This window comes from Phodopus roborovskii, unplaced genomic scaffold (assembly GCF_943737965.1).
Source record: "Phodopus roborovskii unplaced genomic scaffold, PHOROB, whole genome shotgun sequence".
In the NCBI taxonomy this organism is placed as follows: Eukaryota; Metazoa; Chordata; class Mammalia; order Rodentia; family Cricetidae; genus Phodopus; species Phodopus roborovskii.
In genome coordinates, this window is record NW_026126924.1 from 24,716 (window position 1) to 96,804 (window position 72,089).

Here is a 72,089-nt window from a genome sequence, read left to right on the forward strand (position 1 = left end):
AATATGGAGACAGGAGGATCCCTGCAGTGCATTAACCAGCCAGCCTAGCAGAATCCTTGAGATCCAGGTTCAGTGAAGGGCAGTTTGTAGGCAGTAACTCATTCACTGCTGAGATTAGCTTTGCGAAGGGGTTGACTCCTCAGGAATATCTTCATAAACTTGGACTTCATAAGGAAGAAGTTGGGCTTTTTGTTGTTGTTTGGGATTTTTTGTTTTGTTTTTGTTTGCTTTTTGTTTTTGTTTTTTGAGACAGGATCTCTCTGTAATCACTATGTTAAACCAGGCTGGTCTCGAACTCACAGATTCTTCTGTCTCTCAAGTGCTAGAATTAAAGGCATCTACTACTCTCCTGGTAGGAAAAGATTGTGTAAAGTAAGACATGAGGGGAAAAAAGGGTCATAAAGACAACTATTTAAAAAAGATTGATAGATTTGTGTGTTTTTAATATTTATTTTTATTTTTGTGTATATGTCTGTGTGTATATACAAGCACATGCATACAGGTGCCCTCAAAAAAAAAAATAAAATAAAAGAAGCCATCAGATCCCCTACTATACCTGGAGCTACAGGTGGTAGTGAGCTCATCATATGGATGCTGGAAACTAAACTCTATTCCTTCTGCTTACTTGTTTACTTTTTGAGATAGGGTCTCCAATAACAGGCTAGCCTTGAACTTGCTATGTAGCTGTGTAGCTGAGGATGACCTTGAACCTCTGATCTTCCTGTTTCTACCTCCCAAGTTCTGGGAATATAGGTATATACCACCATACATACACAGTTTATGGAGAGCTAGGAATAAATCCCAGGGTCGAATGCATATTAGGCAAGCACTCTAAACACTGAGCTACACACATCTCCAGCACAAATTGAACTTTCTTGAAGTTAAGAATTCTCTCCAACAGAATACACTTAAAATGGGCCAGAAAGGCAACACAGTAAGAAATGAAATAGTTGGTATATAAAGCAGACATAGGGCCATTAGCCAAAGTAGGGAAACAAATGCAAATCAGTAGAAAAAGACAGCCCAGTATAAACCTATCAAGGGCTCAGGCAGACATTTCAGAAACCCCGTGCTGTTTTGATGGCCCAGTAAGCAAGTGAACAGGTTGCAGACTTGTCAGTTGTCAGGGAAATCAACAGGCAAAAGGAAACATCAGTGCACAGTCATAAGTCTACACAAAAGTCTAAAACTGGAACGGAACGGCAGTGCCAGTAAAATGGTAAGGTCACTTGCTTGGCTCCTACAAATTGTCTCTGACTTCAACTCATTCTGTGGTTCCTGCCCCCAATAAATGCTTTTTTAAAACACACACACACAAACACATACACATACACAAACACACACACACACACACACGAGAGAGAGAGAGAGAGAGAGAGAGAGAGAGAGAGAGAGAGAGATAGGAACATGCTACAATGTACACACTAGTTCTGTTCATAGAAGCCGCAAACTGGAACAACACAAATATCCATCAGCAATAGACTGGAACTAGGCATGGGGGGAAGCAGACAGGGGTGGGGTGGGGGAAACGTATAATCTGAAGCATAAATAGCCTGAGTGCCTTCTGCTCTTTTGTGCCTGCTTTCTTTACTGTTTGAAGGTGAAAAGTTCTGGGATAGGTAGTTTAAGCTTGTGGGGGTGGAGTAGCAGGGATTTCTTTTTGTTTTCTATTGCAGACGAAACAGTCAGAGGTATTAAATGACTTGCCCCAAGTCAGAGAACTTAACCAGTGGTGGAGTGGAGACACAGACCCAAAGCCATAGTCCTTACTTCACATAACCTGTCAGGCCTACATGACCCAAAATGGATGACATTCCCCTATATATGGAGTTCGGGTGGGGGGGATGGGAGGGGAGGGTGATTAGGGTGCATGTGAGAGGGCAGAGAGGGAAAAAGGGAGGGAGGGAGAGAGGGAGAGGGGACTGGGATTGACATGTAAAATAATCAATTAAATAAAAAAATGCTTTGACTCCAAAATTTAAGGTCAAGGACAAGTTACTGGGCAAAAGGATTTCTATTTTTGTTTCCACAGAAAATGAAAAGCTGTGGATTCCTTCCAGACTAATGTGGTTTGATCAAGCCAGACTGCCTGAAACAGAGTACCAGGTGATCCTACATTCAAAACAGCTGGACAATGCAGACTTACAGACTACAGCCAGGATTTCTGCATCTTCTTAGAATCCCCCTAAGACAGCACCCCTTACCAGCAGGAAGTAGTTTGGAAAGAACGATGTCCAAATTCCCAAATATTGTCTATACATGTTTGTTTTCATTTAAATGGACTTGTTTATAAAAAATAAATAAATAGATAGATAAAAATTTAAAAATATATTATTATGCTCTATAAAACAGAAATATTGTAAAAAGAGTGAATACGGTAACTTCCTTCCACTTTTGTCATATATATCTCTCCTCCAACTAGAATGCTTCCATTTGCATTGCTAAACTCACAACATATTCCTCTGTCTTAGATCCCCACCAGCTCCCAATCACTCTGAACTGACACACCTGAAATTTGGCTTCCCTTGTAACTCACTACAAAGGGTACTCAATTCTTCCTGAAAGATGGATATTGTTGTTCATTTGCTACAGCAGTTAGCAATGAAACACAAACAAGAAACTCAATGAGGCCACCTGGAGTTCATTGTTGGAGGGAAAAGAAGGGTGGTGAAAAAAGTTAGCCAACACAGAGCAGAGAAGAGGGAGAGAAGAGGTATCCATGGTGTGGCCATGTTGGGCATGCATGTCCTGCCCATAGTTTGGGGGCAAGGTCAGCACAATGCCAAGATTGCAACATATATGCTTTTGATAAGCTGTCTCAAGAGGCTTCCCTCCTCCTCAGTAATAACCCTATCCAGAATTTCCTGTGATAAAGAAAATGGTTGGTAAAGGTCTGGAGCCAATCGGAATAAAGCAAAACTCAACACAACAAAACTAACTAGGATGTTAAAACTCACATAAATTCAAATTTTGCAGAAAGATCTCTAAATAATCAAAATCAGGAAGAACCTGTGCTATCCCAGTAAGAATGACTAAATATTATTCTTTCTATTTATCATTATGTTTGCTCATGATGTGCATTTGAGGAATGCAGATGCCATAAGATATATCTTCTATGGATGTGTTCTGGTGATTGAGCTCATGTCTTCAGGCATATATCATGGAGGTGCAGATGCCTATACCTACTAAGTTTCCCATACAAGCCCCTAAATATCTGTATGCCTGCTGTCTCAAATAAGGCAGCAACACCCGTACCTCTTGTTCTCACTGCAGAAAGATCAGTGCCATTCAATTTACCCTGATATGATTATTCAGAGCCTCAGCGATTTGTAATAACTATTCCTCATGTATGCCAAATGGTTTTATATTTCCCAAAGGTGAAAATTTAATCCCGGCCCTCAGGAGGCAGAGGCATGTAAATGTTTGAGTTCAAGTCAGACTGGTCTACAGAATAAATGCCAGGGACAGGCACTGCTATACAGAGAAACTGGGTCTTGCAAAAACAGCATATCTTTCATGGGGCTATAATTCAAACAGTGGTATGTGTTTAGTCATTGTATCCTTGTCTTTTTTCCACAGGAATTCCTTGAAAACACAGAATAGCTATGTGACATTGTGGTACTTGTTTGTGAGAAATTAAGAAAAATCAATAAAGTTTAAGCTGTGCTTATGTACACTGTTGTTTTTATGTAAAAGTTGCATGAAAAATTAAAATTGTTTCAGAGGTTAATTTGTATAAATTAATGTATTTACCATTCACTTTTTCTAGAAAGTTGACAATGTTCTTTAATAGTAAATTCTTCCCAAAAGTAGCCTGAAATATAAGACCAGAATATATATCATATATTAATTGAAATAGTACAGAATGTAAGTTAATATATTAAAAAATTCTAAGAACTATGCCTTATTCAACTAATTTTGTCTTTACTCAATTGAAATTAGACAATAGTATCAATAAGCAAGGATACATGTCCCCTTATTTTCAAGCAAGAAGGAAAATGCAATCTTATCTTTAGCAGTGAGAAAGTGGGCAGCATCACATACTTGTAGACCATTTTCTGGGGCGTATTCAGCAAAGCCCACTCTTCCTGAGTTAAATTGATGTGCACATCATCATAGGTCACTGCATCCTAAAATAATCCATACATGTGTAAAAGAGTAAGTGTGATACTCACATTAGAAATGTCTTCTTCTTTTCCAATATAGTTATAAAATCCTGGTACTTCTCACACTTACATCATGACATGGTCTTCATGCTGTATTCACCTAGTCATTTTAGTGGGAAATGAATGGGAGTTAAACATGCACCATTTCTTGGCTCTTCAAATTGCTTATAGCCCTGAGAAAGAAATCACAATGAAGAGTCATAAAGGGAGAGGAAAGCTTGCAGAACAACACTACTGAGAACTCATCTGAGAAACTATATCATAGGCCCAGCCTATCACAGCAATACCCCAGACCCTGGTAGTAACTTCTGTCTTTGTGAGGTTTGTATTGTTGTGAAGAGACAACACAGGCCCTGACAACTTTTAAAAACAAAACAAGAACAAACAATAAAATCATTTCATTGAGGAGTCTCAGTTAAAATATCAGAGCTTCAATTAATCATCATTATGGCAGCATACAGGCAGCTAAGGTTCTGGAAGTTATAGTCCTAAAAGCTTAAGCAGTGGCAACAGGAAGTTGACTAATAACACTGTGCAACACCCTGAAGATAAGAAACCTCAATTGTGTGACCCATAGAGTCATACTTCATCTAACAGTGAAAAGCCAACTCTAAAGAAAAAAAAAAAAAAGATACACTTCCGCCTACTGTCACTCGTATGATCACAGACTGTGGACTGAGAGCTGTGAAAACTTCATGGCACCAAACTAGACTCCCTGAATGTGGGTGACATTTATGTGACTGATATGCTGAAGGGCCCCTGTCAGTGAAATCAGGATCCATCGCAGGTCCATGAACTGGCTTTTTCGAGGCCACTACCTGTGGTGGGATAATTTGATCATTCTTGATCCATGATGGAGTGCCTTACTGCTTTCTCAGCTTGGTTTGTCAGAGTTAGTAGACTATTGAAAATAGGTCTTTTCCCTTTGAGGAGTAGATGGGGGACTGAAAAAGAAAAGATACTTTTCTAGATTAGGCCTTGCCTAGTATCTAACATCCAACCCTCCTTCATCCACCCCAGTTTTGAGATCACAGTGTCTAATGTCATGCATGGGCTTCTCAAATTTTTAGGAAGTTTTGAATGAAAAACCTAACTATACGGAAAATTTTTAAAAATTAACTCTTTAAAGAAACAACAAAATTGTTTTGAACATCACAAAATTTAAGCCTAAACATATATCATTTTTTACTTTTACAAAAAAGCCCCATACATTTAGGTAGCTATGTGTAGTGCAAGCTTATAATTGTAGCACTTGGAAGTATGAACCGATGACTGCTATTACCTCCAAGCTAGCCTTGGCTACAAAGCAAGACCCTGCCTCAAAACAAATAAATATAGATAAAGAAACTTAAATGTAACCATCTCATATTTAATTAGTGAAAATTACAAACCAGTGGGATGGTACACGCCTTGCTCAGCATTCATAAACTTGAGACAGGAGTCACAAGTTCAAGGCCAGAAAGGACTGCATTGCTAAGAGCCTATCTTGGAAAAAGAACAAATAAGATGAAAATAAACAAAACATATATTTACTTCACCACAGTTAAAAAGAAGAAAATCATATCTTACCATTCTGGCTGCTTCTGTTGCTGTGCTAAAACACTGACCAAACACAAAGCAGGCCAGAAAGGGGCTTACTTAGCTTACACTCCAGGTCACTGTCCCTAATGAGAATTACAGCAGTGACTCAAGCAGGACAGTGGGAAGAAACTGTGGAGGAATGCAGTTGTCAGCTCATCTCTGGTTCTCTCACTTGCTCACAGTACCTTCTTTATGCAGCACAGTTCAACCTGGTTCACCCTATGTTGATCAACATAATCTCACACAGATGTAACCAAAGCACAATGGATGAAAACTCAGCCATTAAATTGACAGCTAATGTGAATTACAGCATATTGTAAATTTTCAGATGTCCAAAAAGACCCCAATACTACTTTGCAGCCTACAATGACATACTTCTGTGGTAATTGTCTATAACATTCTGCCTTTAAGTAACTGTCATATTTTTAAATATGTATTTACCACTCTGGAGCTCTAGCGAGGAAACCTGTTATGCTCCTTCATGCTGATAGTTTTTTCTACACATTTCAGGACACAGGACAACCTCATGTCATACTTGAGCAAGTGGGCCAGTGGACAGAGGTATTTAAACTAACAAAATATTTATGCCATACAGTCCTTCCTGTAAGCTGTTTATAAAGGTTAATCCTCTATTATCAAAGGGAGTTTTCTGTACCTCTTTGTCCTTTACAGGTGTAAGTCTAACCGACTAAGTTAAAACCAGTTACAGTCAGGCTGCAGGGCTCTGAGTAAAGCATCCCTCCACAGACTCTCACCTTTTATCCACTTTTCCAGACACATTAATTAATTACAGGGATAAACCATCACTCAATCACCTATGTGTTTAAGGCAAGTAACTAAACACAAATTTTGTATACTAAGGTATGCTGAACAGTAAGACAGCCCTCAAATGCTTAGAGATCTAGAGAATAAGGCATTTAAAATGTTTAATTAAAAAGCTCTCATAACAGAAAGACAGGCCAGCTGCTGGCAACACACATTTCCTCCAAGACACTGATGAAGCTCCACCCACAAAAGTTGCAACACTAGCTACTGAGCAATACTGCCTTTCATCTCAACTGCTGCCAAGGGTTCTAAGGACCATGGACAAGCTGGCAGCTGACTTTCTCCACGTTGCTTGGGCCAATGGTAGGTAAGTCTTCCAAGCTTCCTAATCCACATGTCTCATGCCATCAGCAGAAGGCAGACATCCTTAAAACCTCTGACTTCAACAACCGTGGAGGACCTAGGGGTAGCTGTCTATGCCACCAATAAAACTCACTGAATTTTTTTGATCTTCCCTCTTTCTCTGGAAGGGATGGGCAGAAGGGAAAACACTGTCCTTGTTGCTTCTTTTAACTCAAGAGGTTGAGAGGAAAAGATGCTTATGGAGCTGGGCAATAACTGCTCGCTCACCTTGCCTTGGTGGAAGGCCGAATAACACTGCTGTTTCTCACCATAGAAACAGCACTGGTGCAGGTCTCCAGTGAGACCACATTTTTCTGTGAAAGGGTAGCCTAGCTCAGTCCCATTTGGGTAAGTGGAGGCCCCCCAGTTCTTTGCTTTGGTTTAAAAAGAACCCAAACTGGAGGAAAGGCTGTGTCACACAAACAAGTTCTCAGGTACGACTCTCACCAAGTCCAGTACATAAAGCAAGATCAGCATTAAGAGGAGAAACTAGCAAGTGTCCTGAACAATCTCAGCTCTAGAAGGTGAACCCAAGTCTGGTCGTCCAAAATTATCTTTCATTATATAAACTTTAGGGTCAGACTGGACTTCAATAGTCCATCTCTTGGAAACAAGTAAAACAAATATCAGAGGCAGCAAGGAAGGTTTCCCAGGGACACAGGCAATCACTTCACCAGAAAGTAAAAGAACAGGTGATGTGGCCCTTTGTTGTTGAAGCAAAAGCTTTGCTCCCCAATGCCTCACCACTAGCAGGATGCCAGGAATTGTCAGCATTCACCTTTCTGCCTTCAATTCAAAGGACACTCCACAGCCTCATACAGGCTCCCCTCAAGACCTGTACCAGCTCTTCATCATCCATTTGAATATCTCATCCTGCAGGTATCTCCACCTGCCCCCATGTCTATTGGAGATGCTGCTAGTGTCTTTTCCTCGGTGGGAACCTAAAATACAATTTTATCCTTATTCTGAGATTTAATGGATGAAATGTTTATATTTCTATGCAACAGACTCATTAGATTTTGCAAGGTTTACCATTATCTCCATACACACAGAGAGGATCCTGCAGGACACTCTAGAATAGCAGTTCTCAACATCTTTGTATGGACCATTTTGGGTGTTCAAATGACACTCTCAATGGGGTTGCCTATGACCATTAAAAAACACTGGCATTTGTGTAGCATTCACAACTTGAATATTTACGATTGTGAAGTAGTAACAAATTATGTTATGGTTTGGGATCGGCATGCCAGGAAGAAGGAAGCATTATGAAGTTTGACAAACTCTGTTGTAGAATTACATTGGAAGAGCCTCAAGAGGGCTCTGTGGATGAATTCATTCTGCCCAGCAGAGATTCCAAGGGTTGCTTCAAGTGAGGAAAAGAATTCTCAAGGCAGGGTGGACATTATTTCCCTGGTTTGAGTGAGCATTTACACCTTCTAACATTTTAAAAAACACATTTATTTTATTATGTGCATTGATATATTGTCTCTGATTTGACTTATGAAATAAAGAAAGGTAGAAAAAGAAAGACTGACTTTGGAATCAGAATCCGAATTTCTTCACATACTAAACCAAGTTCAAACAAGCACCACAACTTGTTTGTTCTGTGTAAGCATACACTACTAGACTAGTTCAGCTGTCCAGCAATTCAGGAAGTTTCATCTGAACGCCAGGCCAAGCTCCCTTTGATCTTCTTCATTTATTTTTGATTTTTACCTTTATGAAGGCCAGGTTAATTATTTATCTCTAGTTATTTTTGATTGTGTAGGGAGGTTGGAGGATCTGGATTTCCAGGAGTGAGCAGACAAAAACACAAAGGGGTTAAGTAATTAAAAATTAAATGGCTAGATAGAAAGACTTGAAAGGCAAAATTACTGGGCAGTGCACATGAAACAGCACTGAAGAAGCTGTGTGAGTTTGAGTTCAATGGAGCCTCAGGTCAGTAAACCTGCGTGGAGAAGCCTCATCATGAAAGAGCAAAAGAAATTAAGGAGAAGAAGAAGTAAAAGAAGAAGATGATGAGAAAGACAAAGAACAAAAAGAAGTCAAAGTGGGAGAAGAAGGAGGAAAGGAAGAAGTTGATGTGGTAGAAGAAAGAAAGCAAGGAAGAAACGAAGAAAGAAGAAAACCCAGTATGGAGCAGGAAATGTCCCCACATGCCTGGAATGTAACCACTCTGGTGGCAAGAGGACCTATGAGTTCATGGCCAGCATGGTCTACAGACTGAGTGCTGGGACAGTCAGAACTACACAGTAAAATCATAGCTTGAAAAATTGAAATCTATCTTTTTGCACTAAATCTAACTCTAAATCTGAACATTTTCATGCTCAAACTGAGTAGGCCCGTTGGCAGGGAGGTAGATGAGATGCACACACACACACACACACACACACACACACACACACACACACAAACACTCACACACACACTAAATGATATATCAAAAACAAATAAATGACAATAGTTCAGTGAAAATCTAGAGAGTGACAAGGGGACTATCAGGATTTCAATGATTTTAAAATTCACAATGTATCCATGATTACAAGTACAAGAGAATTAGGGCCAAGCTTTGTTAAGCCCTGCAGCAAGAAAGGTCCCCTTTGCTCTTTGACAGGGCTGGACTTTCATGCATAGCTTGCCCTGCCTCTGCTGTATAGTGAGAGCAACAACATTAGTAGAGGTAAACTAATTTGAATTAGCTCAATGCTTTCATATCTGTTCTCAGAAAGAAGACCTGCACCATGTAGTAGAGCACAGATAAAGGGACACGACCTGTCTTAAAAAAAACAAGTGAAAATATAAAGTAAACAAAATAAAATTTAATTTTCCTCAAAAACCTGAAAAGAACTGAATTCCTATCAGCAATGCAGGCTTTCCCTCTTCAACAAATGTTTAACTGGAAAGTGTGGCACATGCATACCTGAGTATGCCAGTGGAGATTGGTGCATAGTGTTTCTGAGGCAGAGGCAGAGAGTCTGGTTGATTTCCAACTTTCATTTCTGCCTGGCCTACAAAATGAGATTCAAGACAGCTCTAAAGGTACAAAGACAAAAAAACAGTTTCAAAAAGTAATGAAGTGAAGAAGGAAGGAAGGGAGAGACAGTGGAGGAAATGTAAATATGGAGACAAATAATACAAAAACAAACAAAAAACAAAACCAAAAACAAACAAACATCAAGACAAAAAAGGTCACACAGTCCCTAAAGCAGAACACCAACTGATTCCTGAGTATTTTTCTGCTGCTATTGTTCTCAGGTCTCATATATTCAAAAAAAAAAGTAACAAAATTCCAACTTTTAGTGACAGATGATCAATCAAGCCTCTGTTCTCAAAAATCTGAAAGTGGAGATTTGTCAGCTCACCAGGACATCAGTCTGAGTTCTAGAAAAGAAATGGCAATAAAGAGAAATGTTGAAAGTAAAAAAAAAAAAAAAAAAGGACAGATAGTCTCTCCACTACTAAGCCATCTCCCAGGCCTTTTCTTGTTTTTTTGTTTTTATTATTTTTTTCTTTATTTTAAGTTTCATATATTTTACTTCTGCTGGAATTGAAGCCTCGTCCTTAAATTTTCACTCTATCTTTCTCTACTTTCCTCTATTAATATCACTATGAGTACAACAGAATGATTGGCTAGGTTATTTGAAAGTTGGCTTGATTCTGTGTAATGCTTTGGTTATGTAGCAGCAATTGTAAAGGCTATAACCCCAGTGAAAAGAGCTTGCCCTTTCTTGACATACTCTGCTTATAAGTTGAAATCCTTGTAAAAGTTCTTCTGCACTGGCAGGTGGTACTGAGATTTCACTGATTTTAATCATGTGCATGGCTAAACCACATGCATAATCTAAAAACTGATAATTCCAAGATCCATGGAGAAAATAATTACAGCTGATGCTTTAACACAGCAGTGTGTGAAAGAGAGAGAACAAGAAGCCTAATGCTAACACCATGTGGATTTGGCTGAGGGGATGGAGTTGTGGGAAGAAGGGAAACTGTGGTCAGAACACTTTGTATGAAATCAAACCTGAAGGATGTAAAGAAAGAAGTGATAAAGCATTCCCAACATACTCCCTTCCCCCAAACCAAAATAAAATAAAAACTGTGGGGTTGTGTCACACATCATAAATCCCAGCCCTTGGGAGGCAGAGCCAAACTGTTTTCTGTGTGGTTGAAGCCATTCTGGTCTCAAGAGTGAGTTCCAGGACAGTCTGCAAAGATGCATAGAATCCATTTTACCAAACAATCAAAATAAACAATAAAATGAAATAAAATAAAAAGAAAAGACAAGGGAGCAGAACTCTCTGACTGTAAGTGATTCGTTTCTTTATATCCAACCGCACTCAGCTAGCAATGGCACTGTGATGACCCAGGTGAGGATATATAGGGTATTGATTTTATGCAAAGTGGGCTCCAGCTGTATGCTTATGAAAAGCCATCATCAATACTTGGTTGACTTTCCAGTGAATACAGCAACTCTCAGTCCTCCCTGAATGGTCCAGGTTCAGCAAAGAGGAATATAATCCCACACTTCCAAAGAAAACCATGTCCTAGTTAGACTATCCATTGATTTACCCTCATGAGAGGAGAAGAGAGGCATTAATTTGTAAAAGGAAGGCAGCAGGAGCCACAAGTATGATGAGGATGTTGATGAATAACAACTCTGATTCCCTAAAAACAAGTACAATATATACTTAAATGGTTCATTCACATTCCTCAGAGATAATACCTTGCCCACTGAGATGATGTTACTTGGATATCTATCATACAAGAATGTTTGTCTTCCTGACAGAGAACATTCTTTCTGGAAGATAAACTCTCACAGATGTCTTCTGGCACATGTTGGAAGGAGGTAAAGGAGCCATGGAGAGTAAGAGGGAACACGGGAGTATAATGCTAAAAGTCACAAGGCCAGCACAGTTGTTTGAGAAATTCTAGCAGTGATGGGCCACTTGCCGGCTACCCTGCCTACTTTGGTTTTCATTTCCACAACTTTGCGTTAGTTAACTCAACGAGATACCGAGATGGACGCAATCATATTTTGTACTTTTCAAGGTCCTTTTTGTTCTTTGTGTTTCCTAGTGAGAACGAAAAACCAATTTTCACGTGAAAAATCGTGAGGAGGCACTCATATTGAGAAAGCACATCTTACGTGTAAAGGAAAACACCACCCAGGTTTAGATTCCTATTGTGTGTGAGGGGAAAGAAAAAGAAAATAGGAGAGAAGAAATGGGAGTTTACAGAAAAAAGGGAAAAGGGACAAAAGGGAGAACCCACACCCATGGTAGGGAGGCAAACAAAAATTGATCTGTTTGGATTGCAAGCCTGCTTTATTACAGAGAGTGTTCTAGGACAGTTTCCAAAGGAAAGAGGTAATGTTGTCTCAAAAATAATCATAGTAAAGATAATGATGATAATAGTAATAATGATTTAAAAGTTAAATGCTCCTATATTGATTTTATGCATGAGTATTCTGTCTGCAGGTATGCCCTTTTACCTAAAGAGGGCACTACATGCTACCAAGAATTTATAGTCTATGATCCTGGGCCCTATTCTTTAATATTTGTGTGTGTGTGTGTGTGTTGTGTGTGTGTGCGTGTGTGCGTGTGTGTGTGTGTGTGTGTGTGAGTGTGTGTGTAAATTGGTAGAAGACTATGCACTTGTATGATACAGCAGAAGACAATGGAATGGGGTGTGTATGCACAATGCTTCCAAACCCTGTGTGCCTGGGGGACCGGCAATATAAGCTCCATGCCAACCGGTTCTCTGATTTTACTTATGAAATAAATAAAGGTGGACAAAGAAAGATTCACTTTGGAATCAGAATCTGTGTTTCTTCACATACTAACCCAAGTTCAAACAAGCATCACAACTTGTTTGTTCTGTGTAAGCATACACTACTAGACTAGTTCAGCTGTCCAGCAATTCAGGAAGTTTCATCTGAACGCCAGGCCAAGCTCCCTTTGATCTTCTTCATTTATTTTTGATTTTTACCTGTATGAAGGCCAGGTTAATTATTTATCTCTAGTCATTTTTGATTGTTTAGGGAGGTCTGAGGATCTGGATTTACATGAGTGCACAGACAAAAAGACAAAGTGGTACGTAATTAAAAAATTAAATGTCTAGATAGAAAGAATTGAAAGGCAAAATTACTGGTCAGTGGCCATGAAACAGCACTGAAGAAGCTGTGTGAGTTTGAGTTCAACGCAGACTCAGGTCAGTAAACCTGCATAGAGAAGCCTCATCATGAAAGAGCAAAAGAAACTAAGGATAAGAGGAAGTAAAAGAAGAAGGTGATGAGAAAGACAAAACAAAAAGAAGTCAAAGTGGGAGAAGAAGGAGGAAAGGAAGAAGTTGATGTGGTAGAAGAAAGAAAGCAAGGAAGAAAGGAAGAAAGAAGAAAACGCAGTATGGAGCAGGAAATGTCCCCACATGTCTAGAATGTAACCACTCTATTGGCAGGAGGACCTATGAGTTCATGGCCAGCCTGGTCTACAGACTGAGTGCTGGGACAGTCAGAGCTACACAGTAAAATCATAGCTTGAAAAATTGAAAGCTGTCTTTTTGCACTAAATCTAACTATAAATCTGAACATTTTCATGCTCAAACTGAGTAGGCACGTTGGCAAGGAGGCAGATGAGATGCACACACACACACACACACACACACACACACACACACACACACACACACACTAAATGATAAATCAAAAACAAACAAATGACAAGAGTTCAGTGTAAATCTAGAGAGTGACAAGGGGACTATCAGGATTTCAATGATTTTAAAATTCACAATGTATCCATGATTACAAGTACAAGAGAATTAGGGCCAAGCTTTGTTAAGCCCTGCAGCAAGAAAGGTCCCCTTTGCTCTTTGACAGAGATGGACTTTTATGCATGGCTTGCCCTGTCTCTGCTGTATAGTGAGAGCAACAACATTAGTAGAGGTAAACTAATTTGAAGTAGCTCAATGCTTTCATATCTGTTCTCAGAAAAAAGACCTGCTCCATGTAGTGGAGGACAGATGAAGGGACAGAACATGTCTTAAAAAAACAAAAATAACACACTTCCAAAGCTAACCATATCCAAGTTAGACTATCCATTTGATTTATCCTCAGGAAAGCAGAGGCATTAATTTGTAAAATGAAGGCAGCAGGAGCCACATGTATGATGATGATGTTGATGAGCAACATCAACTCTGTTCCCCAAAAAACAAGTACAATATATACTAAAATGGTTCTTTCCCATTCCCCAGAGATAATATCTTACCAACTGAGATGATGTTACTTGGATATCTATCATTCAAGAATGTTTGCCTTCCTAACAGACATCACACTCCCTAGAAGATAAAGACCTACAGATATCTTGTGGCACGTGTTGGAAGGAGGTATAGGAGCCATGGATCTTAAGGGTGGACAAGGGATTTTAATGCTAATATTCACAAGGCCAGCATAGTTGTTTGAAAAATTCCAGCAATGATGGAACACATGTGGTCTTTTCTACCTACTTTGGTTTTCATTTCCAGGTCTTTCGGTTAGTTAACTCAACAAGATACTAAGATGCACCCAATCGTGATATACTTTTCAATACCCTTTTTGTTTTTTTTGTTTTGTTTTGTTTTTTGTTGTTGTTTCCTAGTGAGAACTTAAACCATTTTTCACATTAAGAATTGTGAGGAGGTTCTCATATTGAGAAAGCACAGTCTTACATGAAAATGAATTTACCACCCAGGTTTAGATTCCTATTGAGAGTGAGGAGAAAGAAAAAGAAAATAAGAGAGAAGAAATGTGAGTTTATATTCCAAGGAAAAGGGAAAAATGTAGTATAGACTAGGCAATGGTGATATTGTCCTTCAATCCCATCAGCACTAGGGAGGCAAACAAAACTTGATCTGTTTGTATTCCAAGCCTGTTTTATTACAGAGAGTGCTTTAGGACAATCTCCAAAGGAAAGAGGAAATGTTTGTCTCAAAAATAATCAGAGTAATGATAATAATATTAATGGGCCAGCAAAAAAAGCAGGCAGGATAATGGGGAAAAATATTCTACATCCAACTGAGGCAAACCAATTTTGCAGATGCTAGCTACAAAGAACAGCACTACCCCAGCAATGCCCCTGTCTCCATCTTCCCTACTCAGGCAAGCTGATCCTTCTTTGCCTATATCTGCCAATGGTAACAGCTTGTTTAACATCTGACCCTGTGCTGCTGAAAATTCACATGAGCTTCTCAGGTCGGTTATCTTAGTGCTGGAGGCCCAGGACCAGATAAACTGGAAGTCTCCTTTAGCTTCAAGGATTGATAGTAACTTCACTGGGAATGCAAGCCTGGGCCTCAGGAATGTTTAAGATTTCAGCAGCCCTGCTGGTCTTTGGTGATACATCCCTTTAATCCTAGCACTAGGGAGACAGAGGCAGGCAGATCTCTTCGAGTTCAAGGCAAGCCTGGTATACTTCACAAGTGCTGGGACAGGCTCCAAAGCTACAGAGAAACCCTATCTCGAAAAGCAAAAAAAAAAAAAGATTTCCAGCAACCTTGACCCACAGCCCTCATTTAAGTACTCTTGGCACTTTATTTGACATAGACCTACCCAACAGCCCAGTACACCAGGGACATGGGGAGCCTACGGAAGCGGATGGGGGTGGGGGTGGAGGTGAATACAGGGGTCATTTGTTCCAGCACCCCAGCTGTAACTATGTGAGTTCTGGGCAAATGGGTGCTAATACCCAACAAAGATTTCCTACTTAGAAGCTTGCCCTGCTAGATCACTCACAGGCTCCATTGGAATTTCAGGCAATCCCCACTTCAAATTCAAAAGCAGGCTCTGTATGTCTTCCTTCGAAGATGGAAAACTTCAGGAGTAGCTCAGGTTTTGCCTGTGGGCTAGAACAGTTCAGGAAAGAAAAAAGCTGAGCAAATCTTCCCTACCCAAGCCTACCACCAGGTGCTTATACTCAGCAATCCTAGCTCAAAAGCCCAGCATGGGGCAATGAAGCAATCTACAGGAGGAGGGGGCAGGGGAGGGCCACCCCTACCACTCTTCCTTCTCCAAAAGATTCTTGGTTCCTTGCAGTCTAAGTCTCTTGCTTTTGGAGTTGTGACTTACCCCTCTACCCTAATTATCACATGGATAGCCAAATGAGATCAATCACTTTGCACAGACAGACAGAAGCCCTTCTTTCCTTATTCTTGGTGGAGGTGGAAGCTGTCTGGGCTTCTCACCAAGATTACCCTGGTTGGAGATGGTTCCTTCACTTGAGGAGAGAGTGCTGCCACAGTCTGGACATGTCCACGTCCTCCTCCACAATTTTGAATCTCGTATATGACACTATGTAGAGGTCTTCTCGAATTACATATGGGAGACTCCAAGAAATGTAACAGGTGTAGGTAAAGTGAAAGCAATAGCTTTATCCCTTTGGAATGGGGGTGGGCCTAAGGCTGTGAGCCTTTACTCCCTTTTCCCTCATTGGTACTGTTTAGATGCCCCCATCACATGCAAGCACACTCCGCACCACCACCACCTTCCTACTATTTCTCCTCACAACACCTTCTAGGAACAGGAAATAGTCATTTCAGAGCCTGCTTTGCAGAGGGGAATCCTGCTCTTTAAACACTGGGGTTTTACTTTCAGGTTGATGTTGAAGGAGGCTGAGGCCTGTGAGTATTAGTCTTAGAGACACCTGGGAGCAGGAGCCATAGACATGTTCCCCACAGCTGTTTGGAATTGTGCTCTAACACACAAAGGTCATAAGATAGTCTAATTTTAACTCAAAGTACCAAGTAGCAACTACAGCAGGTCTGGTATGGCTCACAGCAACTTGTCTTTGTGACAGCCTGCTTGCTCTAACCAACGTGGGAGTGTGGGCACCTCTGCCTAGCAACCTTTCCTTCACTTACTCAAACTTCAAGGATGTAATCCAAGCAAAAGAGCTTTGCAATCTTTTTGTCATGAAAACAACAATACAACAACCTAATATATTGAACCTCATTAGGTACCATATTTTATACACACACACACACACACACAAAAAGGAAGGAAAGGAAGTAAAACACAGCTTCAACAACCCTGTGGTTAAGAACTCAGAGGAGGAACAGAAAGCTTTTTTGACTTCAAGTTAGGAAAGGCAAACTTTTTTTTTTTTTTTTTAAGACAGCACAAAAGCACTGTCCGTGAAAGCAAAAGCAAAACCCAATCTTCCTTCTTCGCTGGGTTGTGGGCCAGCTCTTTGGGGGTGACATCCACTAGTCCTATAATTCATACAGATTCCAGGAAGGTGAAGGTTTGAGATGTGAAGCACTCAGCTACTCAGACACTGCTGTCCATGCAAACTGCACTCACCTCTGCACTACATCTGGAACAGGTGGTGGATGGGCCACACATTGCTCAGGCCCATGGCATAGGATATGCATGTAAGCAAGAACTGCTGGGGTTGTCCCACTTTGGTTGCCCCTTCTCCACAACCTTAGGCTGGGCATACTTGGTTGGGCCAAGTCTTCCTGTGTGCTGGTCAGGGCATTCAGGGCTGCCCTTGGGCTGCAGCTCCTCATCTTCTGGCAGGGGAGACCACATGCGCCAAGGGTGATTCCATCTTCTGAGACAACACTCAGGGTAGAATGGGCCCACTCCTGTGCTCTCTTCTGGATTCCAGTCCCTTGGGTTTCCTGTTGTTCAGCTTTCTGCACTGTCAGGCCCTGGTGTGAGTCTTCCCTGGTGGGTCGGGTGCCTCCCTCGGCTTTAACCTCAGTGGTGGCCAGTTCACAGCCTCCCACTGACCTTTGGCCACATTCTTTTTTTCTGTGTCATGACTCTCAAACTCCAGGATTTCTGGGCTCCTCATACTATTAAGGATTACTGAAAACTAGCTCATGAAGATACGATTGCGTCTGCTGGAGGCTGATGGTGAACTGGAAACTGCAGAAAGTCTCTGATCTATGTGCTTTTCAATTTCTATAGCATAAACGCTTCCATGATGGCACATCCTGAGCTACCAATAAGTGCAAAGGGACACTATTATTTTGGGTTCCCTCCCACCTTGCACTTACAGTCACATAGGTAGCCTCAGGAGAACAACTGACAAGGAATCATAAATCATGAGTTTTGAGCATTGTGTCTGATTTAAAATTTACACTTCACTCAGACCTTGGTCATAACTGTATTTAAAAATTATCTCAACAAAGGGGATGAATCTCAGTTCTCTGGGGTGTCCAGATTCCCAGTGCAGGTGACTCAGTCAGGCTTAGCCCCACCTGAGAGTTCTCAGGATGCAATTCTGGCTAATGGATGACTGCCGGTGGGTAGGAACTTCACTGTGCCTATCAGAAACACAATACAGAACATGATAAAGCCGATTCGCCAGAACTCCTGAGGAAGGAGAGAAAGCAGGAATAGCTCTACGCAGGGTTCTATAGTCTTACCCTGCAAACTAAGGTTATACAATTTTGAATCATTTGCTCATCCTGGTGAGTCCACTGTTAATGAATCATAAGAGTTTCTAGTTTCCCTGTATGAGAGAGTCCAAACTCCTTAGCACTGTTGGCAAGACCTTGAGAGTTTTTGTTTGTTTGTTTGTTTTGGGTTGTGTTGCAATTCTTGTCCTTTAAAAAAGAAAGATTTTATTTTATTTCATATTCTACATATACATATGCATATGTACATACATACATACAAAATGTATATACATAATACATAGTTGGGACTGGGGTTGTGGATGGCTGTGAACCACCATCTGGGTGCTGGAGACTGGACCCATGGTCTCTACAAGAACAGCCAGAGCTTTTAGCTGTTGAGCCATTGCTGCAGCCTCCCCTTTTGAGATGGGGTTTAGCTAGGTTGATTGTTTAGGTCGGGTCTTTAGTCTCCCTGCTTCAGCCTCTCAAGTTGGTAGGTTACAGGTGCATCACACCCTCCTGATTCATGTTGACATCTAATTACCACTACATTATTTGAGATTTGATTTGAGGGAATTTCAGTGTGCTGATAAGAATGTAAATTCTACAGCTGTTATATGAGTAAGCTTTTAAACATTATAATTGATCTTTTATCATTCTACAGTGATCTTTCTTTCTCTTTTTACAGTAACAAAACAAAGCAAAGGTACGTCCCCATGGAGAAACTGGCATTTGATTGTATGTGGAGAGCTCCTTGGCTGACCAGTTCAACTTAGTGTCTTCTGACTCTACAATGTGAGAAAGGGAAATGAAATCTGTAGAAGCTATAATTTGAGACCCAACATTTTGTGGGCAAGCAATCTGAAGAGGGTATTCTGTGGAGATGTTGGGAACCCCAGTGATCACATGGCCTCTGGGATGATCATTTGACAGCTCTGAGTGTGATGGATAGGAAGGTAGGTGTAACAAATGCATTTTTAATTTAGGGGGCTCTTCGATCTAAAGTGGGTTTAGCGGGATGTAACCACAATGTGGATGGAAGAGTATCCTAACACAATCCAAGAATGTAGTCCTGTGAGAATTCTGAGTGCTGGGGCTGGAGATAAGGCTCGGTGGTTAAGAGTACTGGCTGCTCTTCCAGAGGACATGGGTTCAATTCCCAGCACCCACAAGGCAGCTCACAAACGTCTGTAATTCCAGCTCCAGGGGAATTGACACCCATGACAAAACAACAACGCACATAAAATTAAAAAAGAAAAAAATGGAAAAGAGAAGAAACATTCTAAAGAAAGAAAAACAATTCTGAGTACCTGTGAGAAAACTTCCAAGAAAATAAAAGTCTCGTGACCTCAGTTTCTCCAAAACACCGAATTGTTCTTGGAGGATTATTCTTCTACACCCCTCCCAGGTGTATCATATAGGAGTGAGTTTTCTTCAGATTATTCATTCCAACTGGCTATTAGTACTTATTTATACACCTCTATAGAAATTCATGGGGTTTTTTTTTCCATGTGCAGCCTGTTATTGTGATTATATTCAGTTTGAACTCATGAGAGCTTTACTCACATGATCTTTCTTAACGCTCAAAGTGGATATTGCCTGATGTTCTTAATAAAGTTGGCTGTTGTGTGAGACTTTATTCCCCCTTTTTAGGCTCCATTCTCCCAGGTTCCACTACCTTTAGATCGGTAAACTGAGGCACATCTGTATTTCATGATAGCATTACTTCACCTGTCTGATTTCCATAAGCACAACTGTTCTGTTGAGGTGACTCCCACTCATACCTAGAGATGTTCAACAGTGCATTTATATTTGTACAAGTTGTTCTGGATGTAAGTATGTCTAAACACACTGCATACTTTCCCCTCTCCTTCAATAGGCTCTGCCCAGGCTCTCAGATTTGATTGCACATGGTATTCACCCAAGAGCACCAGACTCACCCCCAAGATTTTCTGACAAAGGCTCCTTGAATCCAGTAGCATGGACACTGCAAATTTTCAATGCTCTGATGTGTCTAGAATGGCAGAGGTGATGGGCGCAATGAAAAAGAATAGAATAATGATAACATGACAATGTTCCTCTTTTCACCTTTGAGGGTACATGATTTTTGAGACCCTGTCAGTGACTGACCCTAGGAAGGCATGACAAGTGCAGAAAGGCAGTCACTATGCCTAGGTTGAGAGTAGGGGACAGACACTTAAGTGTTCAGGAATAGACTCTGATGTATTATCACAGGGTGTACCCACTGTTCGAGCCTAAAATCCATCTGATGAGAAAACCAGGAGTAAACACTTAGGTAAATAAATGCTGCTTCTCATATATTTAAGGACAGTGATCATTTTAAAATGAAAATAAGAAGGCAGCTATGATAGTGAACAATTTGTCCTGTGAGTTATTGTCCTCTGTTAAAGACTCAACTGTTGGAAAGACATCATCACTATCTACCTTTTTGATATGTATATTATTTTAACTTATGTGTATGTGTTTTGTGTACATGTTCATGCTGGTGAAAACAAGGATAGAAAAGGATACAACAAGGATGTTTTATCATCTGGAACTTGGATTTTCAGACACTGTAGGCTTTCCAACGTGGATTCTGGGAACCTTATTTTGTTTCTCTGCAAATGTAGCAAGTGTTTAGCCAGAGAATTTTCTCTTTACTACCACCACCTGCCACATCAAAGACCTTTCCAGTGCCTACTTTTGTCATTGGGAAAAAGAGAGAAATAAAAGATCTCTCTGGTCGATGTTCCAAGTGATGTCTAAGTGTCTTCAGAGGTGTCTGCACAGATGGATCCAAAGAAGTCCTTCAATTCCATGAGCTCGGCTTGTTAGTACAGGAGGGAACTCTCAGTCTGGATAACCTTGATCCACTTTATTATGATAAAAAAGAAAAGAAAACAGACAAATTGACATAATGGATGAATAACAGCCATTAATATGGAGTGTTTTCAGTTATACACTGCTCTGTGTGACTTATGTACATTTTAGAAAGCATTACTATACAGAGGTGAATGAAGGTGGCTGTGAGTGATGTTTGTAGAAAAGTTACAGTTCCTTGTACCCTTGTGGATCATCTGACCCTGAAACCCCAGGGATGGGAATGTCTGTTCAGATTCCTTGTACAGTTTAGCGTTGCCACAGCCCACTGTGAGGAACCTTTGCATTCCCAACATAACTCTCCCTTCGTGGACACTAAATCCCGGTAGTATTTACAGTGTAGTACAGTGTAGTAATACAAAAATTACACACTCACTGTGGCTTCAATGAGAAGAATTGTAATGTGTTGCCCTAGGTGCTTCAAAAACCTCTGACACTGGATGAAAAGCAATTAGTATCTTGTTTTCTTTTGAGAAAAAAAAAAACAAAACCAAAAATAACAACAAAAAACAAACAAACATAAACCGAAGTGCTTGTTTGGCTCCTCAGGGTTATGGTCAAGTTTCTAATGACAGCTTACCTTGAATTCTAGGACTTCCTAGAGTCTAGGTGACAATGATCTTCAGTACTGGCCTTAACCGCTGACGACAAGAAGGCTACAAGTTGTAGTCTTCAGATGGCAAATAATGGAGGGAGTCTTCTAAGGGATGTGGTCCCCTCCCCAAGGTAGTCTTCTTTTTCTAAGCTCCCTAATCCTCTTTACAGATTCAGGAGGTCCCAGACCAGCACTCCAGCCAAGGTGTCCCCACCAGCAGGCAGCAACTGTGAAACAGATAGTGGCTGACTTCCGTCCCTGGGAGGTCCATTCTTAGACCACTGGGGATGAACCTCCCCTCTTGAGGCAATTCCAGATGAAAATCCCCAGGGCCAGCAGGGTGATGCACATGGTAGATGAAGCCACCAGCAAACCGATGACAGCTGGTGCATGTGGGGGGTAATCCTTGGTCACCAGCTGCCCCTGGGAGAAGAGATTGAGCATCAGGGGAAGGTCCCTCCTATCAAGTCCAAGAGAACTGTTCACCCAAGCCTGGGGGAGGGGGGAGAGAGGGGGGGGGGGGGGGGGGGGGGGTGTACAGTGTGGCACACCAAAGGATACTGGTACTTCTAGGGAAAGGCCCACTGTGATGCTTTGGGCATCTCTTGCTCTCTCCATGCATCATGGTTAAAAACTCACAGCCCACTTCTGCTGTGCTAAATTGAGCATCTGTGAAATACTCACATGGAGCCTTCTCACAGCACAGCAATAGTCCCCTGTGTTCTGAGTGACTGTGTGGTCTCTGCCTTATTCCCCAGCCCTGCAGGAACATCGGGTACCTGAGTGCCATCCCAGGCTTGGTACTGCAGTGTCCCTGAGAGGATATAGTCACTCAGGTAGAAGACATAGAGGCTGATGATGAGTATTGGACTCACAAACGCCCACATGGCCTTCCAGTACCAGTTGAGGGAGCGGCAAGTCATGGCCTGAAGGTCACTTTCAAATCTGTTGGGAGCACAGAGAGAGACAGATTTATTCATGCTCTGGAGGGAGGGACTCTAGTTTGCATACCTTCTGCCCTTGGGAAGATGCTGTTCTGGTTTGATGTTTGAATGTGACCCCAACCCATCTGATCCTCTCTGGGGGAGCTATTGAGGTAAAGGGAAAAGGGCTGAGGCTGCCTGAGGATGACCAATGAAGAACTGGTCATGAGACATCATCTCCCCGGTGTTGGCCTTCAGAGGTCCCAGGTGTGGACCAGAGGTTAGTTCCCAGAGAAGGTGGGGGAGGGGGTGCCAGCCCTCTCAGTCCACAGGGCTACGGTGAGATTCCCTCTGCCCTCCCACTCTGTCCATCAGTGATGGTTCCGAGTATACTCTACTGCCTCCTAGAGATGGTCACTATGTGCTTGGAAGGGCCTGGCCTTGGCATGGGAGAGCAGGCAGAGTTAGAGCAGGAACAAAGCTGCTAGGCTTAAACTCAAGACCACCCTCTGCCTTCTCATCGTGGATATATTCTATCATAATGGCTGAAAGTCTGGGAATGCTAAAGATAGCCCCTGAGACTGTGAGAAGTGGACTTAAATGTGGTGTGGGGCCCTAGATAAGGATTGGTTTGGGAAGAAACTACAATTTACATAGATGCTCTCACATGCCAGGCTCTGGTCATGTACCAGAGCAGATTAAGCCTCCAAGGTAGTAGTCAGAGATCCCTTATATACTGGGGGTGCCAGGGCTTAGTGTTGTCAGATAACTGCACAACATGGCAGAGTCAATATTTGACTCTTTCCAGGTTTTCTTCTGACTTCCTAAGGCTTTCCATGGTGCCTCTGAATTCATAGTAGCCCTTCCCACTGCCATACCATACAATATCAGCCACTGGGAGGCTCCCTCAGGAGAGGATTAAGTGCTGGATTGGGAGCTACATGCATTTGTACTGTGGACCACAGAGACCCAATTTCAGAAAAAAAAAAAAAAAAAAAAAACCAAGTGCTATCAGGCTTCGAGGAGCGGGGAAGAGGACACTTCCCACATGATAGCTAGGACATGTGATCAGATGTGACATTATCTATCCTGGACATAGAGCCATCAGAGGCACAGGAGGGTTCTCATGATCCTGGCTGGGTGGCAAGATGTTGAAATTAAAAATGGGTCTCTGTGGTGCACATTACATGTGCATAAAGCACCTAGAACAACTTACCCAAGTGGAACCGAGTATTACCCTAGCAGGAGCACAGCTACACCCCTGCAGCCTTTCTGGAGTTGTCTTAGAAGCACATGGTCCCTAATTAGACCCTTCCACTGATTGTCTTGCCTTTCGCCACTCTCCCATGCCCCGCCTCCACTGCCTGGTGTCCTGATCTGAAATGGCCTCCTTGGGCAGGTAGCTGGAGATGACCTTGCTGTCCGTCAGAGGGGTGAGGATGGCCGCTGTGTTTCCAAGCATGCTCCCAAAACCCATCATCAGCAGCATGAAGATGTAGAGAACTGACCAGAGCTGGGACACTTCCATGTTTTTAATGGCCTCAGTGTAGACGATGAAGGCCAGGCCCGTGCCCTGAACAGCCTGCTGATGATTAAAAGACACCAGATATACATGTGAGTCAGAGGGGACAAGAATGAAACACCATAGTTCGGATGTGGAATGTCTACCCTCCCTGTCTTGCTGCACTCTTCGAGGTGTGTAACTGTAACACCAAAAATAAAAACCCAGAGACAGATATTGGGGTTCAAGCTTCAAGCTGAGGTCAGAGAAGCAAAGCAGCTGAGCCACTAGGTCTTACATCTACCTCAGTCCAAAAGGGGGTGATCCTGTCTCCACAAGGACTCCAGCAAACCTCAGACTGCTGCCTATCCTCGGGGTGGCTAGAGATTAAATCTCACAATGCTGCCTGAGACACTGAATTCCTGTCTTTCATATGCCTCTCTAGAGCAGGGATTAAAGGCATGAGCTCTGTTAAATCTTTCAGACTGATTCACTCTAGTGTATCCCTGGGAGGTCTCTAACTCACAGAAATCCACCCAAAGGCATGTGGATACTGCCTGGCTAGCTAGTATGGTTTCTGTGATTAAAGGTATGTATCACCATTACCTGACCTCTATAGCTTGTGGCTGGCTTTGCTTTCTGAATCCTCAGGCAAGCTTTGATAAGTCATAAGTAATATATCACCACATATAACTTTCAGAGCTGGGCTCTCACTGGAGAAAGTAGATCATTGGGTAAGTGTCTTGAGATTGTATAGCCCGCTGTCATTTCCTGTCTGTTCTTTGCTTCCTTGTCCATCAATAGTTAAAATCTTAGGCTCATGAGTCTATTGTCATGAATTGTACAATCCTTCTCCACCATGTTAGATTGTGCCTTTCAATCCAGAAATAAAATAAGTGCCTCACTCATGACCATGTTAGGTATTTGGTTATAGCAACACAATTGTGTATTGACTGATACAAAAATGAAATAAGCTAAATGGTATAAGCAAAGGGGGAATAGTAGGCTTCAGGAGCAGATGAGGATAACATGACACTGAACATTTTAAGTGAATATTAGATATCACACAACAATTATTTCACTATTATTAGCAGGAGCCATCAATTCTAAACAATGTCAGTGTTAAAATACACCCTACTGGGGTACTCTGAACTCACTTTCCTGCCCATGACTACCACCGAAAGCACCACATTGTAGACAATTGGAATCAATGACTTAAAAAAATAGTGTTTTCAATGATTAACATAATTATTGGTTTAAAATGTCACTGTAATGTTAATATTGAATTAGACATGGTTGAAGAGAGAATTAGTGGGCAGGGAGTTATTTCTCAGTGTAATTCTGTTCAATAGAATGTAGTTTGACCTAAAGATGTCTTTGTACACTGTGAACCTTAAGCTAATCACATCAGCCAGCCTCTAAGAGCCAGGTAGCCAACTGCTTAAAACCAGGTTCAAAGAAAGCAAATATAAGTTTTACCCAATGAGCACTCTGTATACTTCTTTTCTATTTTCTTTTTAAAATTTTATTTTATATGAATTGGTGTTTTGCGCGCATGCATGTGGTGTTTGTGTGTGTGTGTGAGAGAGAGAGAGAGCGAGAGAGAGAGAGAGAGAGAGAGAGAGAGAGAGAGAGAGAGAGAGAGAGAAAGAGAGAGATCCTTTAGAGCTTGAGTTACAGGGTGCTGAGAATTGAACACATGTCCTCTGGAAAAGCGGATAGTTTCCTGAACCACTGAGCCATCTCTCCAGCCCCCTCATTTCCACTTTCTATATTTAATTTTCTTTTCTTTTGATATCCTGCACATGTGAGGGTAGAACATTCTGAATTTCATTTTGCCCAGTATGTTTTCTAACTACAGAATCAAGCCAATTAAAATCTATGAAAGTGATTCTGTCTTACTTTTCTGTTGTGACAAAATGCCATGACCAAGGCCACAGAAAATAAAGTGTTTAATTTGGGGTGCATGGTTACAGAGGGTTAGAGTCCATGGCCATCATGGTGAGGACATGGCAGCTGGCAGGCAGGCATGGTGTTGGCCCATGAGCGCTTATATCCCTTTCTGCAAACAGGAACCAGAGGGAGCTATTTGGGAATGGCCTGGGCTTCTGAAACCTCAGGCCCACTGCCAGCATCAGAACTCCTCCAATGAGGCCACACTTCTTAATCCTTCCCAAAGAACTGTACCAAATGGGGGGCAAGTATTCAAACATATGCACATATGGGGGGCATTCTCATTCAAACCACCACACCCCACACCTTGTCTGCCATAGGCTTGTGGCCATATCATAATGCAAAATGACTTTCGTCCAACTCTAACAGTCCCCACAGTCTTTCATGGTGTGAACACTATTTTAAGTTTCTTCTGAGACCCAAGGCAACTTTTAATTATAACTCCTTGTAAAATCAAAAAGTAAATTATAAACTTCAATGTAAAACAGCATAGAATATACATTACCATTTCAAAAGGGAGGAATGGTAATATAGTTAGAAAATACTGGAGCAAGGCATGACAGAAATCCAGCGGGGCAATCTTCAAATCCTGTATCTCTAATCTATTTCTAATAGGCAAATGGAAATTCAGGAGGGCAAACTCCAAATCCTATAGCTCTAATCTGCTGCCAATGGGCTTAGATGGCTCTTCCCTTCAAGTTCCGCTGGCTACAACATGTGTCTTTCTCTCTTGATTTGGTCCCAAGCTTCTTGGTAAGTCTATGATTTTGACATTTCCAAGATCTTGAGGTCTCCAATGCAATCCAGGCTTCATTTTCATAAATTCACATATAGCTTCTCTGGTTTCCTTGAAGGGATTCCCATGCCAAACACCTTGCTTCAGAGGATTTTCTTAACTGCGGAGGAAGATTCCACAACTCCTTTACTCCAGTATCATTCAGGGATCTAAAGCCAGAATGACCTGGCCAATGAAGCCAAGTTCAGCCATTTTGGTTGGAGCCTGTTCCCCTTCTTGAATTATATTTGCATAACATTTTCCCCCATTGCAGCTTTATAGAAATACAAAAGGCATTTCCTTTATGCAAGTTTTCGGGTTAGCTGGGTGGGGTCTTCACCCAAAGACAACACTCCCTTTATTCCATTTCACACTAGGCCTCTCCTTATCTCTTTCAGTACAGACATCAAATTTCTTGGTGCTTTTTCCCCTCCTCAAACTATACATTTTGTGTTTCTTTTTGCCCTGCTTATTATTTTTTATGGTAGCTCTGCATGAATGTGATTACTAATAACCATGCAACAGAGTTAATATTAGGCTGTTTTGAAATATCCTCTGCCTATAAAATTAGTCCAACTATTTCAATTTGCCCTCAGGCAGAAAGCATCCTCATTTTTTTCCCCAAGCACCACAAGAATGGTTTCTAACACTGTCACTAATTTTGTTGCCCTCTGAAGTTTCTTGAGCTAAGCATCCATAACCCTCAATGATCTTAGCACTGTTGTCTCCAAGCTCTTACTAGGATGTCCATTCAGCCCTGCTTATAGCAGTCAACAGCTTTCCTAATCCAATTTCCCCAGGTTTTCCATATTCCTTCCAAAAGCAGCATGGCTAGCTTCCTGTCACAGCAATGCCCACCCCTTAGTACCAACATTTGTCTTCCTCTTATTAAAAAGAAAGTGTTTAATTTGGGGCTGCAGAAGGTTAGAATCCATGATCATCATGAGGAAAGCATAGCAGCAGGCAGCAGGCAGGCAGGCAGGTAGGCATGCAGGCAGCAGGTAGGCAGGCAGGCAGCAGTCAGGCAGGAAGGCAGGCAGAAAGACACACCTCTTCCAACAAGGCCACACCTCTTAATCCTTCCTAAACCGTTCTACCAGCTAGGGAACAAGTATTTAAACATGTGAGTTTATGGGGACATTCTCATTAAACTACCTCAGATTCCCTTTTAACAACATAGAAGATAACCCAAAGAAATGATGACATGGATAGTGTAATATGCAATCAAAAAGTTATAAGACCTGTGGAATAGGAGGGAAAAGATTAACATAAATCTAAATGAAGATTTTCAAGGAGAAAAGAGCATTCATTGTCTGCTCTGCCAAATGACCTGGGTTCAATTCCCAGTACCCACAGTGGCTTACAGAGTGGCTAACTCTGATTCCAGAGATCTGACAGCATTTTCCGACTTCTATGGGCACTGGGAATGCACATGGTTCATGTAGACAAAATACACATAAAACAATGTTTAAAAAGACTGTTATACATTGACAGGCAGTGATAGAATACGCCTTTAATACCAGCAATCAGGAAGCAGAGGCAGGCAGATCTCTGTTTGAGGCCAGCCTGGTCTACAGAGGAAGTTCCAGGAGAGTCTAGGCTACACAGAAAAAGCCTGCCTCAAAAAGAAGCAAGCAAGTAAACAAGCAGACAAATAAAAAATAAGAAATACAGAATGAAAGAAAGAAAACAAATGGGGCCAAAAACATATGTTTATATGGAAGCAAAATCTAACAAAATTTACAATCCTTAGAACTTGCCCTTTCCAGGCATGATGGCTCAAACCTTTAATCCCAGAACTCAGGAGGCAGAGACTGTCAGATCTATGTGAGTTCAAGGCTAGCCTGGTCTACAAAACAAGTTTTAGGACAGCCAGGGGTGTTACACAGAGAAACTCTGTCTTGAGCAGACATCCTTCTCCACCCCCCAGATAAACAAACTTGCCTTATAGAACAATATTTTAAAAGAAGATTTATTTAGTTATATGTATATGTACATGTATATGTATATGTACATGTTTTTGTACCATGTCTGTGCAGGTGCCCACAAGGCCAGAAGGAAACATCAGATTCTCTGGAGTTGACTTTGAAGTACTTGATGTGAGTGTTGGGAACTAAACTCCGGTCTTCTGGAAGAACACCAAGCTTTTCTAACTGCTGAACCATCTCTTTAGCCCCACAGGAAGGTATTTTAAAGCTAGTTCCTCTCTCCCAAAGATAGCTGGAATGCAAGAAAGAGTATTTACAAATAAAATTGTGTGTGTGTGTGTGTGTGTGTGTGTGTGTGTGTGTGTGTGTGTGTGTGTGTGTGTGTCCATCCCTGGAGCCAGAGACTGATCTCAGGGCCTTGTGCATCCTAAGTTTGCGGTATTTAGAAAGTTATAGGCTCAAAGGGCCTGAACTGCATGACGATAATGTTTAAAATGGAAGAGGGGAACCAGGTCTGGCACACACCTGGAAGGAGATATGAAAGTCCAAATTTCAAACAGTAGAGAATATATACTAGAAAGGAAAGGAAATAAGAGAGAGAGAGAGAGAGAGAGAGAGAGAGAGAGAGAGAGAGAGAGAGAGAAAGAGAGAGAGCAGGAGCAGGGGAAAGAAATAATTCTAAAACTATAAAATAAAATAAAATCAGTAATTATAACATCTTGGACATAAAGCCAATCTCAAAAACAAAAGCGAGGAAAAACTAAGTGTCAGAACCAAAAGAAGGGAACTGAATGGATGCCAAAGTTTAGAACAGGAGCCATAGATGCCCAAGTGGGATCTAGATCTCGAATCCTGGGTGTCAGCGTCTGCGTGTCTGTGTTGTCAGGAATGGAGGGTCAGGCTATAGATCCTATAGGCAGGGCTCAGAGCTTTACAATGGTGCTGGTTAGTTTTATTTCAACTTAACACAAACTAGAGTTATCTGAAAGGAGGGGACCACAACTGAGAAGATGCTTCCATAAGTTGCAGGGCATTTTCTTAATTAGTGATGGGGAGGGGAGCAGCCCATTGTGGCTGGTGCCATCCTTGGCCTGGTGGTACTGAGTTCTTAAAGAACGTAAGCTGATCATGCCATGAGCAAGCCAGTAAGCAGCAACCCTCTGTGGCCTCTACATCAGTTCTTATCTACAGGAATCTACCTTGAGTTCCTGATGGAGGTGTAAGCCAAATAAACCCTTTCCTCCCCAACTTGCTTTGGGTCATGGCCTTTCCTCATAGCAATTATTACTCTAACTAGAACAACAAGCAAAAGGAGGAAAGTGTTGTATCTCTCCGTGGACAATGGTAAACCCCACCAAAGAAAACAAAACAAAACAAAACAAAACAAACAAACAAACAAAAAAAAAAACCAACCAACTACTCCCTAACCTAACCAATAAGCAAAGGCCATGGAAACTTTATCCTGGCCTTGAAAGTATTCTCTAAAAGCAGTCTGAAAAAGCCTTTATAGTAAATCAAAGAACTAGTCAGAGTGTTCACCTAACACTTGGAATTTCACTGTGTTCAAAGTACAGGAAAACAATTGTGCCTGAGACTCCAATAAAATCAGTAATAATAGTGAAACCACAATAAAAAAGGGTTGAAATACAGACACTGAAAAGAAATGTGCTAAATCATATCCGCAGGTTATAGGATAGTTTATAGAGTAAACAGAAGCAATCTGTAGTTGTGAGAATTCATTAGGAAATGCATCAAGATTTCAAGGTACAAGACTAACATAAAAAAATGTTTGTTTCTTCTGCCACCAACATAAACAACCGTAGAAATAAGGAGAAAGACACTATTTACAATAGCAATGTAACAGAAGATATGCAAAGACATTCACAAAGGAAATTATCTGACAGAGTTAGGTGAATGAGAGAAAGCATGTTCCTAAATCAAAACCCAATCCCCTGGAACAAAGACGGAGGGAGAGATAACACTCTTCCATATCCCTACAGAGTTTAACTAAAAGGTGAGCCACAAGAGAAGGCCACAGTCAACAACAGAGAGTAAGAAAACATAAAAACCAAAAATACTTAATGTTAGATTTACAAGGCCATCCAGGGCTACATGAGAAGTGAATCAGTCTAAAAGAGAAACAGAGCTCACAGCTTTAAACCCCAGCACTAATATATAAGATAGGAGCAGGGCATTAAGGATTTAGTCTTGGCAATTTGTCTCCAGCTTGCTATGGATAATATCTCTCCAGCCCTGGTACAGGACCGAGCTCTCTGGTAGCCTTGATGCTTTGCTTCTCTGATCTTCATTGCTTTATTAGTTCATAAACAATGTATCAACCACAATCATCGTACTTGAGCAGTTTTTTATGACTATTCTTTTTGCACTTTTATAGTAATTCCTCTATTCTTACACCTCAAACATGTATTTTCCCTCTAAATTATACCAGAAAGAAGGGGTAAAGAGGGAGGATAGAGAGAGGGTGAATAAGAATAAGGAGCAATGATACTTATGTATTAAAATGCCATAATTAAATTTGGTTTTTATGTATTTACTATTTTAAAATTGTCATTACTTTGTAAAACTGCTAACAAAACAATATTATTTATTTAAGTCTCCCCCTTAATCTGTGAATGTGTGTGTGAGTTCCTAAATATTTTCTTCATGATATTGACTATGTCTTTTATTGCACAGAAAGTTCTTTCTTTGATGTAATCCTACTGGTTTTTACTTTGTTGCAAGTTTTCGGGTCTTATCCCAAAACATAGGTACACAAAAATCTAAGTCTTCAAGTGTTTCACCTTAGACTTTTCATACTTTGGACTTTTGTACAGCATGTGAGATGTGGCTCTAGCATCAGCAATTGATTTGATGGCTTTCCAATGTATTCTCGTGGTGTCTTTGACAGAAATATGTGGTTTTCCAGGTACTCTACTATGTTCTACTTGTCTCCTTGTCTTTTCTCAAGCCAATACCAGACACATTGTAGACAGACTTAAAATCAGGTATTAATATGACTTCAGTTTCGTTCTTTTATTCAATAGTGTCATGTAGATTTTAAGATTTTTTTTCTGATTCTATGAATATTACTATTGGTAAGGATTGAACTGGATCTGTAAACTGTCTTGGGTAGTATGTACACTTTAATAATAATAATAATAATAATAATAATAATAATAATAATACCAACTCTGTGATGGTTTGAATGAGAATGGCCCCCACAGGCTCATATATTTGAGCCCTTTGTTCACAGTGGGTAGAACTATTTTAGAAGGTTAGGAGAAGTGGCCTTGTTGAAGGGAGTGTGTATGCCACTGAGGGAGCCCAGGTTGAACCCAATCTCTCTCTTTCTTCTCCCATCTCCTACCTCCTCCTCCTTCTCCATTCACCCTTCCCCTCCCTCTGCCTCTTGCCTGTGGATTAGATATAAGCAGGCATTCTTCCTGCCTGCCTGCTGCCACACTTCCTGCCACAATCATAGACTCAAAGAAACTGTAAGCAAAGTCTCAATTAAATTCTTCTTTTTGATAAGCATAGTACAGAGTACATAGTACATAGTACAGAGTACAGAGTACATAGAACATAGTGTCTCTTCACAGGAACAGAAAATTAACTAGGACATCTTCTGCTCCATAGAGTATCTTTCCTTTCCTGGAGTCATCTTGACATCTTTCATTAATATTTTCACAGTTTTATTGCCAATACCTCTCATTCCCTTAATTCTTTTTATTCAGAGCTCAAACAACTGGAGAGCAAAGAGTCCACCTTAAAAAATGGGCAAAGAAATGGGCTACATAGACATTTATTTAAAAAGACATGAGGGAACTTTAGGGTTGGCTCAGTGGTTAAGAGCGCCTGCTGTTCCTGCAGAGGACCTGGGTTCAGTTTCCAGCACCCACCTGGCAACTCATAACCACTGTCATAGCCCTCTTCTTATCCCTGCGAGTGTCAGACATACATGTGGCATACACATACACATGCAAGCAAAATACTCATATGTGTCAAATAAAATAAATACATCTAAAAAGTTAAGACACAAATAGCCAGCAAATATATGAACAAAAATTCAGCATCATTAATCTTCAAGGGAATACAAATAAAAACCACAATTAGATATTATTGCAAAGGGATCTTAAAAGCCATGTGTCAAGGATATAGCAGCACTCTCATTTTTACTGTGATATTCCTTTAAAAAAAATCTAGGATATAAAACCATCCATGGAAAGTGAACATATAGAAATCACATGGTATGTATCCACAAAGGAATACTACTTAGCCATAAAAAGAATGAAATCTTGTCACATGTAAAGGTATAGACAAGTTCAGGCATCATGGTAAATAAAACAAATCATAGACAAATAATGCATTTTTTGCACTCATTTGTAGAAAGTGGTAAATGAACCTCCAAGAAGATGGGAAAGGCAGCGAGGGAAGACAGAGGTTAGACAAGAGTCACCAAAATACAGGAATTAGAAGCAGAAATCATTGCTTCTTTGCCCAGCACTATAGGTAACTCTAATCTACAAGAATCCATGATACATAAAAATAACTAGAAGAGTAAAAAAATGTATATATAATTCATGTATGAGGAGAAGGAAATGTTAGTGGCATTGGTCTAGCTGCTATGTGTTTCATACTTGTATCAAAGCATCAGGCCCTTCATAAGCAAGCACGGATATTATGTTAATAAATAAAATTTAAAAACAATGTATCATGGGCATAAAACTGTAAGGGATTTTGCCTAGATTCATAGACAAAAACAAAACGAAACAAAACTTTTCACAAGGTTGGTTTTGTTTTATCAATCTTCTTTTAGGTTGGATCCACCTCTGAGAAACCCAGCTAGTAACCCATATCTTGATATGCTTGAATTAATCTCAGACTTCCATTTCTTCCTTGGCATGGCACCATACTTCATGAACTTCTAAGACTGTCAGAAGGACACTGAGAAAGTGGGATATATGTTTACCATGGCTGCTTACACATTTAGGGGGTTAGTGAATTTACCCAAATATCTAATATGTCAAACCAGGTGAGATGCAAATGGATAAGAATCTTTTTGCCAGTGATGTGAAAGAAATTCAGGGGCATGGTGGAGGTCTGATCCCGGTCCATTACACTGGGCACTTAGAAGACATTTGGGGAAAGCTCTGGACTTCCCCCCTACCCCGCCAGTGGTCCGTGTTTCTTATGGGCTTTCTAGAGACCTCACAAAGTGGCTTCCTTCTTTTTCTTGTGGGAAGGATGGCTGGACATGTGATCTAGCTTTAGCTTAACCTATCAGGAGAAATAACACTGACCAGTAAGTAAAACTTCAGAGGAGAATAATGTCCAGACTCTACTTATTTTCACAACTATAAGAGGCCTGGAGAGGAAAGGACTGCTTTAATATTCAAGGGTACAGACATCGCCCTTAGATCTTTTGGATCATGCTTGGTCTAGGTTGGGACAGAGAAGATGCTGCAAGGTCTGAGCTCAGCTGAGAAAGAACACCCTGATTCTTATGCTCAGCTGTGAGGCAAAGTGCTGTGGGGCTAAGATGACTATGTGGGGCTGGCCACTATGGGGACTTAGAAAACAATGTGAAATGTCACGCCAGGCACAACATTGGTGTTGTCATGGGGGGGGGGGGGCAATATCTCAATGACATAGGTTGTTCTAAGCTTGATGCCTCATGAAAGAACAAAAGCAAACAAACATGTCAGTACTGGAGAAGGCAGGCAGGTGATCAGAAGAGTGAGATCTAGGGGTCTCATGGGATTCTCAGAAGAAGACAAATTGTAAATGACTAAGTCACAAAAGATGTGAAGAGAACATTCATGCTGCATTTCACCAATAGGATGGGAAGAGCTTGGAGTAAATCTGGTCTATGTCCTGAGTGTGCAGTCCCTGGCTGTGATTTTGTGAAGAATACTTTGCCTATCTAAGCCTTTTGGGAGTGACCTCATGTATCTACTCTGAGGGGCTGTTACAAGAATAAGACACCGTGATCAACTATCGATTTGCTTTGCTGAATAGCTGAGTATGGAGCATTCACCCCAGCTTGAAACAGGTATGGGTGAGGGAAATACAGCAGATACTCCAGCCCTAGGATGAATGGAAACCTGGGCATTTCAACAGAAAGAACGAGCTTAGGCAAATAAAAGGCCTTTGCTGGGTATTTTGGCATATCTGTGGCCTAAAATCCCAACACTCAGAAGGCTGAGTCAGGAGGATCACTGAGTTTGAGGCCAACTTGGGCCGTTCAGCCAGTTTCATGCCAGCCTGAAGTACATAAGGAGACACTTTAAAAATAAAAGCCAAAACAAGAACTAAAACCCCATACCACACAACAGAACAAAACAAAACAAAACAAAACAAAACAAAAAACAAGGGAGAACCCAACAGTTCTGGGTAGTATTGATTTCCTGAAAGCACTTTGAAATGGGACCCCAAATCCAACTACACAATAAAGTCCCCAGAGGCTGGCTAGTCTGATGTTGAGGTTCCCTCCACAGAATAATAGCTCTGGCATTTGAGGTGCAAGGACTGAATAGCAGGGTGTTTGAATATCTCCATGAAATGACCTGGTACAGGTGAGTGTGAGAACTGGCTGGGGCCTGTCATTTCAGATTCAGTGCTACAACTTTAATCACTTCTGACACCCTCCACTGTCAGCTAGTACAGGGACATGCCAATAACACCATCCATGCCTTCTGACCCACTGAGCCTCTACTCTGGACAGCAAGAGACAGCTCCTAGCATGGACCAGATTCAGTCCCATGACACTCCCTAGCACACCTTGCTGGTTGACTCAGTGCCCCTCAGGATGCACAGATACACCATCAGCCAGGCCAGGATGAGGCACAGTGCTGGCTCCCACTGCACTCCTCCATTCTCCTGGATGGATGGTGAGATGTTGAGTGTTTTCCTGCACCAGAAGTACTGCATTGACGAAGCCTTTTCATACTCCTCGTCGTAGCCTGTGCGGTTACCATTCAGTGGGCAGACAGACCACGGCAGGGGATCCTTTGGAATGAAGTGAGAATCAACAGAGAGTCAAGGGAAAGGCCAAGGGCTTGGTGGGATGATAGGAAGCATCTTTGACAGGAGGCTTCACACCTTGTCCTGAAAATATGGGCTAGCCTGGCTTGCGCGAAACAACAGAGTACAGTGGATCAGAGGCTTCCTGGCGTAGTCTTTCCAGATCCTTGTAGCTACCCTGTTCAAAACCAGTTGTAGGGCTGGAGAGATGGCTCACTAGTTAAGGGTACTGGCTGTTTTTCCCCAGGTTAGAGTCCCAGTAACCATAGGATGGCTCCCCTTCTGTAACTCTAGTCCCAGGGAATTTGACACGCTCTCCTGGCCTCTGCAGGCACCAGGCATGCATGTTGTACATAGACATTCAGGTGAAACACCCATATACATAAAATAAATAAGATAAACTTTAAAAACAATTTTAAAAAAAGCTGTGAACGTACTTGAGTTAGAATCTTGAACACTGAGCCCATTTGGATGGACAGGCCACAGGAGGGAGACACTGTGGTATCTGATGGAACCAGCAGCAGGTCCCAGCTAAGAAACAGAAGACCTCTAAGCTCAGTTGCCTAGCCGACATTCTCTGGGCCCTCTGCTGAGGCCACTCTAACTCACACTGTTTCACATATTTGGCTGCAAATCTGAGGATACCTCTGGGGTCCTTTGCTTGAGATGAGCTTGACTTCAGTGTTTTTTTTTTGTTTGTTTTTGTTTTTATTTTTTTTTTAATATTCCTGCCAATGAACATGCTACATGAAGAAGCTCTAGGGCATGGAACAACTGAGAGATTTTCAGTTTTCTTCTCCCTTCATCTGCATCAGAAGGTAAAGATAGGGTCCTTACATTTGCTTGGCTAAAGGTACCCGCTAAGAAGGACCGACACCCTCTCATAAAGTAGAGTCCTGTAGAGTCACTTGTAGCTCGTGGGATTGAACAAAAGCTCTTATGTCGTGTATATGGCCATGCCAGTGTAGATTTATATGTTCCGGGGGACCTGCATGGCCCATAGACGTCCAAGTGAAGGTCTGCTGTGTCATTATCCTATGACCTTGGGAGAGGATTTACTGCAGAGGTAAGGGGGGGGGATTTTTGTGAAGTATGGAATGCATGGATATTAGAGTGGTAATTCCTGGGTCCTTCTCTTCTTTTTCCATCTGGAAAGAGGCTGATATGGAGGCAGTGGGATTAGAGTCTCTGGGAGTAAAAAGGATGAAGATGGGGGTGGGGTGGGATAGAATATGACTGGTGGAGAGGAACATTCCAGCGCTCAGTGTGGAATTGTGGCATTTATTTATTTTCCACAAAGCCTAGACCCTTCCAGAATATCAGTAACAAGAATTTAGATAATGCACTGTTTAAAATGCTTGTCATTGAAAATATTCCTGTAGATATTCCAATGAGTGCTGTGGACCTGCTCCTCAGAAATGAGTGTGCACATGTGTGTACGCACATGCAAACACACACGCATGCGCACGCACACACACACAGTGCATAGTTTGGCTTACATTTTGACAAGTAGTGGATCCAGATTCTGTCATCCCTGCTTGGCTTGTGGCTCCCATCACGCTCCCCCCTCACTGAGAGGGTTCCCACAGGCTGGCGTTCTCACCCTCTACCAGCTCCCCACTTGGTGAGTGGCCCTGCATTTTCTACCCTTTTTGCTTTTGCTCTGGCCAAAGGTTGGCTTACCTGGAAGGAGTGGAAGAGATACCAGAAGCCCCAGGCATTGATGACATTGTAGTACATTGAGAGGAAGGAGGAGACCACCACACTAGCAACACCTGTGAGCAAAGCAGAGGGCCATGCTGAAGATCAGATGTGTGTAATTTAACCAGTGGGACTTGAATGACACAACTATGGTGACATCCCCAAACAAGAACACTCTTCCTTTAGGCTTTCATTAGACCTGATACCACACCTATGACATCTTCTTGGGAATTACTACCCCTCAACTCTGATCATCTGAGATGGTAGATCAGTATTGGTTTTTTGACATCTAAGTGTCAGGTCCTGGGCTCAGTATTTTGTGTGCAGTTAGTTCACACAAAAGCATTATCCTCCTTCCAAATAGCAAACTAAAACTCAGAGCTTTCCCAAAACTACCCAGCAGAGCTATGGAGAAGGGCCAACTACATGCCTGATGTGAACTTGCTCCTTTTGGAGGTCGAGTTCCTGGAGCCAGCCCCATCCATGTGGCAGGAGTGTGACAGACAGACAACACTTACCCCCAGCCTGGTCTGATCTATGAGGTCCCACAGTGGGTATCACTGTGAGAAGTGAGAGTTTGCCATTAGGTTGCTCTAAAGTGAGTTTACTTGGGAGTGTTGTCAACCTTTGTCATCCCACACATAACCAGAAGAGTTGTAAGTTGTTGACTTGCATGTGGCAGACTATACAGGTATCAATAGCATTACAGAGCAACTCCTCCCACTCCACTGGGAACTCAGGCCAGTAAGTGCATGTCAGTGCCCAAGGGGCCAGGCAGTCTCCCCTGTTTTCCAATATACAGCATACATTGCTGCCTCAGCACACTCTGATGGCCTTCATAGCTCTTCATCATGAGGAGGCAGTTTGAAGATGATGAGTTCTAATACCCCGGACATATTTCTTCCAAAGATGCAGGAGGTCACATCAGGTGGACCCTTCCTCATTCCTAAACAATGGCTCAGGCTTCCTGTCTGCTTCCCTTTCTTGGACATGAAAAGTACACAGAACATGTATGAACTCTGATGGCTCTAGATCCTGGTCTTTTACAAACTAGGAGAATCACATCATGGAGGTGCCAGGGGACAGTGACTGAAGGTCACTCTGGAAGGGTGCAGTAGGCCACACCTGGTATGTTCACATAGATGCTTGGCTTGTGCATCCAGGTATCACTATGATGCCCCAACGCCCCTAAGTGGTGTGGTGAAGATGAAATGACCTCACACTCGTGCATGCCATGTTCAGCACCAGGCACACATTAAGCAGGGGGTGGCATTTGTGTACATCCCCAGAGGATAGGTAGCTGGGACGAAATGAATGCTATGTCCAGCCAGTCAGAGAATATCAAGCTGAGGTCCAGAGTGGAGATGCCCTAAGGTGGAAGTTTCATTGGGGGTGGGATGGGGTACCATGTGAGGGTCAGAATCCAGGGCCCTCTCTGCCCGAGCTCCATGGTAGCCCTCTTTGGGAGTTGGTTCATCCAGTCACAGGTCCAGCCCATGCATACCAGTGATGCTCAGAAACCCACAAAATCTCTGTCAGAGGAACTGAGAAGGGTCCCACATACCGACACCACTGAGGTAGGGGCACCTCCAGGCACCGATGCTGCCTTGCCGCATGCGCTGCCCCACAGCCAGCTCCAGGTACAAGAGCAGCATCCCCTCTACAATGAGCATGACCAGGGGACCAGGAAACTCCCTGTGGGAGGCCAGACCTGAGCATCAGGTCAGTGAGTAGAGATGAGATTCATGTCTCTGCAACTGTGCTTCCATCACCCTCCTTTCCCCAACCAGCCTCTTCTGGCCACCCTTCTACCCCCTCCTTCCTCCTTTCACACACCCATCCTTCTACAATTCCTCTCACCATACATTAGCCCACCTATCTCTCTGACCACTTTTTGATTCATTTATTCATCCATCTATCCATCCTTCTTTTCTCCCTTCTGTCCCTCTGTCTGTCTATTGGAATACTAGACCAAGCATCAGAGGTTATAAAATAATCTCTTTCTCTATGTCTCTGTCTCTGTCACTGCCTCTGTCTCTCTGTCTTTGTCTCTGTCTCTCTCTTTTCTCTTTTACACAAAATGTCAAACAGTAACCAAAGTAGGCCTAGTGAGTCCCATGGTCAGCTTGTCTCTGTGACAGGGCCTACTTACTTGACTACTGTTTGAGGTCAGGTGGAAACTCAAGGCCTGGTGTCAAGGGGGAATGGGAACATTTTTAGCACTGCCCAGCGAACACTTGCATATCACTGTCCCAACGCACAGTTACACAGTTCAGGAGGATAAGCTCAGTAGTCCTTTTGACAAAGACACTAACACAATCGAAAATGTACGTATGGATAAATTAAATATAATTCATACAAGTTGTGTATAAAACTATGAGAATACACCATAGACCGCCATTTACTATCTAGAGCTTAAAACTTAAAGAAGCAATAGGGAAAAACCTTTAAAACTTCAGATTAGGCAAAGATGTTTTAGATGCAATGGAAAAGCACCAACTGTGGAAGAAAATGTTGATAAATTTAACTACATTACATTTTCCCCTTGAATAAAACTTAACAGGACAAAAAGAACATTTGCAGACTTGGAGAAAAAAAATATATATATATATATCATATTCCTGAGAAAGTGTGACATGAGGCATTTATAGTGGAATCTCAAAGCCAACGGACATTCCATAAGTGGCATATCTTAGTACACCATGTTGTGTCTCCGAATACATGAGATGGGGTCTGTGATAAAGTCCTGGCACTGGAGGACGCATCATGCAGAGCACACTGCTTACTTTTGACTGAGTCCTTTCGTACTGAAGACAAGCAAAACAAAGGGCAAGAGTGAGGCATGAACTCCATTTTAAAAACAAAGTCACTTCTGTAATTAAAACAATCTACCCTCGAGGCCAAAACCCTCATAATTGAATGAATTTTGACATATCCTTCCCCTAAATGTTATGGAGTAGGGAACAAGTTTCCAAACCATAAGCAGAACAGTATCTGTAAGTGGTAAATAGCCTTATCAAAAGATTCATAAAACCAAATTCATTAAGAAAGTGTACATTTATACAAGGAGATAAGAGAAATGTGCTGCATATTAATATAAAGATATTTTGCAATTAGTTTGAAAAGAAGTCTTCTACCAAACCCTCTTGCAAATGAACTACTTCCATGACTATTTGATTTAAAAAATATTCTAATGTATAAGGAGACATCAGAGGGGAAGGGCCAGCAAGGAGCATACTTGGTGAATTAAATATGGTCACTATTCTTCAGTGATCCTTGAACCAAAAGGAGAGTTCTCTCCCCTACCCTATGGGTCTGGGCTGGCCTTGGAAAGAGCCTTGTCCATCACAATATTGAAAAGAAAAAGAAAGAAAGAAAGAAAGAAAGAAAGAAAGAAAGAAAGAAAGAAGAAAGGAAAAAGAAATGACATGTGTATTCCAGAGGCTTGCAGCTTTTCATCCTCATGGAGTATGGCCAGGGAACATCATGATTGGGGTCCTCCAGGGTCCCCAGGGGGAGGAGCTACATGCTGGAGAATTGTGAGCCACTAGCTCAAGTACTGGGTGTGTAGGACCTATAGCCACATGAATGGAGACAGATGAAGCAGTCAAGCTTGTTAGGTACCCCACGGAGCTGTATGAGGTGGTTATTGTTGCTGTAAATCACTACTTTCCCCTCATTTCAGTATCTCCACTTGGGTTCCATAATAGCAAGATTCTCTGAAAGAAACAAAAACAAAAGACAAAGCAACACAAACAAACAAAAAACCCCAAACCCACAAATAAACAAAACCCAGGACATTTGCTATACAGTGCTATTGAAATTTTACTAGTTTCTCAGGATAGGTTCCAGAATATAGTCAGATCTTCAGATCTGGTCTTAATGTTTCCTCAAGGGTTTTATCTCCCCCTCCACCCCCCATACTTTATACCAGCAATTTATTTTGTGGAATGTCCCTCATTTGCGGTTCTGGCAGAAACACTAAAGTGACCTGATGTTCTCCTCCAGAGGTACAAGATGTCCATTTGCCCCTTCTTGGCAATTCAGACTTTTCTCATGTGGCTTATTTAGGTGGTGTCTGCTAGATTTGTCTGCTACATCTTAACTTTTACCTTTGAAGCAGTAAAGTAATTTGGAGGGGATAAATTTTGTTTGATTTTGGTTTAGTTTTAAAACACTGTCTCATTGTATGGCAAAAGCTCGCAATCTTCCTGCCTCAGCCTCCCAAATGCTTTGATACAGGCTTCCTTGGCCACTGCATTAGACTTGGAGAATTTGAATCCCATTTTATTGTGTGGACGTTTTACATGAATCAATAATTCTTACCTAATCATTAGTTGTGTTTTGTCATCCCTCTGCCTGTAACAGGCATTGTCACCTTCAATGTTGCCATTTTCAATCTCTTGTCATGCACAACAGATAACTACAGCATAAATGAGCATTTTGTTGTTGTTGTTGTTGTTGCCTGTGTGTCTGTGCTAGCTCAGGTGGGTGGAACACTGAGTTGAAGGATGGCTGGGAGGAAGTGACTGGCTTTTATTCCTTAGACCCCTGAAACCTGCCAATGTATCTCTACCTGCATTGTACCATGCACCATTATATCTCCACACTGGTCTTCTGGCTCTCAGTTTATGTGTTTCACAGGCTGTGTCAGAGACTGGGGCACTCTGCTTATTTTAGCCCTCAGTCTCTTACCTGGTCAAATCCTCTTTCCTTGCTCTTTACACTTGAGATAAAATTTACACACACCCCCTTGATCGCCAAGGACTTCTTTCCCTCTACGGCCATTGTTCCATGGTTCAGAGGTCTTAACACCTTCCATTCTGTCTCCCCCTGTCCATTTTCTACACACATTTGGCTTCTCCAGAGGCTTCCCTCTCTGTCCTCTAATCTGTATGACTTACTTTTTGAGTAATAAGTTACTGCCATTTTCTCCTGGTATCTGTCTCCTTACCATTGAGGGAGCTTTTACCCATTAGTTCCGCATGACACCGGGAAAAACTGGAGCCCAGGGTGACTACAGATTAACGTCTTTTAGGTTTTACAGAATGTTTTACACATTCCCCCATACTTCAAATACAGAGGTGGGGTCTTCTTCATCTTTGGTCTGATAGTTCCTCCTCTTAAGGCAATTGTCCCTATACTATTTATAGCTATGCTACCCCCAGACTTCTAAGCCACTGAGGACAGAGGAAGACTTTATCTGGCTCATCACTGCCTTTACTTCTGGCAAGGAGTAGGCCCTCCACAGACTGCTGGTGATAATGGTTCTATAGTAATGGTTCTATTTAAGAGGGTAGGTAATACAGATATTACTGGAGGATGATGACAGAGATGTCTTGAAAGTCACTCATGTTGCTAAGAACAGTGCATCTAAAAATTCAAACCAGGCCCAGTAAGATGGTTTAGCAGCTGAAGGAAGGTGCTCTCCACCAAGCCTGATGATCTGAGTTTGATTCCTGTGACACACATGGTAGAAGGGGAGAATGAACTCTCAAAAGTTGTCCTCTGCCTGCTACACAAACAAAATAAATAGGTTTTTAAAAAGCACAAATAATTATTTTAACTTCCTCTAACTTTACTTGTGTGTGCAATAGATAAGACAGGGGAAAGTCTATCCATATTGATGGGCAATGAGAAGTATTATTTGAACGTAAATAAGACACTGTAGATCAACACACATACAATAAAACTTCAGTGTTAGAACAAATGTCTTCCTGTAGAATAGACTTGCTGTGAGAAAGAGAAGAAGCAGAAAGGAATTGTGTTTATCAGATATCATCAAGCAATGATGATCAACAGTGCAAATAAAAACATGCTTCTTAAAGATGAAAAAATATGATTGTTGGATGTAAAGCCCAGTGGAGCAAAAAGTACAGCACAGTCATAATGATAAATTAAGCTCACAGAAAAAAGGATCAAGGGGTGGACATCATAAGAACAGAGAGAAGGCATGGCCATAGAGCTTAAGCCTTTACTCTATCAGAACTGAGGGGCATAGAACACCACAGACACAACAGTTGAAGTGTGTGCAATAATGAAATTTGTAAGACAATTTCTGATAGTGTGAGATTACGGAACATCACATATATTTCTGCGATACTTGAAGTGCCCAGGGTACCTAAGAATTAATAAAATCAGTCAAAAACATTCTCCATCATAGAATTAAATATCTGAAAACAATAGAAAAAAAATCTACAGATTTTGAGCAAATGAAATGACTGCCCATTGAGAGGAAAGACAGTCTCAGATATCGAGTCTTTTATTTTCTGTTCTTCAACTACTTGTTGATGAGCTGCAGCATGGGATCAGAAGAAAGAACACAAGTATGAAATTGTGTTATAAAATAAGTATCAATAGTAAATCAATAAGCAAAACAATGAAGGGCAAAAATAATGCTGTTGCTTTCACTGGACAAATAATGTAAAAGAGAAAAGGAACTCATGACAAGGGAAACATGATACCAATGGTAAAATAATCACATATGGAGTCCCAGATTATATCTTAAAGATGTGCTATGTAGAATAGGGTAAGGAAAGGAGCAAGAAGGAAAAGCATGCTGTGATTTGTAGGTATTCCTCAAGTTTCATGTGTTGGAATATGAATTAAGGTGGGACCTGTGAAAGATGATGGGGTCATGATGGCTCTGGATCAATGAATTCATGGAACATATAGATGGAGTGGCTTTGGATTAAAATGTTTTCTAGACAGAGCTCCTATGTTTCCATTGTTGTGTTACAACACGGATAAAGCAGAGCAGATACTGGGACTCTGATGTGCAAGCTTCATTGTTAAGGTGACAAGATTCAGAATCACCATAGGGACATACCTCTGGATCTGTCAGTGACGATGTTTCCAGGAATATTTAAATGAAAAGGGAGGACTTACCTTAAATATGGTAACATTCAAAGGACTAGGGTTCTGGACTGAACTAACAGAGCAACGAAGGGTTGGGAGACTTTCAGTTTGTAAAAGGCTTGCCCTATACATGTAAAGACCTGATTTTTGATTCCCAACACCCACAGAAAAAAACTGATTATGCTTTCCATCCCAGCACTAAGGAGTCAGAGACAGTAAGTCCTTGGGGCTTGCTGGCCAGTCAGTCTGGCAGAATTGGTGAGTTCAGTCTCAAAAGGGCTAGAGATAAGACTCAGTGGTTAAAGAGTACTTAAAGGTCTTGCAAACAATATGGGTTCAACTCCCAGCACCTAAATGACAGCTAACAACTATCAGTAACTCCTGATCCAGGAGATCCAACACCCTCTATGGCCTTCATGGGCACCAGGCTTGTACATACAGATATACATGTGGACAAAACTCTCCTTGACATAAAATAAAAATAAATGTTTTTTACTTTTTTTATAATAAGGTAGAGCGCAATCGAGTAAGACACAATGTTGACTTCTTGGCCTCAACATACATGTGTATAAATAAATTGTGAACATGCAACTGTGTGTGTGTGTGGGTGTGTGCAAACAGATATGAGAGTTTTGGTGGTAGTAGGGAAAACAGCAGCATTGTGCCATTACTTCTTTGCCAGGAAGCATTGTACCCTAAAGCTGTGAGCCAAAATCTTCTTTCCTTAAGTTGCCCTTGTCAAGTATTAGTCGTAGCAATGGGAAAAGTAGCCTATACAGGCATCATACTCTCAGACTGTTCAGCCTTCAGATTGATGAGCTGAACACATGCCTGTGCTTTATATATTACTCACTGGGTGCTATTCAGTTATAACAATATAAAATGGAATGCTAATGTGTTAAAAGTTTGAACTCCACAGGGTGATATCAAAGATAACATTTCATTCATGATGCTGATGAAGGAAATGAACAATTTTTCAAAAATTTAATTATTAGCAGAGTAAAATGGGAACTTAAAACCTGTAATTATTTGAGAGAGAAGCAATTATATTTTGTATTATAAGAGATCAGAATGCAACAATCAAACAGCAAGAACATAAAATGACCAATAGCCAATAGGTGGTGGTACCCACCTTTACTTCCAGCACTCAGGAGGCAGAGGCAGGCAGATCTTAGTTTGAGGCCAGCCTGGTCTATAGAGTGAGTTTTAGGACAGCCAAGGCTACACAGAGAAACCCTGCCTCAATAATAATAATAATAATAATGATAATAATAATAATAATAAATCAGCAAACATAGTGTGATAATGATTATAAATGGATCCAACTCTTCCACTAGAAGTTTATAATAATTTAATAATAAAGTGTCAAACTTTAAAGAAATTAGGTTCCACAACTGGAAAATGCTTAAATGTGTTGTTACCTCTATAAATGGAATGCTATTGAACCTTTAAGTTTATATTTTTAAATAATAGGATATGACTTTGAAAATTATTACAAAAGTTTTCCCCCCACTCTATTGTCTCTTCCTTTCTTTCCTCCTTCATTTCTTTTACTCTCTCTCTCTTTCTCATTTTATCTTATTTTTTTGAGACAGGATCTCAGTCTGTACCATAGACTGGTCTTGAAATTAAAATCTCTTTGCCTCAGCTAAGTGAGTGCTATTACTCATCATGCCTGACCAGGTGTTTTCTCACGTATGCCAAGTCATATGTACAGAGTCAAATATCAGAGGACAGTGCTCAGGAGTTGGTTCTCTCTTTCTATCATGTGGTTCTGGGAACTGAACTCGTTATTAGGTTTAGCAGCAAGAGCCTTTACTCACTGAGCCATTTTGCTGGCCAAACTAGGCTAGGTTAATTTTAAGAGCAAAGCATCAAATGAAATGTAAAATGTAGCTCTCACTTTTAAAATAAAAAAAAATAGGAGCTATTATTACCACTGGGTAGCAGAATTTCAGGGTTTTTTGTTGTTGACTTGTGTGTGTGTGTGTGTGTGTGTGTGTGTGTGTGTGTGTGTGTGCAGGATTCAACCTAGGGCCTCATTCATGCTAAGTCAATGTCTTACTACTAAACCTCACCATTAGACCCTGAGTTTGTATTTTATTCTTCATGAATTTCTCTATTTTCCAGAATTCCTACTCATAAAATAGGATATTTGGAGCGTTGCAATGACTTATCTTTATAACCGCCACAGCAGTACCCTCTTTGCAGAACCCAAGGGGCTCACTGGAAGATAGACTCATTTCTGTGTGACATTTATCACTATGGCCAAGGCCTTGCACTGAGTTCTATCCCTTTGGGATGAGAGAGAGAGAGAGAGAGAGAGAGAGAGAGAGAGAGAGAGAGAGAGGGAACCCAATTTTAGTGGCTTACAGGAAGTCGACTCATGGTTTCTGACTATTGGACTCCCCTCCACTTACATACCTTAGTTGTCTACAAAACCCACAGCAGGTGTCCATTAGCCTGATTTCCTTCTTGAGGCCTACACTTTCTTGATTTAAGACACACATCCTGGGTTACCCTGCCGCTTGCTGTGATGGGGACCACTTGAAGAGCCACTAGCAAGTAAACGCTGGATGCAGGGCTCCATCCATCCTACTCCTTAGTTCTATTCACTTACCTCCTCCCACTTCAATTTACTCTACAGGTTCCCTTTGGGGTTGGCTCAGATTCATGATTTAGCAACAGAGCAAAAGCACAGGCGAGGAAAATTGAAGCCTTTCTTACTGTCCCAGGTCACCTGGATCTAAAGCTTCAAGACTTTCTCTTCTAGCCCTTTCTCTATCCCCGCCATCACCCACTATCCCCTTACTCTCTGGCCACCATCCTCCTGTGTGCCTCAGTGATGACAATACCACTCTCATGGGTAACCCTGGCCTTGCCCTCAAGAGTAAAAAGCAAAGCACTTCTTCTTCTCCTCCTCCTCCTCCTCTTCTTTTTCTCCTATTCTCCTCCTCCTCTTCCTCCTCTTCTTCTTCGTCTGCCTGTGAATAAGGAACCCTTAAGGACCTACTTCTCTCACCACTCCTACCACTACCTTGGTCTCTGCTTCATGTATGCATGCTCTCTATGCTTTTTCCACAGTTCCCTCTGCTTGGAGTATTCTGCCCTTAGCTCTATCTGATGTGCTCATTTAAATGATGCCATTGCCACAGGCTTTCTGGGCTCCTTCATACATATGTCCTTCTTCAATCATTTCAGTAAACAGCCTTCTGTGAAAGCTCCATCTGCATAGGATGTTTATACATTTGCTCCTTCTTGCCCCAATATAGTCTCCATCTCTGCTAGCTCACCCATAATATAGTCTTGCCTTGTGACTGATTTTTGTTTTATGCCCCTTCTTCTAAGAACAAAATATAAGACAGTGATTACTGACTGTGAACAAACCTATAGGGAAGTTTTAAAACTCTCTAGGTTTAGGACTTCTGGGGGTGGGACATGGGGAATGCTCACACACCCACACCCACACACCCCACCCCCACATACACTTACAGCTACTGATAATTCTATCATGTATGAGAATGGAGGCTTCGCTACCAACCCATGGACACTGAGTCTTGTCACTTATCCTTTCTACCACACACATTACCACACCAATCACCACAGAGGAGAGATGGCTTAGCCTATGTACCTAGAAAGGCTACATGTGATACTTCTGATTTGGGGAGAATGAGGTTTCCAGGAGATTGTGAGGGGACCAAGTTCGTAGATAGAGGGAGGACATCAGATATTCCGATGTGCACTCAGAGAAGGACAGAACTAGAGAAGAGTTTGAAACAAAAGGTACATGGGACCTTTAAAAGAGAGCACAGAGGACACATAAGCTCTTGGCCAGGCCCGCTCCAATATTCACCCAATGCCCTGACTGAGAGAGCCTCAAGAGTAGCTCCAACCTTTATCATGTTAAATACAGAAGCAGAGTTTCACAGAGTCCCAATGTGGAGACAGGGATGGTTTAAACCTCCTTACTCCTCCTGAAGTCACTTTTGGTTCCTGGGCATGTTTTTCCTCTGTAACAGACAAGGTCAATCCTGGGAGTGCTTAAAGACTCCTTTGAACATCTGTAGAACATATTCTACAGCATGAAGCCCAGTGGAGTAGATTGTTACCAGGACTGATGCTGAAAATGCCAGGGAAGAGCAGCAGAGGGGACTTCTATGGCCTAGACCACAACTTTATGGCCTCGTAACTGGAAGCTCAATTTGGGAATTATACATGCTAGCTAGAGGCTTAATGCCTGCTCACAAATGCTCGGGTTTTGTTCTACCCAGAACTGCAGAAACAGGATAAGACACAGCCTGAATGTGTGTGCACACACTCTTAAGTAAACACTGTAGGGTGAGTCCCCATCCATTCCTGGACATTTTGGTGTGTGCCACGCCCAGGCTGAATGTTCATTTGAGCCATGGTCACCATAGAGCTTCACTCCAGTGGTGTATACAAGCCTTTCTGGTGCAGCTCACACACCTAGCCATCCTCACCTCTTTCTAGGCTTTCACCCTGCAATTGTGTGGCATTCTGGAGCCAGCCACAGTGGGACTGTTTATACTAGGATGGAAAGCTAATGCTATGATTTAGGACCCAGGGTGGCAGACTAAGCCCCCAGAATCTGACAGAATGGGGACATTTGAATAACCCTGAATCTTCTTCCAAGGTATGGTCTGTGAACTGGAAGTATCAGTCTTAACAGGCCCCGTTTAAAAAGTCAGATCCTGGTTGGGTGGTGGTAGCTCATGCCTTTACTCCCAGCCCTTGCTGAGTTTGATGGCAGCCTGATCTACAGAGTCAGTTCCAGGACAGCCAGAACTATTACACAGAGAAACCCTGTCTCAAAAAAAAAAAGTAACATTTTGAGAATTGGCAGAATTAAAGGGACTAAAAGCACAGGAAAGAAAAGGGAATGGAATGAAAGGGAAGGAATGGAAAAGGAAGGAAAAGAAAGGAAATGAATTAAAGGGGAGGGGAAGGAATGGGAGGGGAAGGAAGGGAAGCATTAAAGAGAAATGGAACATTAACTCTGAGAATGATGACACTCTATAGAGTCAAATGCCCTCTAATTTTCCCCTTGTTCAAATATCATCTAGGGAATAATTAAGAGGGGGAATGCATAATCTATAATCTTTCTTCAGTCACATGACTGCTGCCTTTCTCCCACACATTTTACATGCATTTAAGACTCACTGTTCGTGCATGTGCATGTATGTTTTCACACATTGGTATTCAGCACATTTGCAGCCGGAAGTAATTAAGACCATGGACTTTGGTCTGCTGACTTTTTTGAAAGTGGGATTTGGTAAAATTCCTTCAGCTTCCTTGTTGGTTTTGTTTTTCATCTTTGTTGTAGGGGTTGGAGCAACAGAGTCGTGAAGAGAGGAGGGACACCTGGAACATAACCCTTAGAATTAACATTCTTTGTTCAGGACTGGCTGAAGGGAGCAGTTACAGTCTGCTGGATTCCAGGTTTTTGGCGGTTTATAAACAAACTCCTTGTTAACTGGCATGATTGCATCTGTGTCCGGAGACATCTTACATCCTTCCTTTATACTCAAGAACATTGGTTCTCAAACTTCTTACAATGCTATAGTAACCCCCAACCATAAAATTATTTTCATTGCTACCTAACTGTAATTTTGATATTGGAGACAGAGGTTTGACAAAGGAGTTGTGACCTAGAGGCTGAGAATCACTGCTCTAGCGTCGACAGTTTTGCTTTTGTAGCTGGTCCATCCTTACCATGGGTTTGGGTGATACTAATAACTTGCTGGAAGTTGACTACTATGGATCCAGAGTGGTGTGGGAGTGCCTCCAGCATCTCCCATTATTGACTTTAGGTGTGTGTGTGTATGTGTGTGTGTGTGTGTGTGTATGCACGTGCACACGTTTAATAAGTCTGAAGTTGATGGTGGGTGTCTTCCTTCATCAGTCTCCACTTTGTTTACTGAGCTAAGGTCTCTTATTTGAGCTCAGAGTTCTCTGATGGGCTGGTGAAGCCACACAGCTTGCTGTAAAGATCTTGTCTCTGCTTCCTGAGTGCAGACTCTTACAACTGCCAGATGTTTGCCTGGGTTCTTGGTATCCAAACTTTCCCTCACCATTGCACTGCAAGTGCTTTAATCCACTTTAATCCACTACCTTCTTAGTCCAAATGTATGGCTTTCATTGCAGCTCTGGCTGCATTCATTTAGTAAGTTTTTAATGGGATTCTTCCTCTGGCTTCCCTGCACTGGAGGACTGGATGAGCAGAGTGAGAGAGAAACTCTAAAGCTCCCAGTGTCCATGACCAAGTGCTCATCTGATTTTACAGGTAAGGAGAGTCAGAAAGACAAACACAAGATGGAAATAAGAAAGTTCCCCAAGTAAACTGACAGACAAAAATGTAAAGTTAAAGAAACCCCTCACTTGAAATGAAGGACTAACCTGTAAACCAATATCTGTTCCTTGGAATTTGCTAACTTCCCCTCACAATGGAGATAACAAGATTCCAAGAATTCACACTGCCCCTCCTTTCTTGTGAGTCAGCAGGTGGTGAGTAGGGTCCTTAGGAAACAAAGAGATAGCTGCAACTGCAGTTTGCCCAGACAAAATTAATTAGCTCATCCTGAGGCCCTAAGGTCTGTTGACCCTAATAGGGAGACCATCTGGCCTGAAAGAGTCACATACTCAATAGACAGAGGGCCCCACCCCCATCCTAAGCTTGTGGGTTTGCCTATAAAAACACCTGTGGGGGGGAGAGGGAGGGGTAGGCGGCTTATCTCTAGCTTGCCTGCTGGAGGAGCCCATTTGCTCAAATGTTTCCTGTTCATTAAAGCCTCTTGCGTGTTGCAGCAGATGTACTAGACATTGAGTTCTTGGGGGTACCGACCGAAATTAGGAGACTACTCATCCTGAGGGTCTTACAAACAAAACAAAACAAAACAAAACACAGCCAAGGTAGGGAGAAGAAGCTACCTAATGGGTAGTTGGATTCCTAACTCGTGGGTAGTTGGGGAAGGGAGGAGCTTAGTGACTGGAATGAACATGAATTGCATAGGATAGTGAAAGGCCCCCACTATGCTTATTGCCTCTTAAAATTACTCGTACTAATTTGCCAATGTCAAGTTATGAGAAAAGTACAGGAGGGAACCAGGTGCTGCTCTCATCCAACACCAACCAGATATCTGTGGTCTGAAGCTTGGACCAAAGCAAGGTCAGCAGGACAGTATCCAGGATGCTGAGATAGTCATAACTGAATTCTTTGTATTCTTTGTGCCCAACCCGAATAACCAACTGTCCTTGGTTAACTACAACTGCTACATTTAGATGAAACAATGAAATCCCTGTAACCATGCTTCTGCTTCTGTAAGCCTGCTTCTTGCCATACCAACCTTATATAAACTGCATATGCTTTAACTAGGCTCGCTCTCTCAGTCTCACGAATGACTGAAGCATCCATAGGTACCTGTGTGTAAACAATAAATAACCTCTTGCACTTGCATCCAGTGGTATGCAAGTCTTGTCTCTTGGGGGCAAGGGCCTTCCCCACTGACAGGCTCAAAACTCTTGGGGCCTCCTGGAGTCTTTCATTGGAGTTTCCACCGAGATTGGAGACCCTTCCCCCTAGAGACTGACACTGACACCCATCGGGAGGTAAGCTGGCCAGTGCTTAATTTATGTTCTTTGTTGTCTGGTTCATACTTGTTGCTTGTTGTGCAGCGATCGGTTAACGACTAGTCGTGTCTGTAGGTGGCTTGAGAAGGAGCTGACAGGCTTGGACTTCTACCCGCCACCCTGGGAGACATTCCAGGGATCTGGGGGCCCCGATGTTTCGGGGCCCACAACAAGTCCCAGGGATTCGTGGTTTTGGAGGGGCCTGGGGTTTTAAGACCCTCTGTGCCTCCAACTCAGTATCTGGTTTCGGTTTTACGCTGAAAATGCACAGTGTGTCTTTCTGCCGGCTGTCTATGTGTTTTGTCTGTTCTGTTTATCTGTCTGATTCTTTATTTTGAAGAAAATATGGAACAATCTTTAACCACCCCCTTAAGTTTACTTTAGATCATTGATGAGGTACAGAGCCGCGCTCACAATCAGTTAGTTAATATGGAAAAAAAAAAAAAAAAAAAAAGAAAAAAAGAAAACGCATCTATCTGGAAGCCCGGAAAAACGTCTTAGAGGATGATGAAAAGCCCACTCTGTTGCCAAATAAAATTGAGGAAATTTTTCCTCTAAATCGTCCCTACTGGGACTTTAACACCTACTTCTTTATCATCAGTTACTCACAGCGGGTCTCTGTGGCCTGGGGCGTCGTCCTATGAATTTGGCTGAGGTAGGACAGATAACCCAGGGACTGGAGGAAACTCACACTGCATTTTTGGAGAGGCTAAAGGAAGCCTACCTTATGTATACACCCTTTGGTCCTGATAGTAATGAGCAAATGGGCAATGTTTCTACGGCTTTCATTTGTCATTCGGCTCCAGATATTAGGACTAAGTTGCAGAGACTAGATAATTTACAAGATTATAGCCTGCAGGATCTTGTAAAGGAAGCAGAAAAGATCTTTAATAATAGAGAAACACCTGACAAAAAAGAAGAAAGACTTAGAAAGTTGCAGGAGGAAAGAGAGGACAAGTTAAAAAAAAAAAAAAAAAAAAAAAACAAAAAGGAACTAGAGGAGAGAGAGAAAGAGAAGGACCATAGGAACTGGAGAGAATTAAGACAAATCCTGGTCACTTGTAGCTCAGAATAATCATAGTGCAGAAAGTCAGGAAAGGAAGGGAAAAAAGAAACGAGGCCCAGGGTAGATGGAGACCAATGTGCCTACTGCAAAGAAAAAGGCCATTGAGTCAAAGATTGCCATAAGAGACCTAAAAATCAGTGGCATGGGGAAGGACCCCAAAGACCAACTCAGCTTCTAGCCCTAGATGAAGATTAGGGCGGTTGGGGCCAGGAGCCCCCTCCTCCAGCCCAGGCTAACCTTAAAAGTCGGGGGGGGGGGGGCAGCCAGTCACCTTCCTGGTGGACACTGGAGCCCAACATTCAGTTCTCACCGAAAAGAACGGGCCATTGAATACCAAAACAGCTTATGTACAAGGAGCCACCAGAGGAAAACAATACCGATGGACCATGGAGAGAAAAGTTCATCTCGCATCAGGTAAAGTCTCACATTCCTTTTTGCATGTACTGGACTGTCCATATCCATAACTGGGTCGAGACCTACTGACTTAATTAAAAGCCCAGATCCATTTTGAAGGATCAGGAGCTAAAGTCTCTGGCCCACAAGGGGCTCCACTTCAAATATTGACTTTACAATTGGAAAATAAATATAGACATTTAAAAAAAAAGCCTCCTGAACAGCAGGAAGGAATGGACTTATGGATAAAACAACACCCCCTGGCCTGGGCAGAAACAGGGGGCATGGGGCTGGCCATACAACAGCCACCCCTAATAATAACCCTGAAACCAGCCACCTTGTTAAAGCTGCCGACTGTCAAGAGATCCTTACAGAGATGCATGGAATGTGGCCTGATCTGACTGATCAGCCCTTGAAAGATGCAGACTACTCCTGGTTCACGGATGGCAGCAGCTACTTGCTAAATGGTGAGAGACGGGTAGGGGCTGCAGTGATGAATGCCACAGAGGTCATATGGGCCACTGCACTCCCTGGAGGCACCTCTGCTCAGGGAGCTGAACTCATTGCTCTGACTCAGGCTCTCCAAAAGAAGCTTAACCTATACACTGATAGCCAGTATGCCTCTGCCACTGCCCATGGCCATGGAGAAATTTATCGGACAAGGGGCCTTTTAACATCAGAAGGCAAAAAAATTAAAAATAAAAGTGAAATCTTGACATTATTAAAGGCCCTGTTCCTTCCTAAGAAATTGAGCATAATGCATTGCCCTGGACATCAAAAGGGGGAAAGCCTGGAGGCAAAGGGAAATTGCCTGGCTGATGAAGCAGCCTAATAAGCAACCTTAGGCCCCCAACTATTGACTATAAGCATATTGACTGAAAAGGAGACAAATAAGACTCCAGATTGGGAATATGATATAACGGATTTGGACATTGTTCAGAACTGGGTGCAGATTATGACCCCAATTGACAGTGCTGGGTCTACCAAGAAAAGACTATGTTGCCTACCAAAATGGCAAGAATATTAATAGACCACCTCCATAAACTGACTCATCCAAGCGCCAAAAAAGATGAAAACTTTGCTAGATTGGCAAGAAATTGAAACTTACCTTCACCATCAGAATTTATTACTGCAACAAGTAACTGCCATCTGTCTGGCCTGTGCCCAGATCAAGCAAGAAAAAAAAAAAAAACTGAATTCTGGGACCCGGCTTTGTGTCCATAGGCCTGATTGTCCATTGAAAAATAGACTTTACTGAAGTCAAACCTGGAATGTATGGATATAAATATTTACTAGTTTTCACAGATACCTTTTCAGAAGGGATGCAAACTTTCCCTACCAAACATGAGACTGCAAATTACCAAGAAACTCTTGGAAGAAATCTTTCCAAGATATGACATGTCACAGGTAATAGGATCAGACAATGGGCCTGCCTTCGTCTCCCAGGTAAGTCAGTTGGAGGCCAGGTTACTGGGGATAAATTGGATACTGCATTGTGCCTACAGACCCCAGAGTTAAGGACAGGTTAAAAAAAAATAAATAAAACCATTAAGGAGGCTTTATCCTAATTATGCTTGAAACTGGCTCTAAGGACTCTGTACAACTCCTACCTCTGGCCTTCTACTGGGCCAGAAACACTCCAGGCCCTCATGGCCTAACTCCCTTTAAAATCCTATATGGCAGTCCACCGCCAACTGTATCATTCTTTGATGTTGACATTTCTGATTTTGCAAACACCCCTTCCATGCAGGTGCATCTACGCGCCTTACAGATAGTCCAAGAAGAGGTCTGGAAATCTCTGGCGGCCACATATCGGGAGGAACAAAGAACCATTTGTCAGCCCCACTCTTTCCAGATTGGCGATTCTGTCTGGGTTCAGAGACATCAGACTAAGATCTTAGAGCCCCACAGGAAGGGCTCCTACTCTGTGCTCCTCACAACTCCCACCGCCCTGACAGTAGACAGGATTGCTGCCTGGATGCATTTTAAATAGACTGGTACTGTTCATTAAAACACACACACACACACACACACACACACACACACACCACACACTTGTCAGTTATTCAGGCCCTACTTTTGACCCAGCAGTAACAGCAATTAAAACAAATAAAAACTGAGAAACAATGAATAAAGTGTTTTATTCATTTTATAGAAAAAGGGGGGAATGAAAGAACCTCACTATGCTTATTGCCTGTTTAAATTGCTCTTGCTAATTTGCCAAGGTCAAGTTATGAGAAAAGTACAGGAGGGAACCAGGTGCTGTTCTCATCCAACACCAACCAGATATCTGTGGTCTGCAGCTTGGACCAAAGCAAGGTCAGCAGGAAAGTATCCGGGATGCTGAGATAGTCATAACTGAATTCTTTGTATTCTTTGTGAGCAACCCGAATAACCAACTGTCCTTGGTTAACTACAACTGCTACAATTAGATGAAACAATGAAATCCCTGTAACCATGCTTCTGCTTCTGTAAGCCTGCTTCTTGCCACCCCAACCCTATACAAACTGCCTGAGTTTTAACCTCAGCATGCTCAGTCCCAGAAAGACTGAAGCATCCACAGGTACCTGTGTAAACAATAAATAACCTCTTACACTTCCATCCAGTGGTATGCAAGTCTTGTCTCTTGGGGGCAAGGGCCTTCCCCCCTGACAGGCTCCAAACTCTTGGTGTCTCATGGGGGCCTTTCAAAATTATAATAAAGGAGACAGATAATTAAGAATGACCTTTAAAAAAAAATCTATAGCTTAACCCTTTGTTGACTTGATTTTGGTCTGGATAGAGTAACAGGATGAGGGAGGGTGGGATTTTTCTTAAATAGGTGAAATTTTGTCATATACCAGTTTAGCATCTTGCACAGTTCTGAGGGTGAGAAGGAAGGGCTGATTAATTCCCCCAGGTGCACACACACATGCTATTAGGTAAACAAGAGCCACCCAGGGAACTACTGTAAACACTTTAGAATACTTTTTTTAGTTATCCTTTCCATGCATGCTTTTAAGTACAACTGCTTTAAAATGTTACCAGTTTTGAATCTGACTTCCTCTCCTTCCACTTAATATATGATAAAATCTTATTAAAACTTTACCTCCAAGGCTGTCAAGGGCACCATTATGTGAATGTTCCACAATTTATTGAACCAACCCCCTTTTCTGAAGGGCTTAGAATGTTGTTAACATTTTGATCTTATTAAAAGACAGTGATTACGTTATTTTGTGCCTCAGAATGCTGACTTGTCCTTTAGACGAGGCTTTAGAGAAATGGAGTTGGAGAGGAATTTTTTTTTAAATACATGCTGAGACTCCATGCCATACAGGCTTCAGAAAGGTACTTGACCTTAGGAAGGTCCGGGTCTGAGTCCCAGGAGTTCCCTGCTTGTTGTTCCACTAACAGGAATGCATGGTGAGTTTGCAGCTGTCTGTTGTACCCCTTCAACTCCCTGTCAGAGAAAACATTGTAAAAACAAAACAACAGCAGGACCAAGAAACAAAGTATCCATGTGTGGGATTATTTGTTTTCCCCCACATTCTGTAATTCCAAACCCAAAATAAGTCCCCACATCCACAAACCAATCTTTTTCTTTATTAATAAAAAGTAAAGAAGCAACTCACAACCCTTTTGATTTGTGTTTCAACTTGTGGTTGGGGACTTAAATTTCTGATCTGCAGGTTGCTCACTTTTACACCTCAGTAGAGGGTGAGGCGCCTGCCTGTCTTGACACAAGGGGACAGCAGGTTCCCTGCCACTGCCAGGTACCTGCTGGAGCTCCAGCTCAGGCTCCGGATAGCCTGTGCAAGCTACAGAGTCTCATTCCCTAGGCTAGGACCTAGGCTAGGCGGAAACCTAAGATTTTCATGCTTTTGCTGAACCTGACTCCACCAGTGACTTTGTGTCCATGTCTCCCCTCCACCACTGGTTAAGCTCTCTGACTTGGGGCAAGTCATTTAACACCTCTGACAATTTCATCTGCAATAGAAAAGAAAAACAAATCCCTGCTACTCCACCCCCACCCCAACAAGCTTAAACTACCTATCCCAGAACTTTTCACCTTCAAACAGTAAAGAAAGCAGGCACAATACAGCAGAAGGCACTCAGGCTACTTAAGCTTCAGATTATGTTTCCCCACCCCCACCCCCACCCCAACCTCTGTCTGCTTCCCCCCATGCCTAGTTCCAATCTATCACTGATGGATATTTGTGTTGTTCCAGTTTGCAGGTTACTATGAACAGAACTAGTGTGTACATTCCAGCATGTTCTCTCTCTCTCTCTCTCTCTCTCTCTCTCTCTCTCTCTCTCTCTGTGTGTGTGTGTGTGTGTGTGTGTGTGTTTTAAACAAGCATTTATAGGGAGCAGGTGCCATAGCATGAGTTGAAGTCAGAGACAATTTGTGGGAGCCAGGCAAGTGACCTTACCATTTCACTGACCCTGCCGTTCCAGTTTTAAATTTTTGTGTAGACTTATGACTGTGCACTGATGTTTCCATTTGCCTGTTGATTTCCCTGACAAATGACAAGTTTGCAACCTTTCCACTTGCTCACTGGGCCATCAAAAGAGCCCGGGGGGTTTCAGAAATGTCTGCCTGAGCCCTTGATTGGTTTTTCCTGGGGTGTCTTTTTCTACTGATTTGCATTTGTTTCCCTACTTTGGCTATGGGCCCTATGTCTGCTTTATATACCAACTGTTTCATTTCTTACTGTGTTGCCTTTCTGGCCCATTTTAAGTGTATTCTATTGGAGAGAATTCTTAACTTCAAGAAAGGTCAATTTGTGCTGGAGATGTATGTAGCTCAGTGTTCAGAGTGCTTGCCTAACATGCATGAGACCCTGGGCTCTATTCCTAGCTCTCCATAAACTGGGTATGTATGGTGGTGCATAGTTATAATCCCAGAACTTGGGAGGTAGAAGCAAGAATATCCGAGGTTCAAAGTCATCCTCAGATACACAGCTACATAGCAGGTTCAAGGCTAGCCTGTTATTGGCAACCCTAACTCAAAAAGTAAACAAGTAAGCAGAAGGATTAGAGTTTAGTTTCCAGCATCCATATGGCAAGCTCACTACCAACTGTAACTCCAGGTGTAGTAGGGGATCTGATGGCTTTTTTTTTATGGCACCTATATGCATGTGCTTGTATATACACACAGACATATACACAAAAAAAATAAAAATAAATATTAAAAACAAACAAATCTATCAATCATTATAAAAATAAAGTTGTCTTCATGACCATTTTTTCCCCTCATGTCTTACTTTACACAATCTTTTCCTACCAGGAGAGTAGTAGATGCCTTTAATTCTAGCACTTGGGAGACAGGAAAATCTGTGAGTTCAAGACCAGCCTGGTTTAACATAGTGATTACACAGAGATCCTGTCTCAAAAAACAAAAACAAAAAAGCAAACAAAAACAAAATAAAAGAAAAAAACCCAAACAACAACAAAAACCAAAACTTCTTCCCTATCAAGTCCAAGGTCATGAATATATTCCTGAGGAGTCAACCCCTTAGCAAAACTAATCTCAGCAGTGAATGAGTTACTGCCTAGAAACTGCCCTTCACCAAACCTGGTTCTCAAGGATTCTGCTAGGCTGGCTGGTTAATGCACTGCAGGGATCCTCCTGTCTTCATATTTTCCCTCTCCTCAGTATTGGGAGAAATAGTCATGTGCCACTGTCCCTGACCTTTTACCCAATGAGCCATCTCCAGCCCCAGCCGTCCTGGTAGAGGGTCTACCTAAATGGCATGATGGTGAATAGTTTGTATAAAAGAGCTGTTGCTGACTCTAGCTATATACTTATGTTTTGGGTATCACAAATCAGTTCTCCTATAGGGTTCTTAGCCACATAGTGACATTTAGGAACTGGACACCTCAGAAAGATACCCAGGACAGTTACCATGGGATTTGTTGGTACAATGGTGGCAGTGCCCTTCTTTTAGTCCTTACCCCAGGGACCAGGCCAGCATCTAGTCTTAGCTGCCTTGGGAAGCCATCCCAATATGTGAGGCCCAGTAAGTGAAAATCCTCTGCCTTTGTGTCTCTGTGGTATGTGTGTGTTTGTGTATCTGTGGTGTGTGTGTGTGTGTGTGTGTGTGTGTGTGTGTGTGTGTGTAATATAAAGAATCACCCAGTCCAAGTAAATGCAAATAAAGTAGTCACATCACCACATCACCCTAAACATGCACTTGGTAACTTTTATCTGAAATGATTCATCGAGTGATGGACTACTACAATTACAAAGAGTGTGGTCGTGGGGGACCTCTACTCGGAGAGAGTGATGCACTGTGTGAACATTAATGGTAGACTGACAGATGTATATTACCATTTTGCAGAAAAATCTCTCCAATGCTTGTAAATTTCTGTGCAAATACCTCAACTTTAGGCTATTTTGAGCTTCCAACATAGTGGGCGGCTTTGTGGAAAGGACATTTAGTGGCAAACCATCATGTTGAGTTCTCACCATGCAGGTACAGTGTCATGGGTGGCTACAAGAGCTTAGCTTGTAAAGAGTAGCAAATAACTGGAAATGATTTTTAACTTTTACTTCTGCTTTAGATAATTTATACAACAACTTAGTCCTCAGCAACGACTGTATTTAATAAAACAAATTCTGAAAATCCTTCCACATGCCCTAAGTAGTTACTCAGAGCTCTGTAGAGGATTGGGCAGTAGAGAGAACTCAGCACTTTTAGGTGTTTGCTTCCCTTTTGGGTGCTTGGTGTCCCAGGAGCAGAGTTTTCAGACAAGCTTTAGTGCTCAGAGGAGCCTACTCTGGCTTGTGGGAGAACACTTTCTTCAGACTTTACTTTTACAGCATCTATGACAATGGCAACACTGAAGTTCATGTTATGCACTTTCCTAAAAAGGAGAAGAAGGGGCCATGACTGCATGGGTGTGGGCCACTAAGTGCATCCCGGGATTCTATATTCTTTCCTTATTAATATGAAGGCCATGCAGCTTTCAATCATTTGCTCATCTTGGTGATTTCCATTGTTACCTAACTACCATCTCGAGCTTCCAGTTCCCCACAAGATAAAGTCCAAACTCACTCCTTAGCATTGTTTGGAAAGCTTTGAAAAATTTTTTTGTTTTAAATTGAGCCCTGAGGAATTTGACCCTTGCATACCTGGGTTCTAGAAAACAGAGTTTTAACTCTTAAGTCTAAAAATACACAGCATTTTGCTGCAGGTGAGAAACCTACCTCTAAGGATGAATAGGACATATCAGCCACAGTCTCGAAGAAACACATACAATTCACTTTTCAGAACAAATGCAGCTCTGCAGGGCTTGGGGCACTTAGAGGACCCCAGGTACAATTCCTAGCACGCACATGGTGGTTCACACCTATCTGTAATTCATTTAACAGGGAATCTGATACCCTCTTCTGGGTTCTGAAGGCTCCTGTCACTCAGGAACAATGCATGCACATTTAATAAATAAATAAACATTTTTGAAAATAAAACTGAAACTTTGATACTACTATGTATAAGAAGCTATTGTTTTTCTTATGTATTTTTAGATAGATATTAAGAATTTTAAAATGGCTCTTCTCCTGTATTTCCTGGGTCATATGTCTCACACTAGTTACTCTGATCTTTTCAGAAGCTGCCCACATTTTTTACAGTGTCCAGGATTTTGATATTACGTCCAGGGTAGCCTCACTACAGTAACTAGTGTACATCGCATTTTGATGTGAAATTTCAGTTGCCAAGTGTTCCTCAGCACCACAAACTTGCAGCTCAGCCTATTTTTTGTCAAGAAAGAGCCTGGGATTTACTGTTAATTAAGACAATCATTTAGGCACTTGTAGCTGGTGGCTTCTGTGTGTGGACTGGAAAGACACAGAACATCATTGTACAATTTCCACTAGGCAGTCCTGGCCTGGAAGTTCAGTGATAACACCTGCCATGCAGCATTCCTCTCTATGCTTAGACTGCAGGCAGCTGTGTGGGATGGAGTCCTATGTTGCATGCTGCACTGCTTCCTCAGAAAAGGATGTGATATTCTCCTCCTCTCTGCTCCCTCTTTGGGTGCTGACCAAGGACATGCATGTCAGGGTTCTCCAGAGCTACAGCTCCTCGTCCTCTGCCAAGAAGGTCACATGTATCAAATGTGACTCCATCCCTTGAAGCAACAATCACCACAGGATGGGAAAGTCATGTGCCTTTATCAGACCTGGGCTCCTGTTTCACCTTTATTTCTCATGAGCTCCATCCAGGTTCTGCTGTCTCACCAAATTCTGCTTCTGGCCCTCCCTGTTTTTCCAAAGTTTCCCTCTCTATCTAGACCTCACAGTTTACATATCTTGCTCCTACCCACATTTCCCCCATTCCTTCTGCAGCACAAACCCCAAGAGCTCTGGATCCTTGGGCAAGCCCAGGTGCAAGATGTCAGCAGGGCCCTGCTCCTTTATTAATCATCTCTGATAGTTGACCTGTGGCTCTGGGTCATATTATCTCTGTGTGCCTCAAATGTTTCTTCCCACACCTCTTATCCCACTGCTTGATTAGCAAAGGTCCCAAATAATTACATAGATGGCTAAGGGGAAACTCTCTCCTATCTGCAGTTTACTTTACTTTCCTTTTATCTTCGGCATGGGCTCTCACTTTTCTCTTGAGCTTCAGGAACTCACCTTCCTCTTCATGGAATTACTTATAGATCTCCTTCTCCTCCATGTTCCCTCCCTTCCTCTGTTTACACATACCCTCAAGGTCTACTAACAACTTTTAAAACCTCTTAGGTCTACAGGCCACCAACTTTTTATATAAATTTGTAGCCTACATTTGTAGTAGCCTCTGTTCATCACTCCGTTTATGCCTTTATTTATTTTATGTTGTTTTTTCTTTTTAGAAAGGAATATGGTGGTAATGATATCTAGGTCAAAATTATAATGAATCTACTCTCAAATATACTCAGAAACAAAGTAAACCCTTCTTTTTTCCCTGTTCTGTGGGAAGGGTGGAGGAGTACCCTTCTTCCCGGCTAAGCTTCCTCTCATGCCAGGACCACAAGGTAATCTCAGCTTCTCTACACATACCTACACTGTTACCACTAGGTGTACAATAATTTCTAAATAAAGGCAAGGTGACTTAACCTAAGGATAGTTTTATTTGTCTCGGAAGGGGCTACCAGCACCCCTTCCTGTCTTCTACTTTTCAATACCAGTCCTTTCCCTTTAAGCGATATCTCTACAGACCCTTCCTTAATTTTCTGTAAATCCACTAAGCACAAACTCCTGAAAACATCTTAATTTTTTCTACGTTCAAACTTCACATTATGGCAGTGTTTTTTTTTTTTTTTTTTTTTTTTTTTTTTGTGGTAACTGACTTTGCCTCACATTGACATTGGTGTTAGAGCTATAGTTTTAGAGTTTTTCTTTCTTCCTTTCTTCCTTTCTTCCTTCCTTTCTTTCTTTCTTTCTTCCTTCCTTTCTTTCTTTCCTTCTTTATTTTTACCACTATTTATACAATTATAAATTACTTAAATGCTTTGCTATTGACATATACTTGGATTGCTTACAGTTTCATGCTATTATGAAAAATGTTGCTTTTTTTTTTTGTTTGTTTTGTCTTTCAAGACAAGGTTTCTCTGTGGCTTTGGAGCCTATCTTAGAAATAATTCTGTAGATCAGGCTGGCCTCAAACTCACAGAGATCTGCCTGCCTCTGCCTCCCGAGTTCTGGGATTTAAGGCATGAGCCACAGATGCCTGGCAAGTTGCTCATATTCTTACATAGTCTGGTGAAGGAAACATTGTTAAAAATTCATCACCAATACAAAGAATAAAAGAAAGGTTGAGTGTGATGGAATGCCTATAATCCCAGCACTCAGCAAGCAAAGGAACAAGGATCATTCCAAATTTGAGGTGAGTGTAGGGTGTAATTGTTTCATTTTGAGATAATATTCTTAATTTAATCTTCATATGACATATGTATATGCACACAGTGACAGGATGGAATTCACTTATATAATAGTTGTATTTGTTATTGACAGAATTTAGGGGAAAATGCATACTTTTTGAAAAGTATATAACCTTTATCAGTCTACATTTTGCATTTTAAAAACTGGGGGCAGTCAGTCCTGACTCTTCTCTGAACACTTCCAAGAAATTTAGATTATGTAAAAAAAAATTAATAAGAGGCAGACAGTTCCCCAGGGCAGCAAGAAATTGTTAGCCAGAACTGAAGGCAAGGTGGAAACCACAGAGCTGGGTCTGGGGTGACAGCTACAGGCTCTGGCTGTTTCCTGCTGTTTCTGCTGTGAGACTGACAAAGTTGAGGAAAGAAAAATCAAACAAGTATAAGGTTTGAAAGCAAAGAGGTCTTAATCTAAAAACAATGTGGGGGAAATGCTACAATAAATATCTATTTCTTTAACATACAGAGATAAAAATGCATGGCTCCCTAAGACTTCAACTAAGATAACATCAGTATAGTTTGTTCCTTTATGTGTATACTCACCTCCAAAGGACAAATGGGAAAAGAGTATAAGTAGCCTGGATCATTTTCTGTGAATTGACGCTGTGTAATCTGAAATAATTAGGTGGTATACACAACACAAAGTGGACATTGTTTGCTCAGAAAGGCCCAAATGGAACAAATATATTTTCTAGGTCAGTTCAAGCAGAAGAAGGAGTAAGCTTATTTAGAAAACACTCTGGCTTGTCACCATGACCACTAAGCTGATCGAGATGGGTTTGGCAAGACCCAGCCACGTGTTATGGAAACAGGGGACTGAGAGAACCGTGGTGAGGCCTTCAGAGATTTTGTTGGTCTTGGCTAAATTTACTCCTTCACCTCAACTATTTTTGATGGGAACAAGAATCAAGACTAACTTGAAGGCATGGTCTGCTGGGGAAAACAGTTGGAACACTGTGGAAATATTTTCCAGGGTCAAAATGTGGTTGGGGCCATGCTGGCTCAACTAGTGAGCCACAAGGAGTCTCACTGAGTCCTGCTGGGCTGGTGTGTTTGCTCTTTCATCTCACAACAGCAGAAGCTATGAGTCCCACATTGCCAGGAAACACATATGCTTTGTATCACATGCTCAGGGTTCAAAGTATATTGGATCCCTTTCACCTCTGAATCCTCAAAATGTGGTCTGTCATAAAATGTGGGCATCATGGTGTGTGTGTGTGTGTGTGTGTGTGTGTGTGTGTGTGTGTGTGTGTGTAGGGGGGAGGTTTGTACAGACTCTCAGGTTCACTTTAAAGAATACCAGGAGTTTTACATCCATGTTGAGATCTTAAAAACATACTGGCCTAAAAAAAATCTTTTAGTTTTTGAAATTACAATATATTTAAAACATTTTCTCCTTCCCTTCCCTCCCTCCAAGCCCTCCCATATACCCCCTCCTTTAGCTTTAGAATTCATGGCCTTTTATTTTGTATCAATGTTTGCTACATGCACACACATACACACAAGTAAATATGCACACACATATGCATTCTTAAATACAGCATGCTTAGTTTGTATAGTATTACATTTATTATGTTTTCAGTGTTGACCACTAAGTATTGGAAAACCGATTGCCCTTCACTGGAGAAGACTATTTCTCAGTATTCCTTGGTTGTCTGGAGTTGTACAGAGTTGAACCCTTGCGAGCTACCTCCAGTCCACTGTAGCAGCATGCTTAGGCAATCATGTTGGAGAGAATTTATAGGTGTAGCTTCTGACATTACTAGGAGGCACATTCTCACAGCATACTCTCAAAACCTGACTGTTAACAATCTCTCCACCCCTCCTTCTGCAAAGTCCCCCAAAGCCTTACTTTCAGGAATTGTTTTGTACATGTACTCCTTGGATTGTTTTCCCACAATTCGGCATTTTACTTAGCTGTGGTTTTTCTGTATTGGTTTCTCTTCACTGCAAAAAAGAAGTTCCTTGGATGAGGGTGAGGACTACACTTATATATGTGAGTATATGAACAAATATTTATAATGTAGTTAGGAATTATGTTGTTTTAATACAGTGGTGGTTGTAATTTATCTTCTAAGACCCACAACTGAACTAACCTTGGGTAATTGGCTAGGTTTCTAGTACCAGGCAAGCTTTCTATATTGTTGAGCAGGTAAGTTCAATTAGAGAGCTTTTGGTTACTATCAAGGTACGTGTGCTACTTTTGTACTCTTAGTGATTATAGGCTGGCCTTCTCTCTCTCAGTTCATAGGCATCCCAACTGGGCATATTAGATTTTATACTTGACTGCACATCAGAATCATTTGTGAGACTTCGAAAAAATAAGAGCAAGCTGGGAGAGATGGCGCATACCTGCTATTCCAGCACTCACTCCAGAAGTCAAACTAGGAGAATCAAGAGATCACATACTTGTAAATGGAGCTCTTAATTGTTCTAAGTAATAAAAACCAGGAGTCAGATACAGAGGAAAATGTTGAGCAATCAGAGAGAAGGAGCAAGCCGCCGCCACACCTTATCTCCTTAGTGCCTCAGCAGACAAGAGAGCAATTTCAGTTTTTCCCAGCTTATGTCCTGTTACTGCCCAGCTACTTTACTTCCTGTCTGTCTGTACAGACCTCCAGATCTCTATGGTTAGCTAGTGGCAAACTCCATTTTCTGACCTTCAGGCAGCCCTTATTTGTACAAGCAAGATACCATCACAATCACATCCAAAGGGGATTAACAGCAGTCTTGTCTAAAAAATAAAACAATAACCTCAACATCCCAAATCTACAGATGCTTGTCTCAAGGGGGGAAAATGAGGTTGATAGGTTGTCCTTAAGTATCTGGCATCTTAAGGGTGTCATGGCAACTGGAATATACTGCCCTTTTCAGGAAGCAAGAGTCCTACCAGTACTTCCCTATCACACATCTTATTTTAATTATTTTTGTTTTTTAGAGACAGGGTTTCTCTGTATAAGCCTTGGCTGTCCTGGAACTCACTCTGTAGACCAGGCTGGCCTCTACACAGAGAGATCTGCCTGCCTCCCTGTGCTGGGATTAAAGGTGTACACCACCACCTGCATCAATCATTTTATTAACCTTTATGTATATCATTGAACTTTTCCCTTCTGAAGCCCTCCTCCATTTTCCAATCTCCCAATACCATCACTGCCACCATTCTGATTTTTCTACTTTTAAAATTTCCTCTGCAAAATAAATTCAGATCAAGTAAGTGGGGATGGAGGGGAAGGGAAGGAGGGAGAGAGAGAGAGATAAAGAGAGAGGGACAGAGAGAGAGAGAGAGAGAGAGAGAGAGAGAGAGAGATTTCATATCCTGCCTCTCCTGGGTGTGCTAGGATTATAAGTGTGCACCATCACTCTGAATTATATTGAATATAGTTTTGTTATACATGCCACACAGATTTCTTCTCATGAATTCATGGAGCCCAAAACTTTCCCCTGCTTGCTGAGATACCACATTGCCTGGAAATAGCTCAAGAACTACCTAGGAGCAGTTTTGTTATACCTATTTCCTGCAGTATTACAAGGAACGATACTCTTCCACAGTTTCTCTTCTGATTTTTGTTTCCATTTCTTAATATATAACATACACAGTTTCTTAGTTTTTATTGGTGTCTATTGTTTGTTTTCATTTATGTAGTACTTTTCCTTGTGGCATGTCACAACCTCTGAATAGTCATATTAAGTTGAATGACTTAACAAAGCAAGTGTTTACATAATTACTACACAGGCAACAAAATTCAAAGTTTTCAGAGTTCAAAGATACACCCAATCCACTTCAACTTTACACAGTGCCCCCTCCCCAGAGATTATATAATCTAACTGTTTAAAACACAGATTTTACAATTTTATTACCTTTTTTTCAGGATTTTTATTCTGCTGTGGTTTGAATGTAAACTGCCCCCATAGACTTGTGTGATGGGCAGGTTGCTCCTCAGTAGTCTGTTCTGGAACATTGTTGAACCCCTAGGAGGTGGAGTCTTGCTGGAGGAAGAGGACCACTAGGGTCAGGCTTTGAAGTTTTATGCTCTGGCCTCACTTGCTTCCTGACTACAGAGGCAATGGAAAGGATTCACACTCCTGCTACCAGGCCTTTTCTACCAAGACATACTATATATCCAAAATAAGCCCTCTTTCCCTTAAGTGTTTTTCTGTTGTTGCTTTCGTTTTCCTCTGTCAGGTATTTGGTCACAGGAACAAGGCAAGACACTACTATACCTTCCCACATACCATTGATTTATGTAGATCTGAATTTTATAACATCTTTTTCATGTTTTACTTTCTCTACTAGTCAGACATGCTGTATGTAGCTATAACCTGTACATTTTCACTACTCTGGACATAGCATTTGGGGATTTTATAAAACTAGACTGTTTTAGAACCAGCCATTAGGCTTTGATTTCCATGATAGCACACCAATGCTGTGCTTTAGAAGGTGGGATACCGAGCAAAGAGGGTGTGCATGCTACATTTACTGGGTCCAATGTGTTGCTCCACTCACTGAATCTTTTGTGAGTTTGATCTATCAGTCACAGAGAAAACTTACATCCTCTGTGATGATTGTGGGCTTCCGTCAGTGTGTCAACTTTTGCTGTAAAGGCCATTCAAATCAAAGTGTAGTTTTCCTACAGATGGAAACTTCCACCAAGTGGTATGGTAGGCTCTAGCAGTGCCAGGCTCTCCTTTTATAAACCTGCAGTGCTGTCTTGAACATGCACAATCCTGTCATCTCCAAGCCATACCATCCATGAACGCTGGCTGGCCATTTTGTTTTCTAGCCTTCTGTTCTGGTTTAGACCTCCAGCACAATGCTGATATGACTTAGGGGCAACAGGAGAACTCACTGTGCTCTGGAGATTAAAATAGAAGCATGTGACATATCACTACTAATCATAATGTTGAAGCTTATCGAATTAAGACAAAATATGTCACCCTTTGGCCCTAAACTTCTGAGTAGCTTCCCCGTTTCGGCACAATGGACAAAAGCACTTGCAGTGACCTCTGAGAGGCTATGTGACCTGGCCCTTCGTTGCTTCCCTGGCCAATTTTCCCACTATTTTCCCTGCTCACAGTTCTAGGCACAGCATGCTACCTGCTGTTCCATCGATACTTCATGTCTACACTGCTGTGACCTCTTCTGCAGACATCCCATGGCGATTTCCCTTACTGCGTTCACGTCCTTGCTTAGAGCACATTCTCATGTGTACCTAGTGGCAGCCCTATTTCTCTTATACTTCCTCTAGTTACTCAGGCCAATTCTCACTTTTGGAAAAAAAAGATACCAAAGCTAGCATGGTCTCAAGCAATGTCCTGTGCACATGCCTAACTGACACGGTACCTTGTCAGTCTTCCTCTGGACCTTTGTGGGCCGGACAAACCTCTCCTTCCAGATGTGCTTCATGACACTTGAGGTTTCCCTGTGGCCTTACAGGCTTCTGCTGTTTTGTCTTTGCTGCTTCTCCCTTTTCCCAGATTTCATGGTGAGAGAGCATCCTGTGTTCTCATCTCTACTCACTCCCTTGTTGGGACTGCCTCTGCCATGTCTTAAAACTCGCTCTGTGGATGCTCCTATTGCTTTGTTTCTAATCCAGACCAAGCTGTTGAGGTTGAGATTGAACATTTACCCCTTTGTTGATACCTCATTTGGCAGCTCAGGATTATATAGAACAAAATTCCCACCTTTCTCTTTTTTTCACCTACACCCCAAGTCCCTATCTGATAATGAGCCTTACCTAGCAGAGGCTCAGCGGCAAACATTTGGATTTAACCCTAGTTCTCTTCAGTGAGACACAGTGGATAGGCTGTTTTACCTCCAAAACATATTCCAAAACAGATCCAAGCTCCAAGTTGGCAAATTGGAGAGACTCTGAACATTATCCACTACTGCTAAATATACACAGGACACCACACTTTATTTATATACTTCTTTGTTCTACCCCAAACAGGAAAACTCCAAATGTGCATCAGTAGTAAAGCAGATGATTAAATGATAGGCTGTTCACATAAGACAATGTTATACAACAATGAGAACAAGCAAATGATTATTCTGTGTAATAACAGAAATGAATCCTCAGAAATCTCACTCCAGGGGTGGATGGAGCAAGACTCAGTGGAGTATATAGGGTGAATGATCCCATTATAGTTACAAAGTATGACAAAAACTGACAGCCCAGATGAACCCCAATGCTATAAGTCAGGAGAGTACTTGTGGAGAAAGTATGTGGGAAAGAGACGGGGGCTCTGTGGGCACAAATAATGGGTGTTTCTTCAACTGGGCTCTGGAGGAATCCTGAGGCAGGATCTCTGAACCCTATCCTGTGGTCCCTGTGTACTCTGCAGTCTGCTGAGTCTCAGACATTCTTCCCACCTGAACACTTCTAGTGTAACCTGCTACTTCTTACTTGTATCACCTTGCTCTCAAAAGACATTTAATGTTATTGTCAAGTTTTCATTATTCGAAGGATATCCACTTGGCAAAAACTTTCCATGTCCTTAAGTCTATGTCCTGACCTCATGGCTCAGTAGTTAAGGGCACTTACTGCTCTTGCAGAGGACCTTGGTTCAGTACCCAGCACCTACATGGCAGTTCACAATATCTGTAACCCCAGTTCCAGAGGATTCAACACCCTCTTCTGCTCCCCCCAACACACCAGGCATACATGGGCACACAAAAACATGCAGGCAAAACACTCATACATGAGGCTGGAGAGATGGATCAGAGTTTAAGAGCACTGACTGCTCTTCCAGAGGCCCTGAGTTCAATTCTCAACAACCACATGGTGGCTCACAACAATCTACGATGAGATTTGGTGCCTTCTTTTAGCATGAAAGAATACATGCCAGAACACTTTATATATAATAAATAAAATCTTTAAATAAAAAACACTCATACATATAAAATAAATCCCAGCTCTTGGGAGACAGAGGCAAATGGATATCTCTGAGTTTAGGTCCACCTGGTCAACATAGCAGGTTCCCAGACAGCCAAGGCTACCCAGTGAGACCCTGACCCTAATCAATTCTCCTTGCCTGTCCCACAGGCATTCCCTTCCCTGCCCTTTCCCGAGTGAGGGTCACTCCTGAGCAGTGCCTGCGACCTGGGGTTCTCTTGATTTCAGACAGCATTGCCCAGTGCTATTGTCCCGCTTCTTTCATCACTGGCTTGTTCAGACCACTTTACTAAAGTTACATCTACAGTCCTCCAGCACTCCACCTCAAATTATTCTTCTGCTCTGTTACCACTGTTTAACACTTGGCAGGAATTTCTGTAGTAACCCCTAAAACATGTCCACCTAGAACCTAAAGGTTTTTTTTTTTTTTTCAGATGTAACTGAGAGTCTCAAGATGAGACCATCCTGGATTAGTAAGGACACTAAATCCAATAACAAGTGCCCTTAGAAAAGAAAACACAGAAAAGAAGGTGATGTGAGAGTAGAACAAAGCTCTAAGCGATGTGGTTTTTAAGTCACCGAACAGATGGGTCCCCAGAAACCACCAGGAGAGGCCCATGGGACACATCTCGCAACACACAGCATGACCCAACTTACCAAATCTTGACCTAGGGATTCTGGCTTCTGTTAGTAAGAACTAATTTCTGTTACCTTAAGCCATCAACTGTGCAATTTCTTAGAGGAGCCATAGGAACTAATGCATGAAAGCACTCATTTCTTTGTTCATGCTGGCTCTCAAATGACACCCAACAGGCACTCAAGCAAATAAAAAAAAAATTGTTTTTAATTGTGAAGTTTACTAAATATTGTTGGAAATAGTCTAGATTTGGTTGGATAAACAAGTTATGATAGACTGTACACTGGATATTTCCCAACAAGAAACGAGATATACTAATGGCATCCACTCAGATGCAGGCAGATCTTAAATATTAAATATACTTTGTTGATTGAAAGAAGCCACGTTTAACAACTAACTTATGATATTATTGTATGAATTCTAAAAAAAAAGGTACACTAAGCTATCAAAAAAAAAGCAGAACATTGGTTGCTAAGGACTCAGGATCCAGGAGAGTTATAGCAGAGGCAGAGAGAAATAGATATGCTATTTCCCAATTGTGGTAGTAGTTATGTGGGGATGTACATTTGCCAGAAATCATCATATATTTCCTCATAATGGATACACATTACCTAAAAGCTCTGATAATAAAAAGCAATTAAAAACTTAGGATAATATATAATCATCTAAAGCAAACACTATGCTCCCTAGAATAAGCCTAAAATGTTATTTTGAAGTCCAAAAATATGGTTAAGGCTATCCAGCACAAGAAAGATGAAAATATAAAACCAGAACAGCAACAGACAGTTGCTTACTAAAAGGAACTTTACAAGACAACACGGATAACTGAATTCACACTGTAGACCTCTAGGACATTCTTCTTTTGCTATACAGATACCCAGCACAAACAGCAGAAAGCCCAGTCATGCAAACTCTTCTGGGTTGTAAATCGTGGTAAATAAGGATCTGGGAAGCAACAAGTTGATGGATGTTTATTCGGAGAGAAATCACTTACACAAGAAACAGATGATCGCCACAGGTTCCAGTTTCAAGGATGCCTCCAGATGCTCTGTCTCCAACCAGGAAGTAAGAACACTAGCTGGGGTCCGGTACCCCAGCCCCAGCCCTCCCACTCCGT

The 72,089-nt window shown here is 41.8% G+C and overlaps 1 protein-coding gene across 1 annotated transcript; it reads right to left on the reverse strand.

The window, feature by feature from the left end:
* Positions 1 to 21,967: 21,967 nt before the first annotated feature.
* Positions 21,968 to 42,360, reverse strand: LOC127214660 (sodium- and chloride-dependent transporter XTRP3-like). The gene is made up of 8 exons (XM_051174983.1): positions 42,268 to 42,360; positions 40,246 to 40,379; positions 39,137 to 39,267; positions 37,555 to 37,646; positions 35,629 to 35,856; positions 34,061 to 34,125; positions 22,548 to 22,713; positions 21,968 to 22,191 (listed from the first exon to the last, which is right to left on the reverse strand). The coding sequence occupies exons 1-8, from the start codon at positions 42,358 to 42,360 to the stop codon at positions 22,042 to 22,044; spliced, it is 1,059 nt and encodes a 352-aa protein (XP_051030940.1). The 3' UTR covers positions 21,968 to 22,041.
* Between the last annotated feature and the right edge of the window lie 29,729 nt (positions 42,361 to 72,089).

What these genes read in the sequence shown, in the direction of transcription:
- LOC127214660 (XM_051174983.1), bottom strand. Translation starts at nt 42,360, where the DNA reads ATGGCCGTAGAGGGAAAGAAGTCCTTGGCGATCAAGGGGGTGTGTGTA. An exon ending in AAAAAGAAGGAAGCCACTTT is followed by an intron (nt 22,714 to 34,060) that starts GTGAGGTCTCTA and finishes TGCTCCCAACAG; the next exon opens with ATTTGAAAGTGACCTTCAGG. An exon ending in AAGCCTGGGATGGCACTCAG is followed by an intron (nt 22,192 to 22,547) that starts GTACCCGATGTT and finishes CTCTTCTCCCAG; the next exon opens with GGGCAGCTGGTGACCAAGGA.